This window comes from Glandiceps talaboti, chromosome 21 (genome assembly GCF_964340395.1).
Source record: "Glandiceps talaboti chromosome 21, keGlaTala1.1, whole genome shotgun sequence".
Classification (NCBI taxonomy): Eukaryota; Metazoa; Hemichordata; class Enteropneusta; family Spengelidae; genus Glandiceps; species Glandiceps talaboti.
The window spans coordinates 15,128,315-15,193,515 of record NC_135569.1 but is presented as its reverse complement, the minus strand read 5'-3'; the positions used below and the strand labels follow the sequence as shown (position 1 = coordinate 15,193,515).

The following is a 65,201-nucleotide window of genomic DNA, read 5'->3' as shown; positions in this document are numbered from 1 at the left end:
AAAACAACCAACTATGCCACACATTCTTGCCGGCTACTTGTTCACGAATTTGTTTAAAAGATTTTTTATTACAACCACTATATTTCAAACATCAGTGAGCAGATTCATGGCTCTGATTCAATCATAGATATTACTGCCCTCTTTTCATGATTGAATAGCTACATTTAAAATTAGCTACTCCCTTGGCATGCATTGATGTTAATAATAGTACACTAGATTAGTTCAGTCAATGGTTTATGTAAGCATTTTCACCCAATACGCCATGTTCCGGTTATAGGAAAGATAAAAGATTTCATGGTTTGGCCACTACGAGTGCTGTTTGCAAGCTGTTCGGTGATAGGAAGTGAGGGCCAGATTAGTAGAGTATTGCAGGGAGACACTAAGTTATCACACATTCTCTATGTTGTTCCTACAGTAATATTTTAGTAGTGACAACCATAATCAAAACATGCCTAGCTGCTATTGTAATACTCTTGAAGAACATACAGTTCTTTCACACACATTTCATTCATTGCTTCATGTAATGCCATGCAGCCGGCCAGTGGTCATGACAAAATTTTAGCCCTCACTTTACCAAATGTGGTGCGCCCTCCTGTGGTGATTATCTGAAAAATAGTCGCGTATTCAGTTATCGGAATATGGCGTATTGATAAAACTTGGAAACTCAGCTTGTACCTCTTATACTACAGTTAAATTAAAATATTGTATTTCAAGTTTTGAATTATTCCACATCCACATTGATGTGGGTGCAGGACAAGACATACTAACTGCTATACAGATTACAGATTGGGTTCACTCGATTCACAGTCCTGTGAAGAACTCGCTGGATACTCTGTCATTTGCGTGGTAAAATAGAATATCGAATTTTGGAATTGTTGCAAAGTTTGGAAATATCAAATTTTGGAAAGTCATATTTGGAAAGTCTGTCATAATAAGTTATTTGAGACGATCCCTGGCAGGATTACAAAAGTGAGTTAAGAAGTGAAAGGGAAATAATAATCATCATAACATTGGTATGAAGTACAGTAAAAGAATATGACAGTCATGTTCACTATGAAAATGAAGAGATTTTGTCCCAAGAGAGCTAGGAACCTCTCCTCAAATCGGAAAGATTTGCGACACTATAGTTAAATTTATTCCAGTCGACTTCTGGAAGAGAAGTACTAGTTTGTTGATATTAGTTTAGTTTGTAGATGTTAGTTGATATCTGAGTAATTTTCTATTCCATTGCGTAACATGCAGTCACTTTGGAGTACTTGCCACCAGTCTTTCACTTAAAAATTCTATTTTTTGTACAAAAAAACGTGTACATACATAGACAACAAAACTTCACATTTGGTGCTGAAATATTCATTTAAAAAAAAGAAGAAAAGTCCATAAAAAATGTATTTAACTCCATATCGGGATACTTTGCCAGGATGATTCCTCACAAGGGGAATAGTATTTGAAAGTGTTGTTAGCTAGAGTCCAAATTGGCTGCATTGTTTGTACTGTTCAGATGGGTGCAGATGGTTGTGTGTGTGTATTAAGCCACGGTCATGCCACGGATGGCACAGTACTGCCTTCTGAGAAGACAACAATGTTCTAAACTTTAAACTGTAAAATGTAAATCTTCGAAGTCAAAGAGCTGTTCTAATTAAGCAAAATAGTCATGTTTCTGAATCTCACCTGCATTGTGTGTAAATGCAGAAAAAAGCTCAGTCCACAAAGACAAATAGTGGATCAATAAACAGTGCCCTCTATGGCAGTCAGTGGTTATTTTTTTGTTTTTCCTTTGCAGGTAATTTGTAGCTTTCTAATCTTTGAAGATGCAGTGTTTGGCATGAAAGTCATCCAAAACATTTCAGACAGTTTGTTTGGTACTATTGAAAAACCTATGAAATCCTTGTGAAAAAATTATCACAGCTCCAGAGAGACAAAAACATTACAAAATGACAAGCATACAAGTTATGAAATAGACCACCGACTTGGCCAAACTCAAAATACAATGCCATAAACTCATGCCAATTTGCATTTTCAAAGATTTATGCAAATGTATCACATTTATAATTTGCATACTGATGTATATGTAAGTGTTCTATCACTTTCACACACAAGGATTCATGAGAGCGATTATTTTATTTTTTGAACTCTGGAAAGCCTGTATCAGCAAACAATTTCTCAATACCTACTTCTGAAAGGGGAGCAGACTTTGTAGATACAAAAAAAAGTTACAGAAAGTAAGAACTTGACTTTGTCGTCATTTCTGTGAAAATATTTTGTGACTTAAGTTTGAAAGGGATCTCTATCGTTATGCCAATTTGAATTGCAGTTCAAATATTCTGAAAAGCAAGAGCTTGAGCCAGCACCAGATTTACAACAGCGCCCCCTATGGCATTAAAAGAAAATATTGTCCCTTTTGTTTTGGAGGCACTTCATGACAGATTAAACATTCCCTGATATACTGATACTAGTGAATTTAGTTGGAAAACACAACTTATAAATGAGTTATTTTGCTACAAAGTACAACCAGAAGTGGATAAAAACAGATGTATTAAATTTATTTCAACTATTGTGCAGCAGATGTACTAAAGTTAATATGTTAATTTTCATGAATGTGTATATGCCATTTCTCATTGGGTTGAGATCTTTTATGTACATATTTATTGAGCTGCTAATATACAGCTTAACATGAAATGTGAAATGAGCCTCGAAAATCAACTTTAAACCTTTTGCTGTTACTATGTTTTAAAAACTCCAACCAATTCTCAGTTAAAATTGAGAGAGAAAAAATGGGGTGACTTTGCACTAGGTCTAATAAAAAAAGTTGTTTGGTTCCAGTTACCCACCTACCCCACCTAGTTTTTCACACCGATCGTAAACTTTTTTTTTTGGTATTCGAGAAAAAATAATAAAATCACGAAAATTGTGAAGTCTCGCAAGAAATAGTGGATGTGGAAACTGACATCAACTTAAAAAGATAATATAAAACTGTTCTTCCAATCTATAATGGTTGTACATCTGATGAGAAGAAACCAATAACACAGAGACCATACAAAACAACGGAAAACATAACTACCTGAACTAGAAACTCACATATGAAAAAAATAATAATTTCAAAAAAATAAAATGAAAAATCTACCTACCCCACCTATTCTAAAATTGAATGTAATCGGAACCACACAATTATTTTTTTACGCCTAACCACTGAATCCAAATTAAGTCATTTCAGAATCTCATCTAACCACAGAGTACTTCTATGGACAAATAAAAAAATGGTTAATTTCTTTGAATTTAAAATTCTTTTGTTATTTCAACAGAATCAGAAACAAGCTTCCATATGGCAAAATTTGGAGAGATTTCAAGAACTTAGATTTACATGGAAATTTATCCCCCGAGGCATATTTTACCTAAATGAATTTCATTCAATTGTTTGATGTCTTGTACTATCCTTTGGTTACCTAGACTTTAAAAATGTGTTTCCATGAAAATAGTGTCAAAACTTACTTCAAATTATCAGCAATAAATGAGATTAAAATGCTATGAATCTCAAACTTTACATCGTGTTCTTGTTACGAACAAAATTAAATACAGTACATGTTTTTCACTGTTATTACAATATAAAGAAAGTTCAGTTTTACCAAGGGATATTGTAACAAGATGTAAAATAATCTTTCTATAACTGCCATAAATGTGTTTGTTGCAAGCATGAAAGTAAATTTCTATCTTTTCTATGGGTTGTTTAAAACCTCAGCCATAAACAAAGGCATATACATATATATAATTCTGAACACTGAGGGCGCTAATTAGTTCGTCTTGTATTATTGGCTCAGTTTTTATGGGTCCAGTAAAGGGTGTGTGACATTAATAACATCAGCGGCATTTTACCATGATTGTATTTTTGCCTTTCTGAATGAAGTATGAAAAAGTTATTTCAGAAATGAATTCTAAATCTGAGTAGATCTTGTCAAAATCTGAATAAACTTCATCAGTAAATCTGTATTTTTTCAAAGTTGTTGGAAAGTGAATATTAATGTCACATGGCAAATTATTTTTTTTTTGCCTTATACGTATATTTTAACATTGATGCCATAGCTAATGTCAGAAGGCAATTGTTGGAACTTTCCAAATCGTTTGCTGTATTTGTGACCGATAACTATCACATGAAATAAATATTCATGTTTTCCATTGGACAAGAAACCTGCATTGTTTACATGAAATCTTGACCTCAATGTACAGAGACCATTGCAAATAATTTGTTGAAGTGTGCTTGCAGCAGTCTTCTGTTTCACATGCTCATCTCGGTGTCCCACACTACAACAACCTAGCAATTCTCAGAAAGTATCTTATCTAAGCAGGAATTTATAGACTTTCCCTTAATGAGCGTATAGCATGTATAATATACTGCTTGCACAATTATGTAAATATATGCAAATCAGTATGCTAATATTTATGCAAAGAGTACTTGATCCAGAGGTGTATCAAATAAATGATGATAACCACTCCAGGAAATATGTATTTTTCCATAAAATTTGGGTTCTGGAGAGTCATTGCATGATTTCACATCACATAATCTTTGCTTGGTTACCAACACACGTACGTTAAGCGGCTAATTGAAAATGTTTCATCTCTATTGTTCTTTCAGTGGAACACCATTGCATTATGGGTCTTCGCAGATATGAATATTTATTAGATGCACACTGAATATTCATGACTCCTAAAAGCTTATTTCCTTCAGATGAATAGTCATGAATATGCAGTGTGCATCTAATAAATATTCATATCTGCTAATTCCCATGAGCCTTTGGTTTTCCACTGAAAGAACAATGGTAGTGAAAGAAAAGTGTTTCAATTTGGTGCTGCTTAGCAACTGAATGAAAATAATGTGAAATCATGAAATAACTCCAAAACCCAAAGTTTATGAAAATATCCTGGAGTGGTATTCCCCTTTAATATTGAGTTACTATGGTATGGTATTATTAGCGACCCAAAGAAATTACAACGAAATGTAACACAGCTACTACAAGAATTTGATCTGAAATGTATTTCTGTTATCTCCCATGATGCAATAGCTCATAGCAAAGATACCCTATAAATGCACAAGATCAATATGATGTTTCTCCCTGAAATCACCAATAATTGTAGGTGATGTAAAATCGTAAAATGACTCTCCAGAACCCATAGTTTATGAAAATGTCACTATTTCGTGGAGTGGCATTCGATGAATTCTCCCTTAAAAATACTATACCAAGTACTAAATGGCTTACTTTCTTATTTGAGAATTTGTCCTGTGGTCTTTTCTAACATTACCGTCCCCTCCCCAACCAACTGGCCCGAAAGAATGTGATGCCCTCTACGGCAATCTTATTTTTTACTTTTGTCTTTCTGTTTGTAACATTCACCTCGGCCCTGTAATATTCATGTAAACGAAAAAGTATAACATATAATATTTTAGATGAATTGATATCGTGTTTCACATCAGTCAGACCATCTCAATAATAGATTCATGGTCAGACCATCTCAATAATAGATCCATGGTCAGACCATCTCAATAATAGATCCATGGTCAGACCATCTCAATAATCGATCCATGGTCAGACCTACTATCGCAATTAGGGTCAACGCTTTTTGCTGTTGTTGACTGCTTCGTGTACTGCCAACCATGTGATTTCAGCTCTCGTTTTTCTAATGTGGGGCGCCCTCTTGTGATACGTATTCGCATGACTTCAAGGTGGGTAACCGGAATATAATATAGTAAATTGACTGCAGACGTCACAAATCATTTCACTCTCATGGTCTATATCCTAAGCAAAGTAAAGTCTTAGAAGCAGACGTTTCTTGTGATTTAACCTGTTTTGTTTTTTTGTTTGTTGTTGTTGTTTTTTTGTTTTTTTGTTTGTTTGTTTGTTGTTGTTTTTTTTTTTTGGGGGGGGGGGTTACGTGAATAAAACAATTGATTAATACTCAGATTTACAGTCAATATTTATTCCTTCACGTAAAAGTGCATGACTAACAATGAATTGAACTTTATACGAATGGTACATGGCAATTAAAAAACGAAGGAGTTACATTTCGACTGAGAAACTAGTGGTGGCGCACTCTAAGTTCAAAACAGTTGTTCAAGTTCCACTAATTCGTCTATTTCTGTTATGGGATATACACGAAAGTCTTGAACGCTGTACTTTACGTCACATTTTCGATGACCACGTGACATTCTATTCAGACAATGATAACAATAGAACATATGGTATTTTTATAAAAATTGCAAGTTGCTAATTTTTCATGATCGTTGATTAATACATTACACAATAATAGTTACACTTAAAGTGGCTATATTGATGAGAAAATGGGTTTGATAATAATCAGTTTTGGATTTTTAATCAAAATAACAACTTGACTAAATTTTCCTACTTGAAACAACATAGATAAACTCATGTTAGTAACTCAATAAATTGTAAAGAACGGAACAATAATATCTCTCTGTTGTTATTAGTCTATAGTTGAAATATGTCTATCTTTGTGTCAAAAACGTAATGTCCCATGAGTGACACACCAAGCCAACATCATTTAGCTGTAATGTCCCATGAGTGAAACACCAAGCCAATATCATTTAGCTGTAATGTCCCATGAATGAAACACCAAACTAACATCATTTTAGCTGTAAAGTGGCACAAGCTGAGTTTATAAACTTTTTACTCAAATGAAAATACTTACATAAAACCTTGATTAAACTATTCTAGTATAATATTAATGTCAATACATGTCTTCTATGTTATTACAATTGTCTTCTAGTTTTGTTAGAACAGTTCATTGCCTAGTATGGATTCCTCGCCATATTTGGTACGTATAAAAATTACGTCATCTGATCGTATATCTTAATACAAGGGTTGAGTTCAGTTAATTACAAGTGGTAGTTACATTACTTCAGTAAGTAGAATACTACGAGTGACCTTTAAATATACAGCGCAAATCTCACCCAAAAACATATAAAACTCAGCTTGTGTCCCTTTAAGGAAAAAAAGACCCAGAACACGTGCATGTAGCTATTTCTAATTCATATGGCCAATTCAAATTTTCCAATAACTGACGTCATTATAGGCCAAGTTAAGTTGTACGTGTTTATGTGGTGTTTATTGTATGCGGTAGTTTTGGCGGAAGCAGTAAAATTTAAAGCTAACGATCATATTATAATGACATTTTTCTGCAGTATCAATCTATCTGTATATTAACTTTGAAAGTCAAACTACGATCCAAAAAAGGACAAATTAATGCTTCGATGTGATTCAACATATTTTAAAATAACAAATACAATAATCTTAGATGCCTAAATCTGATTGAAAATGTGTATCCCATCGTGACTGACTGAATGACTGACTGACTGACTGACTGACTGACTGACTGACTGACTGAATGACTGGCTGTCTGACTACAAAACACTACACTCTGATATTATTGTGGAAATTCAGCATCCGTAGAGCCATGTTCCGAGACCAGATTTGCCACGTTTACATTTATTGTATGGTCGGAAACTGCCTCGTGTGCCTTCTCCTCCTCGGTAAGGGTTTCTCCCTCTAGAAGGAGAACTTCTTCCGTTGTTGAAGAGGTCTTTCTTCACTAATCCAGGAACAGTCATATGTGTGAGGGGATTCCAGATGGAATAGGGTATTCGGAAATCTTCGGGTACTCGGTTCCGAACATCATATCCCAAGTGTTTTCGAATGAAGGCATCTTCGTAGTTGTCCTGTGGCTGCTCGTCTATTACGAATGGATAATCAATGACGTCATTTTGGTCGGCCCAATAGTCTCTCCATGGGTTCTCGTCGTCGTAGGGGTATAGAGAACGCTTTGTCATCATGCTGATATCTTTATTTTCCAGTGGAACACCCTAATGGTCAAAATAAATAGAGAGATCTTTATCAAACTTGTTATTATTTAAAATATACTTTACTTTATTAGAACGAGCGGGGGGGGGGGGTACTTCACCTAAACGGAGGAATGTCATTTTACTATTTGAGTCTCAGAGCTCTTTACAACAATAAAGAAAAATGGATAAAATAAGTGTGCTCATGTGAACATATGTCTTATTGTAGTGTGTGTCTGTGTGTCTGCGCGTGTGTCTGTGTGTGTGTCTGTGTGTGTGTGCGTGTGCGTGTGTGCGCGCATGCGTGAATGAAGCGTTGAGGTTGTCGACAATTTTACCACGAGTCATAATGTAAGAGTTATATATTGTACGCCTTCAACAACTTATTTAAAAAAAAGAGAACTGTTGAATATAGCTAGATGTACATGAAGCTCATGATTATACACCGTACGTTGTTACCATGGATACATATTGTATTTAAATTATAGTTTTGCTTGTGTCTTCAAATGCGAACACTTTTTTTTAAATCTTAACATTTAAGCCTTCGAAACTTGATCCCTGTCGCTATACGAAATAAAATCAACCATGTATGTCATAAAATCTATTTTAGCTTTCAAAAAACATAACCAATCAAACATTCATTATCAGAATTATCCCCTGGCATCGTTGCCCCCGGCAACGTCATAATAACACCCAATTAACCACATATTTCAAAGATCGGCAGCCTCAAATTTAATCGATGGTAATTATCATCAGAACTAGATAAAGTTTACAAATTGATAAACGTGTTCACCCGGAGACATGTTGGCGACTAGCGTTTAGATTTGCTGGAGGCAAAAACACTGAATCTGGCTTTAAAATGAATTATGTATTCACCGATGTAGTCTTCGAGTTATGAAACTCACAAATTGAAAAAAAATAGCTCCTCTTCAAATGCAACGGTTAGGTTTGATATGAGAGATGAGATTCGCATTAAAAGAAGAATATCGCTTCAAATTCGATGATAAGATTATCAGAGATATCTCTGGAAGCATAACAAGTGTTGTTCATTACTTTGGATGGATACAGACGATCATAGCTAAGGTTTCACGTATCCTTATCCCTGCAGCTTTATGAACTCGATTTGACCTGACAAGACGTCTGTAAATTGTAACAGAAATCAGAGATTTGATAATAGTGTGCATCAATTGTCGAATAAACATCCTACCATTACAGTGTATATTACAGACAGGGAAACACATAGTCTTCATCTGTGAGGAACAATGTGCCGTCGATTCTTGAATTGTAACATTGTTTCATTCGTTATCTCAAATAGAATGACTGTCACGACGGAAATAGTTTGGTTTTGTCGACTCTGTTTTTGAATTAAAGAGTATGTATGTATGTATGTATGTATGTATGTATGTATGTATGTATGTATGTATGTATGTATGTATGTATGTATGTATGTATGTATGTATGTATTTTGGTCTGTCTGTCTGTCTGTCTGTCTGTCTGTCTGTATGTCTGTCTGTCTGTCTATATGGATGGGTGGGTGGGTGGGTGGTTGGGTGGAGATATAGATGTATGGAGCAAGGGGACGAGGGAGGATATGATGAATGGGAATGTGGTTAGGTGGATGGGTGAACGTATGGATGACGTTGTACAATATATAGACGTGAAATGAAATTTGTGAAAGAATGAGGCCAATAAAAGACAGACCATGATTTCACACCGTTTACATAATTATATACCCCTATGTCGATCTTTCTCTTTCTTATCTTCATGATTAATCACGTGACAAAGCTTATACCTTTGACATTGCGGTCCAAATGTACTCTTGATTAGACATTTGATTTGAAGTTTTGATGAACACTTTGAAATGTGATAGATCAGATAATTCAAGTGTGACGGTAATGGCGCCAAAATAAACTACTTTAGTTTCAGCTCGAGGGATAAAATACACCAACTGTGACATTCATCTCGACATAATGTCTTTAAAGTTGACCCTCAACGCACAATGTCTTTCGTCTGAACAATGACAATACCACTCCAATTACCATTCTGGAGATTTATCGACTCCCAGAGGAGACGTTTTTGTGATTATAGGAGAAGTATTTCATAGCGGTAAAATTATCCAGAATCGAAATAGCACACCTGAGATCATCGATACTCTTTTACTTGCCGTGGGGAAGTCATAAGGTGACAGGCCCTATTTTAATACTCTAATTGGAATTGTTTAAGAGCAATAATAGTGAATTGATTGCCCAGAATCTTTAAACACCCCTACGGAAGTTATCATTACTTCTGATATATGTGTATAAGATATGGAAGAATAAACCATACAGACTCACACAGGAAAGTTTCTGGATAAAACACTCCATACATACGGAGAAAATAGAATAAACCGCAAACGATCAAACAATAGCAACGGTTCTGATTACCATTTTGGGTGATGGATTGGGCCTATTGAGGCAGCGCAGCAAAGCCTGAGCGAAACGTCTTGGCCAGAAACACTTTACTGTTTATTGTATATGTTCAAATGAAACTGCTTAGTGTGTGTGTATATATATTATATATATATATATCCAAACGAGGGTCGTTAAACTGAATTCAAGTTAAACCAATTGGCATATAAATTGATAATTCCTTATCCGAACGATGATACTAGCTGGTTTTATTCATACAACATGATAAGAATCTCGGCATGATTTCAAATGCTTTTTAAAAAAAAAAATATTTTTGATCAAACGTTCCTAATCGCTGGGAAATCGTGCTTGTCAATCCCGGCATGCAAAGCGATATTTGCAATTCGGGGAAACTTTCCCTACATCTAGTATACACTAACATTGATTATTTTTGTACTACTAAGGTGCTTTCTTTACGTATTACTGTACCACTAAGGTGTCTTGTAGCTGATTATGCTGGCATAGGTTAGCTGAAATTCAAAATATGTCACGGAGTTTGATGTAACTCTTTTAAACTCGTTTGACTTCTCCTGCTCCAGTCAACACGATGTGAGAGATATTACACACACACATACATACATACATACATACAAAATGTACATACATACATACATACATACATACATACATACATACATACATACATACACACACATACATACATACATACATACATACATACATACATACATACATACATACATACACATACATACATACATACATACATACATGCATACATAAATGCATACATACATGCATACATACATACATACATACATACATACATACATACATACATACATACATACATACATACATATACAAACTCTCTTGGGTTAAGCTATAAATACAGTAGAACGGAATACTACTAGTATCTTGCTAAAAACGACTCGGGGGATAAGTGATGCTAGTTCACGGTGATCAGTTATAATACAGCTGCAAATCGCGTCTGTTTCCTGTCAATTAAAATATTATATTGACTGCCATCTATCACCAAGTCTGTAGTTATTAAGATGCACATCCTCTTGGGAAATGAGAAAATCGTTCTCTAAATTAGACGAAGACTTTCACTTTTTTTAGATGCACGGATTCCGTTTATCCTGTTCATCATTTCCTTTCCCAAGCCCCATCGAATCAATTCCTTGTAAAAGAAATTACATGTGGATAGCCTGTATCTGAATTCGAAAAGTCCATTCTTTGCTTTGAAATCTATATTATACTTTTATATTTGTATATCCGATCTGAACTATTTCTCACCAACGTTGACATTTACTCGACGAATAAACGCCCCTTTCAATCCTTTCTGTCACTTAGCTATTGCTAACTTTCTGCCAGGCACTAAACATATCTGATAGGACACACTGACATTCACTCAAACTATTGAAACCACAACGCCACCTCAATATCAGGAACTTACACATTTACCAACCGAATAGTCCAAACTTGGAACAATTTGCCTCATTCAGTAAGTACTGCACATTCGATTCATTGTTTTGAACAGCGCCTTGAATGTTTTTAGAGAGGGCAAGCCATTAAATATGATTACAAAGCCATGTTACAGAACATCTTCAAAGGAACTCTCAACACTTGGATCTGGAGTTTATTAGGCCTGCACCCAATACATACCTAAATCCATCGAAATGTATGAAATTTCCCTTTCTCATTGTTTGAATAACCCTTTTAGCGATGCTCCAGGGGACTGTTGAGAGAGAGTCTAAATTATGTAATTCAAAACAGAGCAGTGTTTCTGATAGTGAGTGTTTCGTTCGTGTATATTTTTTATATAGACTTCCATTATCTTCTGCTTTGTATTTTGGTGATTTCCAATCTTTACACTACCTTGATGACATAGTGACTATATTTGCATAACAAAGGCACCGCCCTCAGCTACTATCAAACAGTTGTGTTGAAATCTGCAAGTTTTAGTCAGTGTCTTTCTCTCCATTTTATATCTATAGTTAACTGAACACTGGTTCTCCACCGCAATATCCTTTCTTTTGATCAATATTTTACGAAGTTTTATATATGATGGATGAATAAATATAATCAATCAACCCGACAGCATAATCGATACAGTTATGCAAATATTGACAGCATAGATTGTTGCTATAGATCGAGCTGCTCAATAGAAATGGACTTAGCAGTGTTTTTACAGAAAAAATTGGATGTTAATAACTCACACCAAAATATTCCTATAGAGAGTGGGGTCCAAAATTACATCAATTAAAATAACTAGTCCTTCTGAGAAATGGTGGGAACACGACACACATAGTTTTTAGATTTTGGCACAATGAGTAAGCGAGCGAGCGAGCGAGCGAGCCTGTCTGTCTGTCTGTCTGTCTGTCTGTCTGTCTGTCTGTCTGTCTGGCTGTCTGTCTGGCTGTCTGTCTGTCAGTCAGTCAGTTTATGAGAGTATTGGGTTGGACGGTGAGAGGGTGAGCGAGAGGATGAGTGAGCAAGTGAGTGAATGAGTGAGCGAATGAGCGAGTTCGTGAGTTCGTGAGTGTTATTTTTTCCACCTCATAAAAAGTTCGAAGAACTTCAAGTAAATGCTAGGCATTGATTGCTATATGATGTCACAAACTGAATTTATTTGACCACAATAGAAATCCTGTCATTTCACAATATCGTCATGGCATTTTAACCCCAATTATACCAGAGTTTCAAGGTGAGTGCACAGTATACCATTGCATGGAAAATTCCTTTCTCCGAGTAAAGCATGGGTTTAATCTTGTCATTCAAGTGTGTACAGTGCATGACGATCTTATTAGGAGTTGTAATAGCGGAACTAAGCTTTGGCATTACAGTCAACATCCATATATATAGGAACTCGACTAAATACATCTTAATAAGACATTTGATGGTTACTAATATCCAATGGTATCTATGTGAGGGCCAAGTATATAGTCATAGTACTGTAGTTTGTATATAACAGAACTGTTTTCAAATGTTTATAAGTATACTTTCTAGTGAACCTGTATATCGGAAACAACAGATCTCTACTTCGCAAAGTAATTATAATTACTCTCTATTACTGCAGCATTGTCTCTCTGCTTTTCTTACCTGTCTCCCTACCCTTTCTGCCTGTCTCCCCAATCTGTATTTTTCTTACTTGCCATCTCACTGTCTGTCTGTCTGTCTGTCTGTCTGTCTGTCTGTCTGTCTGTCTGTCTGTCTGTCTGTCTGTCTGTCTGTCTGTCTGTCTGTCTGTCTGTCTGTCTGTCTGTCTGTCTGTCTTTCTGTCTGTCTGTCTGTCTGTCTGTCTGTCTGTCTGTCTGTCTGTCTGTCTGGCTGGCTGGCTGGCTGCCTCTCTCTCTCTCTCTCTCTCTCTCTCTCTCTCTCTCTCTCTCTCTCTCTCTCTCTCTCTCTCTCTCTCTCTCTCTCTCTCTCTCTCGTTTCTAAGTGAATTCACCTTTAATCTACCGTTCATCGGAAACACCCATTGCCGTTCTCAAATTACATCAGTTAGAAACTGGGTGAATGAATGTATATAACGTCTTATCAGAACAGTTAATATGAACTTTAACATTTCTGCGTTTATCAATGAAGAACACAAACATTTAGTGGTCGATATCATTGGTTGTTTTTATCCAACAGAGCAATTACCCTTCTAAAATTAGAACCTAAAAGAATAATACCACAGGCTTTCTGAGAACAGATGCACTATTTTAAGGTTGGCCTTTTCATAACTTCCGAAATAAATTGTGTTTGTGTAAACTAATCGTTACTGTCGATGTCTTTGACGCAGTTTTCTTGTTAATTTCAAATGATAGATCACGTATGAAATCACGCGAGATATAGTGACGTACGATATATTGCAATCACATTCGCCAGGTCATATTTGTTAACAATGTAATATGCGATTTAATAAAAAACAAGGAGATCGGATTACCATAGTAGGAGATAGTTCATTATTTAGCAACGCTGTATTAATTGCCCAGGGTCTATAAAAAGTCCACTTTATATAATGCACTTAGGTGCACGGCTAATTACTATGTATTGTATGTGTTGACTTCCACATCACTCAAGTATGCTTCAATATGAATATTGCAATAATGTACCAGAGCCCAGTTGAAATATTTCCACCTGTAAGCGGATAAATTGAGAGCAAAGTGAACGAAATGTATGTTAGTGTCATTCATTTACTACATCAAAAATTATTCCATTTCTCGATTTGACGAAATATTTGTAGTTAGGGGTACACAAACTGATCCTATTAGAAGTAAAATGATTGTTTTCGGATTAGAGCTAAAATCCCCCCACCCTAGAACTAAAAGAATTGCGTTTTTTATCCTACATTAAACTATTAATTTCGTGGCTAAGTCTTCTACCAGTTGCTTGACATGATCATTCGACATAAGTTAATGGTTGGAATAGGAATGACTCTACATGACAGAAACAAAGGGGTAATTACCCAAGAACAATAAGATGACGCAATTTACGTCTTTAATTAAGGTAATAAGAGAAATGTATTACTTAAGTAATAAAATAAATTTTACATAATGTGACAAAGTCCGCGTGTGTAACTCAATAATTGTATAAATAATTATTTAAATGTGTAAAACATATGTTATTGTACGCAAGGAAGTGATCTATAATCAAATTTGACAAGCGCAAATAATTGCTACGTCACACCAAGTCTGTGCATGCGCATATCCCGTCTTATATATCGAAACATCATCACGCATAAACACTTTGATCACGTGTGCAAGAGATGTCTTGTCATTACCCAGTTTGTATGTAAATCACTTCATGTACTTAAAATAACAAACTTTATTTTTTCCATTACTGCCTTACAAAATCGGAATTGATCTATGTTATTTCATATTATTTGTTAACTATAAAAACACAGTAAAGTTATTTTATTAATTACACAATTCAAAATAAATACCCACTTCTTATTTACAATGCCCCTTTAAACAAATACATTGTAAACAACTTTAAAATTAAGTATCCATCCCAAACGTACTAGCGTTTTAAATACTTTTATGTAGATTTCTTTATCATTAACCAAATAGTTAAAAGAACTTTCATCAGTCTTAATATAGATTTATTTTGATTAAAAAATTGTTATTGTTACTGCTAGGGATCGCCACTTAGCAATTACTTCTACAGAAAGATAAAGAACTCGACAGACGATAACAGAATTGTACTCGTTGAAAACTCTAATTTGAAGTTATTGACGTCTGTAATACATGGTAAAGTGAATCGTCATAATTTGTACAAAGGCTTAGAGCTTGCAAATGACGTGATTGTTTCACCTTTCATCCCCAGCTTTGTATATTATAATGCCATGTTGACCACTGTGTTATTTTCAAAGAATGTTTTACGTGGGTTTGTTGTAATCTAGGAAATGATTTCTCAAGTCATTGGAATGTAATTAATAGCAATTTCAATACCCCAGAGAAAATCTCATTACAAAGTTATTGTATGTGAAATTCCATTTCTTTCAGCTATAAGTTGTGGACTACACCCAAAGATAGCACTTGGTTTGTATTTTGTAAATTGCACTACATGTGTAACTGTGACTGACTGACTGACTGACTGACTGAGTGAGTGACTGACTGACTGAATTAATGAATGAATTAATGAACGATTAAACAATGCATATACATACATACACACACACATACACACAATACATACATACATACATACATACATACATACATACATACATACATACATTCATACATTCATTTATACACACATACACATATGCACACACATACATACATACATACATACATACATACATACATACATACATACATATATACATACATACATACATACATACATACATGCATGCATACATACATACATACATACATACATACATACATACATGCATACATACATACATACTATGTCAGTGCTAGAATGTACTCAACATATTGGTGATTAAATAATGACATTGGAACCTTTTTGTGCTTTCCTTGTATAAATAGCCTGTATAGCAACAGAGTCAGTTTTGTCACCAAAATAATTTATATCAGTTTCCGGTCTTGAGTTCCCCTGCAAAGTACGTCTCTTTGTAGTTTATTTCATTAATTACCAAATCCTTTACACACTGGGTGATCTACGGAAATTGATAGCTCCAGTATAGTATACCTCCTTGACGCAAATTAATATTCATTTTATAAGCTCAATGTGGCTACCATTTTACACTTCTTATATAAATAGTAAATGTGAGTTGAGAGAGAGTGTACATACATACATACATACATACATACATACATACACACACACACACACACACACACACACACACATACATACATACATACATACATACATACATACATACATACATACATACATACATACATACATACATACTATGTCAGTGCTAGAATGTAACGTCATTCCAAACGTAATGTAAGTGATGGTAGAAGTATTATTGAAAACACCATGCAAGCCTAGTCAACCTGGAAAAGTAACTCCATAGGTGTGTGTGAAATCGTTTTGTTGAAGGATGCAATGAACTGCTGAGATAACCTATCAAATTAGTATAATTGTAAAATAGTTGTTTAAGTTGAGGAAAATCACGAAACGTTGAAAATCGGTGTGATAATGACCATGAATTGATTAGACGTGTTAGAAATGAACTCTATTTATGGATCTAAAATACTTAATTATCATATTTAGTATTCAAATGATAGCTATCAAATATGAATTATCGTTATTATCATATTGCTATCTATTATCATTAGATCATAGTGAATCGACGGAAGGTAAACGTGACTGCATGTTGTCTTTTCTAGTGAGCGAATCGGTGTCTTCAAAGGAATTAAAATGCTATTTTTACTCTTTTAGTGATAATAACATTAATTTAATCAGAGATTATATAGCGTGGGATATGTTTTTGTTACAATACGTTATCAGATTGTTATATACTGTCAATCTGTACCAAGAAATGTTGCATATGTAAGGAGATGCTATAGTGTGGGCAGGATCCATCTAGACTTGCAACACCTTGCTGCCTGTAAGGAGATTCTATAGTGTGGGCAGGATCCATCTTGGCTGAAAACACCATGCAGTCTGTACATGTTGGTAGAGAGAAACAACACGAAATATTTTATCTGACTTTTAAATACATCTTACTTATTTTATTTTATTTTATTATTTGTGACGATTTTTACTATCTGTACATCTCAATATATCTTGGACAGGTTCAAGAATGTTCCATTTCTATATAATCCTGATTTCAACAGCAACTTTGAGTACATCCCAAAACGACGTCATCAAATCAATCACGTGGTTTGCCTAACTACTATGCTACAGGTTCCACGGTTAGAGTGAAGATTGAAGATTGTACTTAGTATGTATAATATCATATGTAAATGTTTAAATAAACCAAATAACATAAGAATGTTTTAATCTGGACCATGTCCTTTTAAAATGAGTGGAGATTGAATGTCATACATGTATTGTTGTAAAATGAAAAGTTATTGTAAATAAATGAGTTCAAAAACTGCTATAAATGTCCGACCAACGTTGACATTGAAGTACGCTTCAGCAGGCACGGTGCGGACCCAAAAATCAATTTGATTAGATATATTGCACCATACTGTGTGTATTGCTACATAAATATGTTTACCCACAGCAGGATGTTCGATATTGTGATTAAGTCATTGTCTCTAACAAACGGTTCAAAAAATGTTTCAGTTGCAACTAGTGCAGGTGTAAAACAATAAACAGCAGTACGGCAACTAAACACTGTGACGAGAGATCGTGTTTAGTACTCATCAAGTGACACGAGTTTTCAAAGGCGTCAGTCTTCTTTTATTCAGGTAAGTGTAAATAGCAAGGAGGTGGGCGAGGAAGCATAACTGAGTACAAGTTTGAGATTTGAGAAAGGAAATCAAAAGTGTGAAAAATAAGGTGTGAAGTAAACAGGATGTGGCAGAACCAAGAGAAAGAAACAATAATATTGTTACAAATTCTGCGAAAACTCACGCCATCTTCAAAACAGGTGAAATCTAGTAAGTTTAACATTCACTTTATTTATCATGTAATGCATCACGCTGGGGTTAAACTAATCACGACAGATTTGCTCATGAAGATGAACACGCAGAACTTATTGCGTTATGAGTGACGATTTTGTGAAAAGTTAATTTTGGAAATGCGTAACAACACTAAGATTGCAGTACTGCTTTGTATCGATTCTAAAGGATTTTATGATCAATAAAATAACGATTTTTAGGGGTCACGTCACATGACAAGATAACCCACTCAATAATCAACCTTCCTCCAATCAGAACAGATGACAGCAAAAACATCGTTAAGTCAACCTCCTCAATTCATTCATTCATTCATTCATTCATTCATTCATTCATTCATTCATTCATTCATTCATTCATAAGTTCATTCATAAGTTCATTCATTAATAAGTTCATGATAAATGAAAACATTGATGATGTTCTTGCATTTACATAAATTTACACCAGTCTGATATTTCATTTTACCACGTTTCATTGTGAAGGTGACGTCATAAGGCGTCTCTGATTGCAAAAGTGCAAGGGTTGACGTAGATTTATATGCCCGTCTATGGTGGTTGTGTTCCAAATTGAGTTTTACAAAATTCTTGATATTAAGTTGTAATGACTCAACTCAGGAGGCTAACACAGTCAGTAAACAACAAATCTCTTTGTTTCTGTCCCAGTCTTTTCATTTCTTGAGCCCCTCGTTCCCGTCTCTCTTCCTCACGCTCTCCTTTTCTTTATGTCCCCTCGTTCTTCATCTCTCTGTCTGTTTATCTGTCACCTGATTCTCTTTTTTTCTGTCTGTCTGTCTGTCTGTCTGTCTGTCTGTCTGTCTGTCTGTCTGTCTGTCTGTCTGTCTGTCTGTCTGTCTGTCTGTCTGTCTGTCTGTCTGTCTGTCTGTCTGTCTGTCTGTCTGTCTGTCTGTCTGTCTGTCTGTCTGTCTCTCTCTCTCTCTCTCTCTCTCTCTCTCTCTCTCTCTCTCTCTCTCTCTCTCTCTCTCTCTCTCTCCCCCCATGGATATCGTATATTAGTAACTTTCCGTGCATGTTTCAATATCACGTCACGTGATTGCCTAAAGCTAATCTTCACCATAATGCATATTGTTAAACAACAGAATGATCAAAGAATTGAGTGTAAATGAGTTAACGGTGACAGATATATAATCCTACACACAAAAGGTTAAACTTTCCAACAATGTTTTACGTACTATAATGACGTACAAAGATGGAACAAATTACTCTCAATTTCTAATTCTCGCATTCCTTTCAATTTTTTATGGAATTTGACGTAGGAGTCTAGATACAATCCGATAACAAGATTATTTCTGAAAACGGTTACCTTCTTACCCCCGATACTTTCATGCATCAATTTTTTCCATTCCGATTTCCATTTGTTCATTTTCTTTATCTCTCGCCGACATAATTGTTACTGACATAGATGAATCAGAAGGTCTCCAGTCAAGTAATGAGTTCGATGTTATGATTGAAAAGAGAAGTCACCGAAGTCATGTATTCATATTTCATATTTTCGATTTTCGATTTGCGTATGACGTACACGTGGGAGTAATTCTATACATCACAGTCTTTTAGACAAAATAGCAATAATAGTTTGCTGATTGATGAGATGATAGCGGTGAAACAGAACATCTGTCGTAACATCTTGGACATAATTACTACTATAAATACTAATGGTACACAATTTATCAAATTAACATGTAGTTCTGAACTGTTATTCCTGTGTCAAAACATTTTAAAATTTGTTAACGTTTGTCTTTATATCTACTGTTCACAGGCGTTTTAAAATGTTAACTTGTTATATTGAAAAGAGACTCTGGACAGTAGCTGTGTAGATTTTCCATCTATGCAAATTCTTACTTTGTCTTGTCTTGTCTTGTCTTGTCTTGTCTTGTCTTGTCTTGTCTTTTCTTTGTGTCGTGTCACGTTTTGTCTTGTGTTGTGTTGCGTCGTGTCGTGTCGTGTTGTGTTATTTTGTGTTGTGTTGTGTTGTGTTGTGTTGTGTCGTGTCGTGTCGAGTTATTTTGTGTTGTTATTTTGTATTATATTGTGTTGTGTTGTGTTGTGTTATGTTATGTTGTGTTGTGTTGTGTTATTTTGTGTTGTGTTGTGTTGTGTTGTGTTGTGTTGTGTTGTGTTGTGTTGTGTCGTGTCGCATCGTGTCGTGTCGCGTCGTGTCGTGTCGTGTTGTGTTGTGTTATTTTGTGTCGTGTTGTGTTGTGTTATGTTGTGTTGTGTTGCGTTGTGTCGCGTTGTGTTGCGTTGTGTTGCGTTGTGTTGTGTTGTGTTGTGTTGTGTTGTGTTGTGTTGTGTTGTGTTGTGTCGTGTCGTGTCGTGTCGTGTCGTGTTGTGTTGTGTTGTGTTGTGTTGTGTTGTGTTGTGTTGCGTTGTGTCGCGTTGTGTTGCGTTGTGTTGTGTTGTGTTGTGTTGTGTTGTGTTGCGTTGTGTCGTGTTGTGTTGTGTTGTGTTGTGTTGTGTTGTGTTGTGTTGTGTTGTGTCGCGTTGTGTCGCGTTGTGTCGCGTTGTGTTGCGTTGTGTTGTGTTGTGTTGTGTTGTGTTGTCTTGTATTGTGTTGTCTTGTCTTGTCTTGTCTTGTCTTGCCTTTCATCTGATATATTTTTATCTACTCTATAGAAAATTTCTGATTTTCTTTTTTATCATCTCATGTTTCTATAATTCTATAATTCAGGCAACAGAATTAACTCTCGAAATTGATACATTGAAGTGTGTGTATGTGTGTATGTGTGAATGTATGTGCGTGCGTGCGTGCGTGCGCGCGCGCGCGTGTGTGTGTGTATTTGGAGATTTATCGAAATTAGCCTGGGATATTGAATCACGAGATAGGGAAATCAAAATGTTAAAAATCCCAATTCCCCTGGAATCTAGACTTTAGTTAAATTTGCACCAGTTGGATTTAGGGTTAATTACCACTGACATTATCTGACATTTTGATTGTGATTCGTTAGACTTGACATGGTATCGTTCTCAAAGCTATAATAGATTGCTCGAGCGGGATTTACCATGTTGAAATAATTGGTGTTGTTCACGTCCTCCTGGGTTGTCACGTCACGTCACCTCACGTCACGTCACCTCACGTCACGTCACCTCACGTCACTCCGTTTTCCTTATTATCAATAGCATTTAGACTACAATAGATTTTATCAGTGATAATTTTAAAAAGAAAGAAAATAAAAGTATCTGCAGTAATAATGAAAACAAGACTTTTCTATGAGTAGATCTCTCATATCGATATTGATGTAAGACTGTATCAACATTTGAAATGAACAAACCAAACGATCAATGCACCGCGGAATAAATCGAACTTGCCCATGTGTAACCTGATTATAACAACATATAGACAGCTCAATGCCATTTAAATCAGAATTCATGACGTTGAGTTGACATTGTCGATATTTGGTCACTTCAAGACGCACAAGTATGACTCGAAAACATGTTACTAGGAAATGCAAGCTGTCGACTAACTTTGATCGATACGAACTTTCGTGTAGGGTCTATCAATGATATAACACAGTTAGTGATGATTTGGTTATGTAGTGTAAAAACCGAATGAGGTTGAGTGTGCCGCCACCTGAGTAATTTTTTTAGATCAGAGTTGCCACCCTACCGTGAGTGTAATTGCATTCTTAATGTTCGATTCGTTGCTAGCTTAATTAAGTCAATATCTGTCGCTGTATCTGTAAAATACGTCGAACGACCAGATAAAAAAATGTATATGGTTGACGGAGAGAGAGAAGGCACTTAGTTGAGCTGGATGGATGCTAACTCTGGAGGCCTAGGCCCGAAGAGCTCCATCATTAACTACACTATCTCTGAGCTTGTTCATATGTTGCAGCAATACTTTTAGTTCATGCCTATGTTCACCTCACGAGAGTTGACCTGCCATCATCGTATTAAACGATTCTAGGTTTCAGTTTCACAAGGTCAAACATCTGTTCTTATCTAGCAAGTTTATAACATTTATTTTACTGTTGAGATGCAACCAATCGAATGTCAGTTCCGTCAACAATCATAGAGAAATTGTAATTTCAAATATTTTTTGGTAGTCCTGTTACCAATTTCTGTGTGACCGTAGTTGGCAAGGTACAGAAGTCAACGTTACAATGTGTACTACAAAATATTATAGGTGGCAAAATTAACCAGTGTGAGAAGTTATAACAACCGTGGCTTGAAGTTAAACATTATGTTGCAAGACAAAACGTCCATACATCGATAGATAATGAAAATGCTGTACTTACCTGACATAGTTGTGATAAATATAGCGATAGAAGAGTTACTGATAATGCATTTAACCACATATTGCTCATTTTATGAATCAGTGAAAAAAGTATTGAATGTGTATAGAACTTTGAAATACGTTGAACACTTGTGGTGATGGGACTTGCTGAACCTCTAACAGCTAGCCTCGTAGTGTGGAGAGCTTTCCTATGGAACTGTAACTCTACACGGAATGTTAATCGATTGCGGTGTATTGTTGTATGTCGACCCCTCACACTAAGAAGGACAAGTTGTCTACTTCTCACTTTCGCTGTCAGCTAAGAAGTGTTACATTGCATTCGACGCTGCCTGTAGTCCTTACATATAGAGAGAAATATCGCCCACGAACGCTTGAAGTGCTAGCGGAACGGAAAGCAGTAGGTCTCGCATATTTGCATATTTAATTAGTTGAGTTGGACATATTGATGTGGGATGACAAATCACGTGGACCAGTCTGACATTCAGGGATATGAACCTTAATCAGAATACTTCACAAAAAGGATGTTTTCAACATTATCCAGTAAAAAATAACGCGATATTATCACGACTTAATCATGTTTGATGTAACTATAGAGATCAAAAATAATTTTTCGTAAAATTATTAAGTTGCAATAGAGATAGATTATATAAAATAAATAGCAGACATTACCTCTCTACGGTGGCCGGTAAGTAACATGGAAAAGTCAGTGTTTAAGTATCCCACATCGAAATTGCAATCTATTTCAAACTGAGAGAGCTGTGTAATTTTGATGTTAATAAAGGGACAGAGAAGTGATTACCCAAGGGCTATGTTTTAAATTTAAGAAAGGGAAGCCGTATTGTCAAGCTGCTAAGTTTTCCCCACAACTGTGGTGTCACATATAGGCAACCGTACACCTAAAATGTTCTGTTGGGCAAACTCAGAAAACTGGATCCAGTCAGTCGTCATTAACTATTGACCATTAACCTAAGGAGTCACTTGTACATACTTGAAAACGTAATAAAATATGCATTATCGCCTTCTTGTTATTAGTCTATCAAATGCTACTATACATTGGTCTGCATGTAAATATATTAATAACATGAAAAAACCCACGATTTCTGCCGAGCCCTGTGAATTGCACACAGTTTTACTATGAAATCTACCAAATCTACAGCTGCCTTGTTTTCCAAAACATTGTAAGGTTAACAGCATATAGTCTATATGCTATCCGTGACATCAAATCTCAAGATTTCTCTTCAAGTCTAGCTTTATGAGGTGCTGAGATGAAATTTCAAATTCAACCTAAGCCACCCACACAGACATTAACATCATGCCTTTGTTAATCATTCACAGAATTCTAACCACTAATAAGTTAGTGTTTATTGGGGGAAGCTACATAATGTCCAAATATGGTATAATTTGTTAGATCAGGATGCTAATTATACAATGTTTACATTATTCTAACAGTTGGAGATTATGGATTGTTCGATCAATTTAGGGGAGAACCATTTGATTTCTGGGGGGGGGGTATGGAGGATTTTGAGAAAAAAAATTGTTTCCAGGTGAACCAGAAAAAAAATTGATCCTGTATTGGCTTGAGAAAAAAAATTGTCAAAACAGACAGAAGTGAAAAAAAATTGTCACAATGCACCAGAAATGAGCAAATTTGGAAACCTTATTCTCATGTATTCTTTGGCGGCGTGCCGCCATAGGCAGCGCAAATGTTTTTAATACAAGTATAAATTCCTGTTTTTTTCCAGCACTTATCATTAAAGCATGCACTATATAGCTCTGCTTTAAACCCAAGAGCACACAAAGTTTTCCTTTCCTTTTCTGACCCAAGAAAACATACATGCTGCAACATATTGGAATGGGTCACATTACACATGCAAGTTATTTTCTTCTGGTTCCTGGTACTACTATGATGGCTTAAAGGTTGTGAACCATTGTGACGTAGTATAGGTATGAACAACGCATTACAATCATAATGACTAATTCAAAAAAAATTTGCACTGCTACTCCATTTGAAAAAAAATGATGCGGGACTGACAGTAGAAAAAAAAATTGCTGTCACTCTGACAGGAAAAAAAAATTGCTCCCATACCTACTTCCTCCATACCCCCCAGAAATCAAATGGTTCTCCCCTTAAATTTCGACCACCTGTTGGCATTATACTTGACATAGAGGCATGGTATACAGAATTGATACAAAAAACTATCGAAAAATGAGACATACGAGATTATCTTCCCTCTTCAGTCTTTGCCCGTCTCTGTCTGTCTGTCTGTGTGTGTGTGTCTGTCTGTCTGTCTGTCTGTCTGTCTGTCTGTCTGTCTGTCTGTCTGTCTGTCTGTGTCTGTGTGTGTGTGTGTGTGTGTGTGTGTATGTATGTATGTATGTATGTATGTATGTATGTATGTATGTATGTATGTGATCTCTCTCTCTCTCTCTCTCTCTCTCTCTCTCTCTCTCTCTCAACTCACACTTACTATTTATATAAGTAGTATAAAATGGTAGCCACATTGAGCTTATTTATAAACTGAATATTAATTTGCGTCAAGGAGGTATACTATACCGGAGTTATAAATTTCCGTTGATCACTCAGTGTCTAAAGGATTTGGTAATTAATGAAATAAACTAAAAAAGAGACGTACTTTGCAGGGGAACTCAAGACCGGAAATAGATATAAATTATTTTGGTGACAAAACTGACTCTGTTGCTATACAGGCTATTTACACAAGGAAAGCACAAAAAGGTTCCAATGTCATTATTTAATCACCAATATGTTAAGTATATTTGTATGTGAATTAAGATCAATGATACTTTTGTTAATAAAACGTTATGCTTAGTACATTAATAATGTCAAGTAAATACTGTAAGAAGAGTCAACAAAACTGAATTAAACAGGACAGAGGCAATATAATAGTAAAACAATATCATAAATATCATAAAAAGAAAAGACTCTTTAGACCAAATAAAAAAAAAGTTGTTTGGTTCCGGTTACCCGACCCCACCTAGTTTTTCACTACCGACCCTAAACGTCAAATAATAATAAAATCGCGAAAATCGTAAAGTCTCAGTGGGTGCGGAAACCGACATCAACTTAACAAGACAATATAAAACTATTCTTCCAATCTGTAATGGCTGTACATCAGATAGGAAGAAATAAACAACACAGAGACCATATAGAAAACAATGGAAACCCTGAACTAGATGGAACTCACAATAAAATAAAAAATCTAGCCGCTCCACCTATTTTGAAATTGAATGTAATGGGAACCGCACAATTTTTTTACGCCATATGGAACCGTCGAGTCTCGTTGTTCTAGCGAGAAAATAAACTTTGACTTGCAAGAATGAGAAATGACACCGTGTGTGATTTACGAGAAACACTAGTGATATACAGTAATAAAACACACAAATCTCGACACGTCAAATGTATATCTTACTCATTTCCTCGTTTTCTCAACGACTATATAATTAGTTGCCGATTGGTTCAATTGAAATATCGTCTTGTTATCAGTAACGACTGCTGCGTGAATGAGCCGAACGTCAAGTGCGACGTCGTGTGAGACGACACACGAAATTAATCACCCCACCGTGTACTATATACAATTGTATACTCGTCAACATTTTACAATGTATCGATTACAGAGTGTCTTTAATTTGTGCTAAACTACTAAAATGACCATGGCGCCACTACTACAATGAAAATCAATCAAGTTAAAAAACCAGCCTGAGAAAATGTAATATAGATCACGTGATAATCCCATACGAACTGTATGAACATACGAATTCTTATAGAAACTAATGATTATATAGGTGACGTCACATTAGTTATGACGTCACCATGTTGTCTTTGTTTACTGACAATAAGGTTCTTTGGGATTAAAATTGAACAGTCTTCGAGGTTTTGTGGTATTGATACTGTAACTGTAACTGTGACCAGAGTCCAAATACAAATATACTCTATATATATGAACTTAGTTCGCCTAAGAGATGGGAAGACACCACGCATGGTTTTGATCATGTGATTGACTTTGGCCCCTGTACAAGGTACGAATTGTTTCGATACGCCTTCTTATCAGGCCTAAAATAGTGTGTGGTTCCGATTACACTTAATTTTAGAATAGGTGGGGTAGATAGATTTTTATTTTTAAATTTTTTTTTTCATGTATGAGTGTCTAGTTCAGGTAGTTATGTTTTCCGTTGTTTTCCATATGGTCTCTGTGTTATTGGTTTCTTCTCATCAGATGTACACCCATTACAGATTGGAAGAACAGTTTTATATTGTCTTTTTAAGTTGATGTCAGTTTCCTCATCTACTATTTCTGGCAAGACTTTACAATTTTCGCGATTTTATTATTTTTTTTGAATATGCAAAGAAAAAGTTCGGGATCGGCCATGGAAAACTAGGTGGGGTCATCCAACCGGAACCACACAGTTTAGTTTAATAGGCCTTAACAACCCACACTGACTTGTTAGCATCAGTAAATTTATGATGACATGGTTCATTTATGTGTATGTCAATTGATGGTGACATGGTTTTATGTCAGTTTGACTTAAGTAAATAATTAGCTCACCAATCATGTCATATTTCTTTGATAGGAAACAATGAAACTATAAATCAGTAGTCGGTTCACGTCTCCATATCAATTGTAAAGAACACTTGCACACAGAGAGAGAGAGAGAGAGAGAGAGAGAGAGAGAGAGAGAGAGAGAGAGAGAGAGAGAGAGAGAGAGAGAGAGAGAGAGAGAGAGAGAGAGAGAGAGAGAGAGAAAAGAGAGAGAGAGAGAGAGAGAGAGAGAGAGAGAGAGAGAGAGAGAGAGGAGAGAGAGAGAGAGAGAGAGAGAGAGAGAGAGAGAGATGGCTGGTAGGCAGGCAGGCAGGCAGAGACGGCAAGCAGGGAGATAGACATACTGACAGACAAACAAACAGACAAGCACAATGTCAAATTTTCATAAGCTAGTAAACAAGCAACAGACAATTATTCAAGTAAACATATTTATTGCAATGTTCACATGAAGTTCCTTCAAAACAAGTACATTACATATCACATACAGTTTGTATATGTACATCAAACGTAGCAAACTCAGAATCTGCGCTCTATTTACAGACTTTGTAAACTGAGTGTTAACCAACAATTTCTCTCTTTCTATTAATGTATATAGACCACCAGTAGATTCACATTTTGCAGATAAAGTCATTGTTGACACTGAAGAGAAGGAGTAGACTTTCGACAGTCATTTATGCCTTTTTTGCTACGTTTTATCTAATACAAAGTCGTCGTCTCGTTTCGTAGCACTGAATACTAGTAATGCGTATTGATAGGAACTGTGAGTGCCGAAGGCATGCTCTTGCCACCGGTGCTCGCTGTTCAATCAGTACGTGGTTATAATATTGCTCCGATTCGGAGCGAGGCGATGACTAGTATTGCTAAAATGTAGCAAACAAGGTACAAATGACTGTCAACAGTCTAGAGAAGGAGTTGATACGTAATTCTATTCTATGTCTTTCCGTTCTATTGTTGTGTTCACTTTGTTTATAAACAATAAACAATTGTTGCGTTCACGTTGTATAACAATAAACAATTGTACACAAATTTAAAAAACATAACCCGACTCTCATAATTTTTTAAGGAGTCTTCCCACATTTTTGGCATATTCATTTTTCTCCTGGTCTGTCCCTGCAAACTGATAAAAAGAACACAATCATTTTACTTCAACATTTCATATTCACAGTAATACACTCTCAGTAGTATTAATAAATTGTTGCCAATAAAAAATTCATCAGATTTTTACTGGAAACATTACAGACCTGTATGTGTGTGTGTCTGTATCTATACCTGTGTCTGTATCTGTATGTGTTTGTATATCTCTAGCTGTATCTGTATCTGTGTCTGTACCTATATGTGTCTGTATTTTTATGTCTGTATATCTGTATCCATATCCATACCTCTATCTATCTAACTATCTATCTATCTATCTATCTATCTATCTATCTATCTATCTATCTATCTATCTATCTATCTATCTATCTATCTAACTATCTATCTATCTATCTATCTATCTATCTATCTATCTATCTATCTATCTATCTACTGTCTGTCCGTCCGTCCATCCATCCATCCATCCATCCATCCATCCATCCATCCATCCATCCATCTATCTATCTATCTATCTGTATCTGTATCATAGATGTACAAGCACAATAGTGGTTGTCGCGTACATAGTCTAGGGTCAGGTTTGGAGCAATGCAAACAAAATACTAAGAGTATTGGTAAATCAGTTTTAAGTTAGGGGGTTTGATGCTATTCCTATCCCAAACTCTGTGCTAACCTTGACTCCCTAGATACAAATATCTATAAAGTGATAATAATCCTTAGTACAGTCAGTCCACTGTTCTACATTTATGACTGTTGTATCAACATGTTGTGATAATAGTTTTACTTTTGTGTCTATTTTAGTAAACCCAAACCTTGATTGCAGCTGTCATATCACAAGGGTGAACCTTGGCTAGGTGGTTCTAGTACTGGTGATGGAGTGTAGGTGTTGCTTAGCAACAACCATAGAGTATTCTAATCAACATACCTTGATGTGTTGGAAACCTTGGCTAGGTGGTTCGAGTACTGGTGATGGTGTGTAGGTGTCGCTTAGCAACAGCCATATCATGTCTGGTTCTGTTGTGATTAGACATTCAAATACATCAATGGCTGCCTGTAAAAGATAATTTAAAAAAAACATTTTTCCAACGAATAATGGGGAACACAATTCTAGGAAATAGATGTATTTTCATAAACTTTGGGTCTCAAGAGTCATTTAATGATTTCACATGACATAAATTGTATGTGATTGCCAAGAAACACTAAGTTGAAACTCTATTTCACCTCTGTTACCTTCACATAAATAACCATGAATATTCAGTGTGCATCTAACACATATGCATGTCTGATAAGTGCCATGATACAATGGAGCACCAGTGTTAGAACAATAGAAGTGAACTAGAGAATTAAATTCAGTATTTCTTGGTAATCACACAGAATGTCTGTGATTTGAAATCAGAAAATGATTCACGAACCCAAAATTTATGAAAATAAATTTATTTTTTTCAGGAATGGCATTCCCTTTTAAAGTATAGTAATTTTGTTAGTGTAGACAGTTTTCAAGTGATGATGACAATTAATAAATACTTCATGTACAAAATATGTACTTAAAAGGGGACAACTCACCTGCTGCAAACTGATTGGTTGTTTCACACTCAGATATGGTAAGCAAGCATTGGCAATAGTTGTACATTCATTACATCCAATATCAAGCTATAACAAATTAGGAAAACAATAGAAATAAATTGTGATGTGATAATAAACAGCACCGTCTATCAAAAAATGAACAAGACTGACAGTTTGAAGTCGAAAGCTCTATAAGCTTATCAAACTAAGTTGTGTGTTTTGGTTAAAAATCCTCTTTCTCCCTAGGGGGTATTTGTTTGTACACAACTAAGTACAAGTTAATCTTACTCGCTGTGAGTTGTTAAATACCAACATTTAGACATTGCAGTACAGAAACAGGTTGAAATCATCATTGTTGTTGAGGGTGCTGATTTTCGGATGCGGACCCCAAAATCAATTTTATTTTATTTCATCGTGTCTACAGCTGTTAACCCATAGGTGATGCAATACTGTTCACAGTGTACAACATACAACATTACCAGGAAGTTATTGTATCTGACAAAACATTTTCAAATAAAAAAAGTTCCAGTTCCATCTAGTGTTGCTTTAACAATATGGTCTCAGCAAAACTCAAAAGGTAAAAAAAAAGTTCTGACTAGCTTTGCGCTTTTTCACAGATTACCAGAAATTGAAAGAAAGATAAAAATTTATGATCCACACACAGTCAGGCTTTACATACAGAATTGGTGAGTAGAGTTAAAGGTGCAAATAATATTGAGAGGTATAGATTACATGTTACAGAGCTCATATATGAGTAAAAGTACTACATAATATATATATACAATGGTTGCTAGAACTAAATTATGAATGAAGAAGTTGTCAAGTCGATATTGTTGTCACATAAAGTGAATCAATTCTACAACTGCACCCGAGAGAAAATCAAATCAACAAGGCAGCGTGACTTGTACTAATATTTATGGCCCAGATATGGGTTTTGCAGACTGTGGTTGCATGTTAGAAGGGCCCGGTTTTAGGAGGCCTGTTAGCCATACACATACTACTGAGGTCTGCAGAACCCAAAGGTTTTACCATATACCCTTATAGTGGTACGGAAACATTATCTAAATCAAATAACCACAAAAAAGATGAAACATTATTTTATGCTCAAAAATGTAAAGATATTGAGAACAAAAATCAAAACTGAATCACTGATTAAATGAATATCAATGAGTGCATCACTTACCATATTTGGGAAAAGTGTGCACCACTTACCATATTTGGGTAAAGTGTGCACCACTTACCATACTTGGGTAAAGTGTGCACCAATTACCATATTTGGGAAAAGTGTGCACCACTTACCATATTTGGGAAAAGTGTGCACCAATTACCATATTTGGGAAAAGTGTGCACCAATTACCATATTTGGGAAAAGTGTGCACCAATTACCATATTTGGGAAAAGTGTGCACCAATTACCATATTTGGGAAAAGTGTGCACCACTTACCATATTTGGGAAAAGTGTGCACCAATTACCATATTTGGGCAAAGTGTGCACCAATTACCATACTTGGGTAAAGTGTGCACCACTTACCATATTTGGGCAAAGTGGGCACCAATTACTATATTTGGGCAAAATGTGCACCACTTACCATATTTGGGCAAAATGTGCACCAAATACCATATTTGGGCAAAGTGTGCACCATTACCATATTTGGGCAAAGTGTACCAGGGCATGATACAGGATATTATTGCACGGGTTTGATGCGAGCATTTTATGGTGATTACATTGGAAGAGATATTGGGTATATGATAATTTTAGTTATATGATTAATTATGGATTAAAACTAGTAAAAACAAAAAAAGCTATGAAATGTGGTGAGTGCATACCTGGATGCAGAGTTAGCTATGAAATGTGGTGGTACATACCTGGATGCAGAGTTGACCAATACCAGATAGAATTGATAACTGTTGCTTATATCCAATTGTATGTTTGTATGCTGGTCCAGACTTGATACTACAATTTACAAACAAACAAACAAACAAACAAACAAACAGAATAAAATCACAAAGGATAGATTGAAAACTGCCTGCACTACCAAAATATGCCTTACACTGAGTCCAGGGCTCGAACTTAACATTTTCTTTGGTAGTCCTAGTGGGCTAACAATTTTAGAAAGTGGTAGCCCAAGGATGGTGACCAATAGTCCCATAATCCTGAACTGAAAACAGATTTCCTCTATTGGAAATATGTGTGTTATCAAAATACTTTTATGTTCATAAATCTGCCATCCTTAAAATCAGTGCATAATCAATGGTACATTGCAGCCCGAGTGGGCAACCAGCTGCAAATTATGGTAGTCCCACGACAAGAATTGGTAGTCTCTGGACACAAGACTACTGTTAATTTCAAGCCCTGGACTCATGGGATGTTTATCAAGACCTTACCAGGAAGATGTGTATCAAATTTAAATTCAATTGATGAAGTAGCTTTTGAGATATTATGGTCCAAGACAGACAGACAGCCAGACAGACAGACAGACAGACAGACAACCAGACAGACAGACAGACAGACAGAGTAGGACACAGAGACAGAGAGACAGGCAGACAAAGACAGAGAGACAGCCAAACAGACAGACAGCCAGCCAGACAGACAGAGCTATAACCAAGCCAACCAACACGGTTTCAGGTGACGTGATTATAATTGTGTATTATACCATGCAAAAACCAAATTGGAAAAAAATGGAATTTCTACTCTGGTTGTTCTACTTCACGACAACACACATCTATATCATGACAACGCGTGTCTATGTCACTGGTTTTGATGTGTTCGAAATATGAGTCAAAACGTTCAAAATTGTCAATACTTTTCCCCAATTTTTTCTGTGATGTTACTGGTGCTGGTATGTTATTCTCCAACAGTTTTCTTCATTCAGCTGAAAAATACTCGTGAGGGTTGTTCCTACTCGTCTAGCAACTCGTAGTGACAAAGCCCCCCTTTTAGGTCACTACTCAGAGTCATATTTTCCTTGGCTGAACGAAGAAAAATATTGGGAATAACATTTAATGTACATTGATTCTGATCTCATAATAACTCTTTCTAATGTTCCACAAATATTGCCATAATTAATCGGTGATCATCTTGTGACGTTATGAAACTTTAGAAATGAATCCGTCCTAGCTACAACATGATAAATTACATTGACAATATAAAGATATCAGTTACAGCACTGAAATCAATACTTTGGCTTATTAGTTATTGATTGCCATGACGATGACATCTTACTGATATTCCAATTTACTTTTTTCAATATTTTACATCATTAGACAATTCTCGTCTGCTGACAGTTTCATTTCCTGTTCAAATTATTGCAATATATGTCATTATAAATAGGATATCTATTACTATATACTAATCAATCTCAATTGATCCCTTCAAAAAATCCTTTTAAATTGTCATCATTATAAAAAAACATACTTTAAAACCATTGCTCAAAATACCAACCATTTCAGAAGTAACGAAACTAATCAACAGTTTTCTCATCAGAAGATCAATATGTTACATATTCCATGAGAAATGTCATCTATATATTAATTACATTTTAAGAGATGTTGAAAGTAAAATGTGGGCCTGGCTATCCAAGAAATGAGAACAAGACTTAATGGTTACAAATCATCAAATCGATCAAAGCAAAAGCCATGGGTATTCAGTAGCATGATCAGAATTGATATTTTTCCTGCTAATTCTACAGATCAAGAATAAAAGAAAGAAAGCTACTGGATTTTTTAACTTTTAACTCAATGGTTTGAACCTGAGGGATGAACTTGTTGGACCGATACCATTCTTGTTATTAGCAGTAGATTTAGTTTTCCATTAGTTTATTCATTTGTCCCCTTTATTTGCTTGATTTAAGCACCCCCCCCCCAAAAAAAAAAAAAAAAAAAAAAAATTGTGTGGTTCCAATAAGGCGTAATAAAAACATTATGTAGTTCCGATTATGCTCAATTTCAGAATAGGTGGGGAAGGTAGATTTTTTAATTTTTTTAAATTTTTTTTTTCAAATGTGAGTGTCTAGATTATTAAAAAAAATCATATTTATCTTATATCATTCTGATCAATTTCTCAAACATGCTTCATTTCTTGTACAGTTCCTTTCACCGACTGAGTTTTATTTGCATACTATTGTCATAAAATGAATGTCTACTTTCACAAAAGGAATTGGTATTATTCACATGTCAAATCAATGAACGTTACCTTTTTTTATTTGTGCTTTCGCACTCATATCATTTTACAATTATTATCCATGACATGGACCTATAGTGGCACAATCACCCTTTACACTTCCTCAACTCCCAGGGGAGCATACAATCCATTGCAGCCTGTGTACTGAAGTACATAGGATTAAAGCATTCACATAGCAACCACTATCCTACCAGGTCCTCAATTAAAAATACCTACCTGATTGTCGCTTGCTTTTCAAGAAAGTTGACTAATTTTGGTAAGACATCTTTCACAACTCTTCTCTTGATGAAGTCACCGCTGACTTTACCCATTGTAAGTAAAGTTTGAAATGCCTGTAAACAATAACAAATAATAAAGTTAGTTTTTATATTGCACTTTCTCAAACTATGCAAATGAAGCACTTTACGACTACTGTATTACCCCTAGCTTGGATCTATAGCAGCGCAACAGCCCTTTATACTTCCTCAACTCCCTGGGGAGCATACAATCCATTGCCACCTCTGTAAGAATATACATGTAGGATTAAAGCATTCACATTGCAACCGCTATTCTATCATGTTCCTGGTTATATGGCTGGTTTGACTGGGACACAACTGTAGTTCAAACTTTTCCAAAGCACTAGTCATTTAGAAACTGGGACAATGCTGAGTATGTCAGGCATGGGAACATAAGATTGTGACTGGTATTGGACTCTGACAATTTCTAATTGGATGAAAATGGTCCCTAATATTCATTTTTATTCAATAAAGTACTCTCAGTGAGAATTATGGTTGATGTACCTTGATAGCAGTAACCACCAGTAGGGATTATGGGTAACCAAGATTGTAGTAACCACCATTAGGAATTATGGGTAACTGAGACTAACTATTATGGTTGATGTACCTTGATTACAGTAACTACCAGCAGGGATTATGGGTAAATGAGACTAACTATTATTGTTGACATACCTTGATAGTAGTAACCACCAGTAGGGATTATGGGTAACCAAGACTAACTATTATGGTTGATGTACCTTGATTGTAGTAACCACCAGTAGGGATTATGGGTAACCAAGATTGTAGTAACCACCATTAGGAATTATGGGTAAATGAGACTAACTATTATGGTTGATTACAATAACCACCAGCAGGGATTATGGGTAAATGAGACTAACTATTATTGTTGACATACCTTGATAGTAGTAACCACCAGTAGGAATTATGGGTAACCAAAACGAACTATTATGGTTGCCATACCTTGATTGTAGTAACCACCAGTAGGGATTATGGGTAACCAAGACTAACTATTATGGTTGCCATACCTTGATTGTAGTAACCACCAATACGGATTATGGGTAACCAAGACTAACTATTATTATTGACCTACCTTGATTGTGACGAACTGTTCTTCATCTACAAATCTCTGAATCATTGGTGGCCATATTTTATGTACCAATGGTAATAATTCATCTATGGAAACAAAATAAATGGATATTAGACCTTACAAGACATCGGTTTTTTTTAATCATGACTATAAAATGTACATTACATGTTAAAAATGTCTTCTTTAGCAGAAAAAATAGGAATGGAAAACCTACAACTTATGCAAATAATATGCAAATTGGATAATTAATATACATGTGTATATGGATTTCATTTCAAAAGTAATCATACTATACTTGCAATATTGATGACACAAACAGATTGATAGTTGCAAGGTATCACATTAGCTCCCTCTATGGTGGCAAAAATGCGAACATCCCACAACAACAAAAACAGTACTAGAAACTTGTCATTCGTTCTCAAAAAAAATGTTGTAAGATAATTTGCATAAATACAATGATCTATGACTAGCTCCACACATTTAGCCACAATGTATACAATTTTGATACTGTGTTTCAAAAAAGATCCAATAATTCAAAACATTTACGTTACCTTCCATTTGTTGTAGGACTAACACTGAGTGCTTAACAACATCTAACACAAGGAGTCGAAGTCTGGGATTTTTTGAAGAAAGGAAATGAAGACACCTTTCCAATATCTGTATAAAAAATTACCAAAATGTAATGAAATATTTAAATATTTGTGATGCTAACATAAAATCTATCTGAGTCCCTAGTCATTTTACCTGGGTTTTCTACCAGTGTTTTTGTTACAGGTGGTAAGTAGGTGAAATCTACCTGAGTTCCCCTGTCATTTTACCAGGGTTCCCTACCAGTGTTTTGTTAAGGGTGGTAAACTCTACCTGAGTTCTCCAGTTATGTTACCAGGGTTCTCTACCAGTGTTTCTGTTAAGGGTGGTATTAAAGTAGGTAATATCTACCTGAGTTCTGCAGTCACTTCACCAGGTTCCCTACCAACACTTACATACATGCAATGAATGAATGAACAATGCCACTTTACCATATTACCCCTTTCCTGTTACCAGGGTTCCAAAATCTTAACACAAACACTGAACAGTCATTCAAAAAATGAATATATTTCATATTACTATTCCATTGCTAACCTGTTTGATGACATTAATATGTAGTGGAAGTTCTGCTTTCATATCAGCTTCATTCAGATCGGAATCAGATTCAGCATCTTCATTGACATCCTTCTTGGCACCTTCCTTTGGCTCTTCCATTTCCTCCTCCCCCTCCCCATCTGTTATCTCACCATCAGCAATTGTCTTCTGTCTGATATATTCCAGTATGAATTCCTCCAGTGACTGGGATGTGCGTTTCTTATCTTCTGGGGCATACCTCAAATTCTCCCCATCTTCAATGTTTGATTCTGTAGGTTCAGTTTGATCCTATCGGCAGGTAATTTCAGAATTCAATCAATCAATCAACTGACATTTGATTAAGTAGTTGACTTTCCAGTTCTAATGTACGGCAGATGGGATTGTTTTTGGCTTAACTATTTTGTTAATTATTTTACTTGAAATAACATTTTCATGATCAAAAGATTTAAATTTAACCTGTATAATCACCTAACAAACAAACAAACAAACAAACAAACAAACAAACACACAGTCAGTGTAAATCTAGAGTACAGACAGACGACAATGTTACACCTCCCTCCACTGTAAGTAGTGCATGCAGAGCTCCCCCATCATACACACAATACATCAGTGGTGTATGGAGATCAAAGTGTTTCACATGCAAAACCAATTACGTTGGTGTTAAAGTCACTGAGAAAAAGGAAATAAACATATTTAGCCTGTACTAAGGTGCAGAGTCTAAGACTTCATGCTGAAAGTCAATGCCAACATTAACTTAAAGTTCAATGTATGTCAGACTCAGAAGGCAGTTGCCTCTTTCTTAGGAGTCATTATTTTTTGCTATGTGCCATTTTTCACAAGTGACTGATTGGGAATAAAGACACAAATATTGAATAGTTTGTTGTTAAAGGTTAACGAGTACTCAACTTGTAATTCAAACTGGGCAGACACAAAGGACTGATGGGGGAATACTGAAATCTGGGAGGGGTGGGGGTGGGGGTGGGTTGGGGTAAAGTTCTAAGAAACTACAACTAGATTATTTGTATTTACAAATTTTAACAATGTAACATATTATTTACAAAAATTGTGATATGAATAGAATGATACTAATAGTATGTTTTCCATCATTCACCAATATAGATGGCAGTTTCCCATAATGCACCATTCAAGATGAGATTCCAACAATGCACCATTCAAGATGGTAGTTTCCCATAATGCACCGATTCAAGATGACAGATTCCCATGATGCGGATGAGAGTTTGGGGAAACCCCGTTTCTACTACCCTTAGCCAGAAGTCACATAGTTCATTCCATTAAAAATGGACTTACGGCCTGTTTGTTGTCACTTGCTTGAGAAGTGATAACCTGTCGTGAAAGTACCTATATCGTTTAGCCTGCAATGTTGGATGTGAAGTATTATGTAGCATGCACTACTCTAGAAGCTACTTCCTGCGAGGGTGACTTGAACTCTAATTTCCACAGACTCTCACTTGGGGAGGTCTCGTAGGCAGAGCCCCCAGCAGCAAAAGTCTGGGTAGCTGAGACTAAGGTTGCTACAGTTTGCGGCCATTTTGTTGGATGAACATGTCATCGGTTATACAGTAGTGTCCTGAGAGAGAACATTGAGATAAACTATACCCTTTACAATACCTTAGTATACGGAAACCACCTGGCAATAGCACAAACCAATGTATGCAGTACTTTCATGAACAAAACAGCCCTCTGATCATAGTGTTGGTCAAGAGAATCTAGAATCTGAAATTAGAATGTGCATAAGGTCAGAGGTCAAAGGTCGTAACCCATGCCTTGTCAGATACAATTACTTACTCGTAACATTATACACTCTGAACAGTACTGAATTAATTGTGGGTGATGATATATTTTGTAGCTGAAGACATGATAAATCAAATGAATTTATTTTTGGGTCTGCATGCAAAAATCAGTGCCCTCAACGCCAATTACGATTTATACCTGTTATTGCAATATTTATGGATCAGATAAACCATTAATTAACATGTACAATGTCTAATTATTTGTATTTTAACAATTCTCAGTGAATATATTGTTGGTTGTCCGATTGAAAAAAAATGATACTCCAGTTACTACTAGTACAGTTTTAACATGTTGACAGATTTAAAAGATTTAAGCTTGTCACTACACTTATACTTACAGATAATATTGACCACTAATTAACAGATACAGTGTCTTTTTTTTATAAGTAATTGACCAAATTTTTAGTGAACATATCTTTGATTACTTGATGAAAAAAATATCCCAGTTGTTGCTGATACATGTAGTTACTATGGTTACATAAGATAGTTACTATGGTTACATAATTATCACATACAGCATGATTAACTGTTAATAAGCTTTTATTTTACAACCAATTAAAACTTACACCAACATTTAAGTCCAAGCTATATCTAAAGAGAGTACAACCTGTGAGACTATGGAATGATCCAATGTGTTTAAATGGACATGGTCCTTTGCTCGTCTGAAATGTACATCTGTTCAATAGTCATTACTGGTGACTGTGTCTCTATCACCCAATCTACGCGAATTGGACCCTTATAGGTCACTTTTAACAAAAACATTATGCTGGGAATTGCTTCCAGTGGTTTTCTTTTATGCAGGCATACATGTATATACACAAACACACATAATTCTACAGATTCACTTACCTCATCAATGATATCCTGGGTTAGTGGCAAGATATCGGCATTACTGTAGAATATATGAAAAATACATTCTTGTCAAATACATATATGCATGCTATTATATGCAAATCAAAATACTTCTTATGGAATGGAACCTTGTACTCTCCATGTATGTTGTATATGATCAAACTAAGCAGTGGCTGTCATAGACATGAGTTTAACATGTGAAGTGCATGTGATCGACATGTGCTCAACATATGTAGTGCGCATGATCAAACTGTGATGCATGTGAACAACATGTGATCAAACTGTGCCATGCATGGGATCAGCATATGCTAAACATGTGTACAGCATATGAAAAAAAGTGCGTACAATGTAGTGCATGTGATTGACATGTGCTCAACATGTGCACTGCATGTGATATTCATTTATCTCACCCATATTGCAGCATAACCTTCAAGACATCTGGTGACTTTGGATTCCAATCTAAATGCCGTAAATTGTGTGATATGGCATCAACAAGATAATCAGAATTTTCACGTATAAGATGAGCTATGGATCTGAAAGACAGAAAAAATTATAAATTAAAAACTCCTTAACTTATGTTGAAAAGCATGAACAGAAATTGTTGCAATTGAGCATCATCAAGGGCAGTGTAATAAAGATGGTTATGTACACAGGAATTGATAATTCTTTGTCCCCTAATGTTTCAATGTAGGAATATTATGACAAATATGGCTCCCATTCGGTTACACTATGCTGAAGGTTACAAAATAAAGTGATGTACTGGTACATATTGCACTTCAGTATCTGACATTATGCCAGGTTTGGTTGAAACTGGTCCGTGCATATCAGAGAGGTACACATAAAATTTTACAACATTTTGGGTCATTTGACCGTGAATACAGAGAGACATTTGTGCCAGATTTGGTTGTAGTCGGCCACCATACATGTTCAAGATCCAGATGATACTAGATGCATGGACGAACACATAGACATGACGAATCTAGTACTCCCCCTTTTAAGCTTTGCCCACTGAGGACTAAAAAGCCTTTCAACTGTTGCGCTTTTCAAATTTTCATTCTGTTACATCATCACGTAATATTTTACATCATATCTTAACACTTTAGCATAAATCTATCAATTTCTAGACACAATTCAACATGCTATGGAATATTAGAATACAGTAACGATGGAAAAATTAATCATCAAAAACCATAAAGTTACTAACTATGTTCCTTTATCATTCAATGTTTCTGGTCTTTAATTCCAATTTCCTTTTTGAACTTTAGCACTCTACTTCTCAAAGAGTTTTCTAAGTACAATAAAAAACTCTTTATGAGATAGTTTTTTGATTTGGTAAAAAACAAATAGAGAGTTTTTATACCAAAAAAATTATAAAGTCAAATTAAACTTGAATGAAACAACAATGTGATGTACTTATACTTACTGATAATTACAACTTGTACAGATATCAATTAAGGTACCATATGCTGTCTGACTGTTGAATTCAAAAAATACAAAAAATGTAATTTTGTCTACATAATAAATAAAAGTGATATCACTTAAAGTGGTAAAAGTTGAGTATTTTCCTCGGGTGGTTTAAAATAAAATGCTTTCACCTAAAACAACGAGTATGCTGATTTAGTATAATGTTTATGTCATTGCATCCTCATGGTCTGATCTTTAGGTAATGTATGAAGCTGTCTAATGATTGGCTCATAACAAGTCACATGTGGTACTCTAGATTACCATACTGTCTAATGATTGGCTCATAACAAGTCACATGTGGTACACTAGATTACCATACTGTCTAATGATTGGCTCATAACAAGTCACATGTGGTACACTAGATTACCATACTGTCTAATGATTGGCTCATAACAAGTCACATGTGGTACACTAGATTACCATACTGTCTAATGATTGGCTCATAACAAGTCACATGTGGTACACTAGATTACCATACTGTCTAATGATTGGCTCATAGCAAGTCACATGTGGTACACTAGATTACCATACTGTCTAATGATTGGCTCATAACAAGTCACATGGGGTAAACTAAATTACCATGCTGCTAGTGATTGGCTCTGCAGGTGTTATGCATTGCTGGCCCTGGGTGACTCTGAGATACACTGCGAACTGACTGGGAAAGCCTTGACAGTTCCTCAGTGACACGATATGGAGTGTGCAACATAGCCATGTCATGTAGTCCCACACATGAATTGAGTTCAGTAGAAATGTGTGTATATGTGTATATGTATCTAACAACTGTGTACATTCACCTTATTACTGTCATGTAGTCCCACACGTGAATTGAGTTCAGTAGAAATGTGTGTATATGTGTATATGCATCTAACAAATGTGTATATTCACCTTATTACTGCTGTTTCATCACCAATCTTCTCAAAGACTGGATACAATGACTGAATAAGGAGGAGATTAAAATCAGATCCTAGAACCTACAAAATACAAACACATGAATTTATGATTAATGTAACTATGAGTTAATACAATATACAAAATACAAACTATTCAAATTACTTAGCCTAGGGAGTCATACAACCATACAAATTACTCAGTCTAGGGAGTTATACAGCCATACAAATTACTCAGTCTAGGGAGTCATGCAGCCATACAAATTACTCAGCCTAGTGAGTCATACAGCCATACAAATTACTCAGTCTAGGGAGTCATACAGCCATACAAATTACTCAGTCTAGGGAGTCATACAGCCATACAAATTACTTAGCCTAGGGAGTCATAGCCATACAGATCATTGCTCTGACTAAGGGATATTTCTATTTTCATTGAACGACAATGGTCCTAAGGCCTTAAAAAATATTGTGTGGTTTTTTTTTTTTTATGTATGTCATGTGTTTTCCGTTATTTTCCATATGATCTGTGTTACTGTTTTTTTTTCTCATCATTTGTACAGCCATTACAGATTAGAAGAACAGTTTTATACTGTCTTTTTAAGTAGATGTCAGTTTCCTCATCTGCTAATTCTTGCGATACTTACAATTGTTTTTTTTAAGGCCTACTGATAATGATGGCACTTTAAATTTGTCATGAATCTTAAAATGAATAATTGTACTAAAATGTTTTTCCTTACCTTGGCAAATGTGCTAATTCCTTCTAATAATAAACAAATCTGTAATATGTTGTTGTGTAAAGTACCCAATGACAGGCCTGCTCTCTCTTGAGACATAACGAGTAGCCTATCAGAAATGCTCTTTTTAGATGGTAGGATCTCTGATTGGTTGCTGGTCTGAAGGTTCCAGTTTGGTGGTGAAATGTACTCTTCTAGTAAGGCTCTGAAGAGAATCCAAAAATAGTTTTATTCAATTCAGCAATCTTATACCTCTCATAGTTCTTTACAATGAAATTCAACTGACCAGCGTGAAAGGAATAGACACAACTGTGATTTTCAAGATAAACTCAATTGATAAGACCCCTGTATATAAACAATTACACTCTTTGAAAAGTTCAATTCAAACAATCATCACCAAGTGTAGTATCTGATAACAGGAGGTCATAAAATAGATATCTTGTGTTCAATCTCAGTCTAAGGTTCAATCCATTGTATTGCAACATTGTCTAAAAAAATAGTGTGCTTAGTAAGGTCAACTTCTAGATTATAGCGTAGTTGTATTTTTTTTATTTATTAACACCAATAAAACAGTTACAAATAAACATATCAAGATATGAATTTGTAAGAGAATGAGACGAATTTGATATTGTGGTGGGTGGGGGTTGGTTGGGCCACAGTTGATAGAAGGACTGTGGTTGGGCCACAGACAAGAAAGAACTTAAGAGAAGATATTTTTTTTACAGTCCCCCCCCCCACCCCCCTCTCAAAAATGTAAGATTGCAAGAAGTGTTGTAAATTTACAAGATAAACTACTAAACCTGAGGTTTAATTTGAATCAAGTCACAAGCAAAATGTTTTACACCCCCTTTCAGAATTTTCAAACTCCTACCGTCACACCCTGAATTTTTTTCAACAAAACACCATCCTCCACATTGATTCCCACATTTAATTCTCCCCCCACCTAAAAATATTTTCCATGTTTATTCCCACATTAATTCTTGACCTACCTAACAATACTTTCCATGTTGATGTCTTTATTTTGAGTTCTCTTTGTTTCCGTTTCTGTTATTTTCCATGTTTTTGGTACCTGTTCTCCAGTTGCTCCCATCAGGATTTCATTTATAATAAGAATAGCTTGTTTCCTTTGGCTGCCAGATTCCCGGAATTTATCCACAAAATGATCCATAAGTAGTTGGATATCACCTGGAAAAGAACCATGGCACAATTTGGTTACATGATTCTTGTTGGATACAATTTCTCACTATGTGAGAGAAATAATGACCAAGTCCTGTAGCGTTCGGCACATTACATGGGCTATCTGGAGGGGACATATGGCAGAATATATCACAGCTTGTTAGCCAATCAAAGTGTGTCTATCTGGAGGGGACATATGGCAGAATATATCATAGCTTATTAGCCAATCAAAGTATGTATATCATGAGGAGATATATGCCAGAATATATCATAGCTTGTTAGCCAATCAAAGTAATCAAAGTATGTCTATCATAAGGTAATATATATATGGCAGAGCTTGTTAGCCAATCAGAGTGTGTCTATCATAAGGGGACATATGGCAGAATATATCATAGTTTGTTAGCCAATCAAAGTGTGTCTATCATAAGGGGATATATAGCAGGATAGACCAACAGACAGACACATACAATTCACAGATGCACATACTGTTTAAAGAGACACAAACAACACATTCACAGACACAGACATGCCCCCCCCCCCCACACACACACATGCATACACTGTGCATACACATATACATGGCACATACTGACATAGACTTAATATATAATACCAACACAGACTATATAAACTATGCCAGACTATATAAACTATACTATGCTTTTGCCAAATAAAATAAAATCAAACTAACAGACTGAAGGACAGACAGACAGAGACAGACAGACAGACATACATACGTATGTATGTACACATGCACACACACACGCATGCACATGTGTGCACACACACACACACACACACACACACACACCTATACATACATAGAACACACACAGGCTCAGAAAGACATGCAGGCAGACACATACATACACAAATTTTGATGTAAATATCTTTCAAATCAATGAATCCACCATTCCAGTACTATAAAACCAACCCTATGTTATCTAAACTTACCATAGAATCCTAACAATCTACAAATCTGTATCAAAATATCATAAATTTTATCATCTCTAAAATGCTTGAAATATTTCTTTCTCCTGTACAAGTAATGTTGTTGAGTGGGTGAGGTGGTCTCGCTGGATGATGTCATGAACACTGTTGCCACAGGCGACACCTCTAAGTAAATATTAACAAAAATCAAAATATAGTTAGAAAACAAATTCATTTATGAATGGTTTGTTTATAATATTACTAGTCCCTAGAAAGAGGAATTAAAATGGGGCCAGATTTTGACCTCTCTAATACCAGGGTTATAAAACCTTAGCAAAAACAATGTATGTATAGCAAACTGTAAATTTTACCAGATTTCCCTCTCTGTGTTACCAGTGTTCTAAAAACATTGAATGTATAGGAAAACTGTAAATTTTACTAGTTTTTGCCCTCTCTGTTACCAGGGTTCTAAAACATTAGCAAAAATACTACATGTACAGGCAACTGTAAATTTTACCACATTCCCTCTCCTTGTTACAGGGATCTAAACTTTAGTAAAAAACACTGAAAGTATAGGAAACTATAAACTTTACTACATTTCCCTCTGTCTGTTACAAGGGTTCTAAAACCTTAGCAAAAACAGCAATTCTGGTCTTAACATGTACATATGCTGACCTTAAGAAAAGAAAGATGAAAAAGAGATGGGAAAAGGTAAGGATCTCTTCTGATTTCATTTTTAGTTCATGATGGAATATCACGTGTATGATATAAATACCAAGTGAAATGCAATAACAATACCCCAATCAACACCTTGTACATGTACTTCATTCACAGCACAGCTTCTTTCTACTTCATTCCCACATCGACGGACAATTTTCCCTTATGTCAACACAGTTGTCATGGTTATATCTCACTATTTAAACAAATCCATTTTTATCTCTGTTTCACCTAAGTTGGTTTGGTTCATTGTTTTAATTAATACAGGAAGTTGACTAAATCTCATCTGTGTTTAGTTTGAATATTTGAACAGGGGAATAAATACCAACACAGACTACATGTATATACAGACTTGCTTCAATACGTAAGAAGCCTACAAGCTAACCACTCGGCCACCAACAACCCGGAAGCATAGCTTGTAATGTCACAATTTGCTGATCGTACCTGATAATGGTGTCTTCTCCTCAACAATCTTGACATCACAAGTGTCCAATTCTAACACTTGTATCAAAGCAGTTGAAAGTCTTTTCAAATGTGACACTGAATATAATAAAATATTCACTTTGTTGCCTAAATATGAAAAATAACGTTCAGATTTTTAGGAGAAAACTTAAGATTTGAAAATGTAAGACAAATACAAACACATAAATATAGATGAAATCTCTATAATTAATATGAACAACAGAATTGTATTATGCCTTCAAAGTTTCTCATCTAATTATCTCTAGAGGGCGCTGTTCAATTCTGAAAGAAAAAAAATACCAATCTACAAACAATGTAGATATCAGAATTGGAAAGTTTCAGATAACAAAGTCAAAATTTTTCAATTTGAGATATCTATACCTTCCAAATAGAATCAAAACAATTTTGAGAAGTCATAATATTTTTGTTGTTGGTCAAAATGATGAAAGGGAAGGTCTTCTTGGAATTTAGGAATAGCAAAGTTTGGTGGTTCACAAAAAATTACTGTGCATCAGTTATATGTTTGAACTATAAATATGGGATTTATACTCTGTCACAACAAGAGGACACAGTTTGAAATTATTCAAAGACAGATCCAGATTGGATCATACATAAATATCTTTTCAGTGAACATGTTGTAGATATTTGGAACAATTTACGAGAAAGGGCTATTGCTAGTACTATATCAATTAATCATTTTAAAGTATGTATTGATAACCAGCTCAGAACAATAAGGGGTCTATAAAAGACTCAATGGCTTCCCACCTCCGAAAATTCACGGTAAATTGATTCTAAATGACATGTTTCTAGGTCATTGGTTCTGTGATACTCAAAGTACGAGTCAAAACATTCAAAATTGTCACCATTTCCCCTAATTTTCCATAAATTGTTTCTGTACATGTATGAAGTATATTATAAAAATGTGATATGGAGCGTGCAATATAGCCCTGTCACGTAGTCCCAAACCCGAATGGTTTGTTGTAGCATTTGTGTGTGTTTGTCTGCATAACAGAAAATCACTGGGAGGAATTCCCAGCACAAAAATTATTTTAAAAAAAACAAAAAACAAAAAACCCCCCAATATACAGGAAATCCCTACTATACTTGAATCCACTGTTCTAAATGTTCTAACAATGTCAAAATAAATCATAATAACATAGAAGACGTCCATCAACATTAACATTATACTAGAATAGTTTCATCAAAGTTTTGTAGAAGTATTTTAAACTTTGAGTAAAAAGTTTATAAACTCAGGTTGTGCCCCTTTAATAAGTTTTGAAAATGACAAAATGTTTGTGTTTACGTACCTAATAATTTGAGATAACCAAGAACAAGATTTAGAGTTGATAACTTGTGTGAATCATCTGAAAAAAAAGTACGAAAGAAATGAAAATAAATTAATAGCATTTTTACTCCTTTTATGTTCTCATTCATAACAATGCACAGAAAAACATTCCTTTCTGCATTATTAGATTTCCTGTTGAATACTAAATAGATCATGAACTCTGTACACAGAAGACATTCACCAGAGTACAAAATGACGGTAAGTTGTGGTTTGGTACTCCCTTTGAGAGGTGAGAAGTTGTAAGCCATCCAAATACTAGTAGTATATTTAGGCACACACCTATATTTAGCAGAAAGACAATTTACAGCTAAAATGATGTTGGCCTTGTGTTTCACTAATGGGGCATTACGTTTTTGACACAGAGATAGACATATTTCAACGCTAGACTAACTATAACAGAGACACAGTAAGCAGGATCCTTTGTCCAACTGGTCTGGTCCTCACTTCAGATATCAAAACAGCTTGAAAAGAGCACTCCTAGTGGTGAAACCATGAAATCTTTTATCCTGGTGATACTGGTAATCAGAATATGGTGTATTGGGGACATTGAGTGCTAAGGAAGAAGATTGTTCCTTGGAATAAAGGCCTTGATATGTCAATGTATAGCGCCCTCAACAGCCCATATATCCTTATTCACAGGTCGGCAGTATTTGTGTGCATCTTAATCAGTTCACAATATAAATTAGGGAGATGTATTAGAACTTCGGCTGTACTACTTTACATGTGTATGTAAAACTTGTCCAAATATCCTCAAATTCTCCCTCCCCAGCTTTCTCTCCCCCATCCTGTGAACCATCTGCATTATTGCTAAAATAAGAGAAAATTAGAAAAATATCTGCACTATCAAATATAATTTATTTCATTCTATGACTCACCTGATGTTCTCATCAACCTTGGCAGTGATGTCATCAAATTATGTAAATTTTCTTCAAGAATCTCAACCAGTGTTTTGGATTCTTCATGTAAATGTGATGCAGAAAACTTCTCTAATGCAGTCTGGGTTGCCATGGCAACTTGAGGATATTCATCTCCAACCAATCCCACCAATACTTCTAACAGAGATGACACACTGTCTGACAGTGATCTGAAAGAACAGGACGGGGATGACTTTGTGTTTTGGTGATTTACTAAATTCCACTAATAGTGAAGCAAATAACGGGGGGGGGGGGGGGGGGGGGGGTATCATTCAAATTGTGATACAAGCATGAAACTTCGCACAGATGTTTTAGTGGAATATGTTTTGAAACTGTGACAATCAAAGATGGCTGGCATTTTCCAAGATGGCCGCCAGATATACTACCATTAAAAGTATATTGATTAGCATAGTTTGTATACTTGAGGGTGTTATTTGTCATTCCACTAGGGATTGTTATCGTTGAATTTTTTCTACTTTAGCCAAAACTATTTGACATTTGAAGATAATTCGTACAAATTTAGAGATATAAAACTCAGATTATCCTATACACTGGAGTGAGCAAATCCAGAAATAAAGTGATCTTACATGTGAAGACCTGATTTTTTTTATAATAATTTTTTCACATTAATTTTTTCCATCAGATCACTAAAAAAAGATATCAGGTGACATTTGAACACTGTGCTGGACACATTTTGATTACCATGCAGTCCTAAACAGAACAAATGATAATTAATGACAACAAAACATGGGTATATATATATAATGTATTCTACTACAAAATGTATGATGTAAATGTTCACAAATTATCATTTCAGGAAGACTACTATTTTTGAGTCACAAGTTTGGCGACCACCAGTTTCAAAAATTAATTTGCTCACCCCTGTCTGTTCTGTACTATCCTTACCTTGTACAGTGTAGTAACAAACTCTCAGCAAACTCCATCATTGCAAGTCGAATTTTCCAACTAGAATTACTTCTTAAAATAACCATTTTACTGATGAGAATATTCAGTTTTTGACCGGTGTTTTTAACCCAGTCTGTTGTTCTTCTCACTCTCAGCTCTCTTCCAGACTCAGTTGATTTGCTGTCTGACTTTGTTTGAGAGTTGTCATTTCTCTTCTCCACTGTTCTGTCTGTTTTACTCAAAGCTGGTGTCTTGTTTGTGTTGCTTGACAACCATTCTAAGCTGACATCACTCATCACCATGGTCACAACTTTGGACCATACATTAATTGCATTCTAGAAATCAAATACCAAACCAACAAACAAACAAGTCAACATGCAAATATGACCTTATCAGGACATTATATAAACTAAAATTTTACATTTTAATACAATCCAGGTTGGAATTATATTTATTAATTTGCAACATTATGATGATAAATCATGATTACTTGACTGTATTTCATGAATTACAATGAAATTCAAATGATTAGCGTGAAAGGATTAGACAAAATTGTGATTTTCAAGATAAACTCAATTGATAAGACCCCTGTATATAAACAATTACACTCTTTGGAAAGTCCAATTCAAGCAATCAATGCCAAGTGTAGTATCTGATAACAGGAGGTCGTAAAATAGATATCTTGTGTTCAATCTCAGTCTAAGGTTCAATCCATTGTATTGTAACATTGTCTATAAAAATAGTGTACTTAGTAAGATCAACTTCACTCAGTCTCGATATTGGCGTCATTATATTTGAAGTTGACTTTACTAGAAAAATTACAAAGTTTACTCACAGAAATGACACTGATGCCTTGCTTGGAATCCCCAGTAGCTATTCTACACATAGAAATTGCTATACCAGGTAGAAAAGACGCAAACACATCAGACACTTGATGAGATTGATCAGAAGATAGAAGCTCTCCAGACGATCCTGTAACCATGGAAACATATATTTCTCATCAATTGTGAGTGGAGTTTAATATGGTATGTACGTTCTCTACCAAGTGGCCTTTAGTTTTGTTTGTATTTGAAACTGGTTGGAACAGTTGCACAGTATACAACTCTGTGAATTGAGGTCTTAGTTTACTGAGATATTTACATCAAAACTCAAACTAATGTTGTCAAAAAAGTTAGTGAATGGACATACTCTCAGTAGGGTGTAATATTTTTACTCACGTCCATGATATTGCAGTGTACATAGGGGGGGGGGGGGACGACTTCCAAACTTCCAATGTTAAACACTATCTTGATGACAGGGTGATTAGATTTGATACACACAGATGCATCATTATCACTCACTTGTGTTACAGAACAACAATAGTGTTACATTTGTAGTTGGTGCATATATATCAATTACCAGAGTAATATGTGTATTGATCCCAGTGTATCTTTATATTTGCTAACACTACAAGTGTACTACACTAGGGTTGTTGTTAGCAAAGTGGTTAAACCACTTGCCTCTTACCACTATGGTCAGGGTTCAATTAAATATACCACGATGTTAGTAAAAAGAATGTCATTCAGTTTGACTCTAATGAACAACGCAGGTTTTCCCGTGTATTCCACTTTCCTGATATTGGGCAATGCTTGTTGGATGATATATAAATAAATAAATAAATAAATATATAAATAAATAAATAAACAAACTATAGACTCCATATGTATGATGATATACACCCTCTATAGTTGGTGTTGAAATTACCTTCATATTGAGCCAGACATAGCACACACTGCATCGCTTGAATTCTAAGATCTCGTAGTTTTTCACGCTCTGCAAGTGATAGTAGAATGGATATACAATGTCCCAAAGCCGGTAGAAAGTTGTCTTTATATATATGACAACTAACACTGAAATGTAAATAAAGTATATCATTATTAAAATATATAATGCAACCAAAATATAATTTGTATTTTTCCAATAATAAGGTTTTCAAAAGTGTTTTTTATGATATGAATAGAAAACACCTATAAAGTGGTCAGGCATACGGATGACAATTGGGTATTTATTTTGGATTTTTAATTTATAATACAATTTTATCATGGCTTCCTACTTGAAATTTAATGTGAAACAACATTGCTTAAGTCTGTGTTTGTAACTCAATACATTGCAAACAGCTAAAATTGTATAAAATATTTATTATTGCACGTACAATAACAAACATTTTACACATTTATTAATCTTTTGCTACAAACATACACTCGGTCTATGTTCTTTCACATTGATTTTTCAAGTAGGAAGCCATGATAAAATTATTTCGTAAATTACGAATCCAAAATAAATACCCAATTCTCATCCATATCACTACTTTTAACACATACCTAACCCTTATTCTCTTTCTTCTTTGTTTCCAACAGACTAATCAACCGACAAGAGTTACTAATTAAATATATACAACATTATAACATACCTCCATGGAGACTGTTTGATAAGAGTTTTGATACAAGATACTATGGCTGTTTTCAGTTCTTCTGACGTCGTATTGACTGAAATAAACAATTGGACAATCAAATATTAATAGCAGTGACAATTCTTCTTAACAACAAATGTACAACAGACACAAACTAACATCATTATGGTATGTGATAGTTAGGTTACATATATGTATGTTGAAGGTGCCTTTGTGTTGTGAACATAATCATACTGTCCTTGGATTGTGGAAACACTTGACATGAAGGTTAGCCTAGAGTTAAGTGGTTTGGGGCTTTTGGCTATAGCACCCCCCACCCCACCCACCCACTAGAATAATGCTTTCAATATTTCTCTATAATGAAGTGTCAGTCAGGTATAGGATACTGATAAAAATTCTGATCGTCTTGTAAATTACCTGTAGGGCCGGATTACATTATTAGTGGCTCCATGTAGTAGTAGTAGTAGTAGTAGTAGTAGTAGTAGTAGTAGTGGTAGTGGTAGTGGTAGTGGTAGTGGTAGTAGTAGTGGTAGTGGTAGTGGTAGTAGTAGTAGTAGCAGCAGTAGTAGTAGTAGTAGTAGTAGTAGTAAAATTTATTTAAGAACAGGGTAGCCAGGAAACAACAGAAGCTGATTTCCACCTGGGCCCTGTTACCACACACACAAAAAAACATTACATACCACACAAAAAGAGATTACAAACAATGCGAAAGTCTTTTAACAAAGACAAGATGAAAAAGCAACAATAACAAAGGATAAATTTACACCGCCATCCAGTTACACCATACTGGAAGTCATCCTCTCTGACATAATATGTTTTATGTATGTATTTCTAAAAGTATGAATTGTTTTGCACTGCTTAATATGTGTTGGTAGACTGTTACATAAAACAGCTCCAGAGTATTTAAAAGGGTTCTCTTGCTGGAATTACTGCTAATTTTTGGCACATGCGTATTGAGATTGGATCTTTGTCTGGTGGAATAGTTACGTACTTCATCTCTTTACATATTTAGTAAGACACAGAGGTGACAATTTATGAAGAACTTTAAAATAAAATACACACCTTCTGAAATGCAAACCGCTCACTACATGACAACCAATTTGAACTTTCTAACATAGTAAAAAAGTGGGTCCTAGGCCCACACTGAAGGATTATCCTGGCTGCTCTATTTTGGAGCCTCTGAAGTCTGGTCAGCAAAGTCGTACCACTGTTTGACCACACTACTGCAGTGTAGTCAAACAGTGGCAGTACCATCGCATTATAAAGCATCTTTGTGGTATCAAATGTAAGGTATGGTCTTACCCTCCTAAGCACACCCAGGCTTTGTGATATTTTGCTACACATCTTAGTTATGTGTGTTTGGCCCAAATTAAGCACAGGGGGCTTGAAATTGGCCATACATAAAGAACATAAACAATAAACAAAAACAACTATTTGTAAACAAATATGGCCAATTTCAAGCTCCTGTGATTTAAGTGGGAGTGAGTCAATCCAGACACCAAGGTATTTAAAAGCCTGGACATGCTTCACCATTTAGTCCGCTATTTGCATTTGAAGGACTTTAGATGTAATTTAGATGAAATTTACGACCTCGGGGTCAAGTAGTTCTCACAAAAATCACCGAAAAAATCAGTATTCCTATCAATAATTCCAAAATTGATTCTGGTAGCACAGAGGAAGAAATATCAATCAAGATTTTCGCTTTTATAGTATCTAAAATGATGAATTGTTGTAAAAGATATGGCAAATTGAAAATACACATAATCTCGGAGGCAACGAGTTTGCAAACCCTACTGGGTATGCAGTCAATCCTTCCAGCTTTCTTAGCAGAAAGTTTGTTGAGTTCTCTTTCAATGCCAGCTGGACATATTTTTTCAAAGGCAAATGGACTACACTGTTTGACATCATGATTTGGTTGACAGGTGTTAATAAGATTTACAGAGGAAAATTTGCAAGTTAGTTTTGCACCAATGGTACTAAAGAATTCATTGAATACAGATACAATGGATTTAGGTTCATTTACGATCTTATTATCAATGTTCAGTTCATGAATATCTTTACGCTGACTCTGTGGAATAATCTGTTTAAGTGTATGCCATAGCTTGTTGGGTTTATAGAGGTTTGCTAGAATTAACCCATCATAGTACTCTTTTGATTAGAACCAGTGAATATAATCACTAAGGAGAGGGGTCACTGGAAATGTGCAAAGTAATTATAATTACCATATTCAATGATAATCACAAAGTCAATCACAAAGGGATAAATTTCATGATGGACTTAGACATACATGTACCTAAAGAGAGGTTGAACCATTGTTGTGTGAAATTGTAAGTCTAATTTTACGTTTGAATACAGCAATGAAATGTTGGGCTGTGGGGAGGGGGTGATAGCAAAAATCTCCCTATGAATTGACTCTAGGCTAGTGGAGAGGGTGATAGCCAAAATCTACACGACTTGACTCTAGGCTAGGGGAGAGGGTGATAGCCAAAATCTACACAACTTGACTCTAGGCTAGGGGAGAGGCGGGGTGATAGCCAAAATCTACAGGACTTGACTCTAGGCTAGGGGAGGGGCGGGGTGATAGCCAAAATCTACATGACTTGACTCTAGGCTAGGGGAGAGGCGGGGTGATAGCCAAAATCTACACGACTTGACTCTAGACTAGGGGAGGGGCGGGGTGATAGCCAAAATCTACATGACTTGACTCTAGACTAGGGGAGGGGCGGGGTGATAGCCAAAATCTACATGACTTGACTCTAGACTAGGGGAGGGGCGGGGTGATAGCCAAAATCTACATGACTTGACTCTAGGCTAGGGGAGGGGCGGGGTGATAGCCAAAATCTACATGACTTGACTCTAGACTAGGGGAGGGGCAGGGTGATAGCCAAAATCTACATGACTTGACTCTAGGCTAGGGGAGGGGCGGGGTGATAGCCAAAATCTACATGACTTGACTCTAGACTAGGGGAGGGGCTGGGTGATAGCCAAAATCTACACGACTTGACTCTAGACTAGGGGAGGGGCGGGGTGATAGCCAAAATCTACATGACTTGACTCTCGACTAGGGGAGGGGCGGGGTGATAGCCAAAATCTACATGACTTGACTCTAGGCTACAAACATACATGTACAAGAGAAGTCATAAAATCCATTACAGTAAAAAGGGAGAACTCTGGTACACTCGTCCAAGCTAAGTTTAAGCAAATGTGAGTGAACTCACTGACAGATGTTTTAAAAATTAAAGGGGCACAAGCCAAATTTATATGAGGTTGCGTGGACATAATTTTCGCTGTATACTTCAAAGGTAATTGCAATTCTTCAACTTATTGCCGCATTCTAACCATCGCTTGCAACTGGCGGAACTAAAGGCTGGTATCAAATTAAGATATTCATCCTTATCAACGATTGATGATGTAATTTGTTGCACACATAAAAAAACTGCTGAGGAAACCCTCCACTGTTCTAACTGTGCCAGAAAATTGTTATCATGAATGTCATAGAAGGCATACATTGACATTAACATTGTACTCAGAGTAGTTTAATCAAAGTTTTATGTATTTTAACTGAAATAATAATCTTATATACCCGGTACTCAGCTTGTGCCAATTTAAGCCTTCTTATGACAATGTTATGTAGAACAAGTATTTGAACTAGCTAGTTTATGAATACGTGTATTTACCTTGTCTACATGTATATAGTTTGAACAACGGCAGTCTAAGAATAGATGTACCTACCATGTCTGTATGGGTTGAACTAATCTAAGAATACGTGTACTTACCTTGTCTATATAGTTTGAACTAGTCTAAGAATACATGTACCTACCTCGTCTATATAGTTTGAACTAATCTAAGAATACATGTACCTACCTTGTCTATATAGTTTGAACTAATCTAAGAATACATGTACCTACCTTGTCTATATAGTTTGAACTAATCTAAGAATACATGTACTTACCTCGTCTAAAACTAATCTAAGAATACATGTACCTTGTCTATATAGTTTGAACTAATCTAACATTACATGTATGATGTACACCTACCTTGACCATAGTTTGAACTAATCTAACATTACATGTATGATGTACACCTACCTTGACCATAGTTTGAACTAATCTAACATTACATGTATGATGTACACCTACCTTGACCATAGTTTGTTGGACAACTAATGAGGACTGTGAGATGAGTTAATAAATCTTGTAACAACTCCCATTTACTAACACTACAGAACTCTATAACTTGTGTTATACACTTGACAGTTGCTTCACATGTTTCTTGCGACCTAAAAGAGATTAATGCATAGAACTGTCTGTAGACATTACTTTTAACAGATGGCGATTCATTTTGCACCAATTTCAACTCTTCTGAATCCCTTTCAAAATCTTACAGTAAAGTAATTTGTAGATCTTTGCAATATGATTTATATGTGCATCATTGCATGTATGAAAATCGAGGAATACAGGTCAGTACAAATGTAGATTCTAAGAAGCCTTCATGAGGTAAAGGCCTATTCCCCTATCAATGGGCAACAAAGATGAGACATATTTGATCTTGAAATAGTTGCATACAGACCCAGTCCTTTTCATCAATTCTACATTGCATAATGTCTCTAAAATAAAGTTGGCAAATGTGACTTAGGAGAGGTCTTCTGTACACTGAGGTATTCTTAAAAGAAACAAACAAACTATGCCAGGACTCTGAGAGTTACATTGCAGAAGACTTGCAGTGACACTCGACTATCAAAAGACATACACATAAATATGACAGAAATTTAAATAAATTGGTCAACACAATAACAGGACAGAGACTTTATACGTTCACTTACAAGTTACATTATAGTTATCATTTCCAGAAAACAAGTTTTTGGAAAATAAATCTATAAACAAAATAACTACAACAGATCCAATTTTACAAAGGTGACCAGTAGTGCAGTGCCAGTACGGTTTTTTTTGCAATCGTTACCATACCTGCAATAATTATAGCGTCTTGCTGCGGTTTTGAGGTTTTTTTTCGTCTGTTTTGGTGACTTTTTAAGTTTTAGTGTTTAACCCGCACCTAACGGTTAACACTAAAACTTTAGAAGTCACCAAAACAGACGAAATTGAAAACCCTCAAAACCGCAGCGAGACGCTACAATTATTGCAGCTACCGTTACCATGGTTATGTACTGGTGAAAGCTTAAAAGTGCCTATCAATGACATCACACTGATCCATGCTGACACTGCATGCACTGACAACTTGAGACGCCTCAATATAAACAATGGAAGTATAACCCACTTTCCTCGATATATCATATACAAATAAACAAATAAGTACTATTGATAAATAGATGAATAGATGAATCATTCTACTTACGGTTTTTGATTTGGGGGAAGTTTCAAAATATACCGTAACGGGAATAATATATACTCATGTAACCGTTCGATATCCCCCTTATCACTGTTCTCGAGTTCGTCACTCAATCTCCGGATGTCCTCGATCGAATGTCTTTTTGTGATCGCTACACAAATCGGTCGAAGTTTGTCAAAGGTCCCTTGCGGCGTCATGTTTTTCTTCACTCGGGTACGTGTACAGGTTTTATCAGTCGGCTTATTTCGACTTAATTTCAGACGCAAGGCTCGCGACTTAGTATTTCTTCTTCCACCACTTGCATTTCGGCAGTTTAGTAAGACAAACTCCACAGGGAAGGTCTACAGCCCAGGAAAACCCACACGGCATGTTTCTCCTTGGGCGCAGCCATGTTTTTTTTTTTGCTTCTAACTTCCGTTCGGGTTCTGTCGTCAGAGGGCTCCCTCCATTTTGATACAGAAATCTGACACTGTACACAGGGGGCAGCGAGCATGTTATTGATCGAACAATCGATAGACTGACTGACAGACTGACAGATTTATAGATAGATAGATAGATAGATTGATTGATTAATTAATTTTTGTGGTGAACTAAAACTTCTTCTGAGTGTGATATTGATCAATTGACTGATTTTTTGTGTCCCCTTCTTCTCCCCCCTCCTTTTTCTTTTCTAGCTGCATATAATTCACACTGTATTGACTAAATAAAAGACATACTGTCCACCCTTCTCCTCTTATCTAAATTACCATGTGAGCGGTTACATCATCAATTTGCTTTATCTCTTATGTTCTGGGAGATATCTTTCTGTGCTGAATCAACACTGTACAATATTTACAACCCTTAACACTAAAGTAAGGCGATTTTTGGTTTGTACCACATTCATTTAAAGCATCCAAATCAAGTGTAAAAGTATACTGTTTCATTTGCCAATTGACCACATTAAGAAAGGCCACATGCTAGGCTTGTAAATAAATCAATTGAAACAGTATACTTTTACACTTGATACGAATGCTATACATGAGTGTAGCACATAGAGAAAGTATTTTACTTCAGTGTTACTCATTGTATCAATTTACTTTTAAATGTCGTTATGTGCAGCTAATTGGAGAGAAACTTTGAAATTTGTATCAGTTTGTTCATCTTAAATGTACTTAGATGGGAGAGTATAGTTTGTGTATGGTACATTATCGGTGACATAATTATGGATAATTTATTTGACTAATTGTGACCACTAGACATGACAAATGAGGATACCAAATGGAATGAATTTAGTATAACCAAGTTATCAAACCATTTATTAAACCAGATTTGAAATGAATGTCTTCCGTAATCTGAGCAACGTCTTTAGGTTTTCATTCCTACACACAATAATTGTTGGAGTGCAACAGAACATATACGATTATGAAAGTTTGAAGTATGTACCAAACTATATTGAATTTGGCATGGCACGGCTTCAAGTTTGAATCCCTGAGGGTGGGGGTGGGGGTTATATTAATACAGCTTCATGATTGAAATTTGCTGGTTATTTGGGACAAGCCTTTTTCACAATTTGCCAACATTTAGAGGGGTTACCACAGGTTTGCAAAAAGTAACGCCGTCTTTTGTTAATGTTATATAAAGTAAATTATGAATATAAATATTAATATATCTTAACAAATACAAAATGTCATGACATATAGATTACAGTATCTGTATATTAGTGTAGGTAATATTTTATGATATTGTGGTGAGGTAAAAGTATCACAAATGTACAGTCAGTTTAAGAATCTAATATATGATATCTTTGAATGATGTAATTTAATAATATAATGTAATTTGTTCAAGTAAGGAGAGACAACCTAGAGTATTGAGTGCAGAATTAAAACCTGACAAGACTTGTGTTACTAAGTATACTGTTTATCATCAAACTGTTTAAATGTTTATTATCATAATTAATTATATGATACATAACATTATCAAGTTGGATAACAGTATGGTAACAGGCTAGCAAAGTCATTAGTAGTGTGTTATTGATTAGTTGTAGATTTGTATTTTAAAGTGTGAAATTAACATTTAAATGAATAACTTCAAAGAATACCATGTTTGTCATATTAATGTATTACATAGAAGTGTTTCCCAACATATTTTGCATCTGTTTGACAATTGTATAAACTACAGTATTGGATGGAAAGTGTTAATAGCTGACAGGTCTGGTGCAAAATTAGTACAAATTTCTGTTTATATTTTCCCCCCACTATTTCCCTTAGGCATGATTTAAACGAAATTAGTCTTTACCGTTTTACTCCTGTGAGACCACTTCTTTCCTCACAACTGACAATTACTTCACTGTATACCACATGGTTGTCAGCAACGATTTGATGATATGGTGTGAGATTATGATATATAACCCTAAACATCAGCCATAATTTAATAGAACATAGAGCTGTTCATTACCATGGTTACAAGGATACTATAGTAAAAGTTTTGAGCACCTCATAGCCATAGCTACTAATATAAAGTAATACAAATACAGTATCTTTTTAGACTATAACAGTACAGTCTGCATAAAGTGTTCACATACTTAACATATAATTGTTTTCATTTACTTCTTTTACACCTCATCAAACTCTCACGGAAGTATTGTGACCGACGAGTATCTTATCTTGGGTTGCAGTCCTTTCAAAAAAATACGGTAAAACAAAATTAAACAATTCCGCCCTTAGCTACTTACTCTATTTTCTGAAGTCATGTTTATCGGAAAGAAACATTTTTGTTCTGTATTTTGCCAAATCAATTCCATATCATTGAATGATTTAAAATGTTCTGCTACTCTACTAGGTCAAACCCTTATCTTTTCGATCTTGTTCTTAATTCGTGGATAGTCTGGCCAATACATTGCATTCCGCATACCACAAGATCAATGACATTTCTCATGGAAATGGTTGTTGTTCTTCTGATGGAACAGTATTGGCGGGGGTGTCGTACCCCACCCCACCTCCCCACACACACCACCCACCACCCAAAGTTGAAACTATTTGAATTTTTTGGACCAACGGTATGTACTCTGGTGCTATATTGACGGGTTGGCTGATTAGAAATACACACTTCTGATTACAATAGCAATATTACTTAATAAAAAATATAAGAAAGATGTGAATGTGCATAGTACATGTACAGTGTATAATTTTGTATACTATACCACCCAGTATCCAAACAGTGAATAGTATACGCATATATTCGGAACAGTATAGAGAACCTACTGGTTGGATTTGAAACAGTGAGATGAAGCTCAGTTTTAAACGATTTCTCATTGCAATCATTTCGAGTTGTCCAACATTACATTGAAATACATGTACAGGAAGTGAAATTTAAATAGAAAATTACAGTCTACCATCCAAATGTTGGGACTCTTACGGAATTAAATACATTACTACAAAGATAGCCGAAACGTGTTGTGATGTTTAAAAGGGGAGTGGATTGGTCTGATGTGTTCGTCTTCTGCAAAACATAACTGTTAAGGAATCATATATTAAGTAGGTCACGATTATCGTCAGAAATTAAAATCTTTTGTAATGGAATATGGAAATATCTGTTAAAATATCCTGATTGCCTAATAACAAAAAACCAAAAGAAGTTAGGTTACGATCATCATTTATGACAATTGTGTATGCTGAGAAATGACCTCATTGTAACTAACTTACATGTATTAAGCCATATATTCACACAGTAGCTCTTTTGAACAGTTCACTATGTTTACACATATTAATTAGGTACTAACAGATAGGCAAACAAGTCGAAGTAAATTGCTTATAAATATTTTATCGTATGTATCATATATCCATATATTAATTTAATAATGATACCAACGGTAATAATCTTTATTGTGACATATAAATCATATTGACAGTTATCAGCACATTTTTCTCTAAGTGTAAATATTCATTATTGAAATTGCGATACCTTGAATGGGATTAGTATCATATATACGTAGGCGTACAATATGTTACTGTTACAAAGTGAAGAGAGTGCGACCATACCACCAACAATGGACCTGACAACATTAAAGTTTCATAGCAGTGCCTGTTTTACTCTTGCCATTTGCTTTGGTGTGTTCTTTGTTAGATGTAACGCCACAACATCTCATGATCCTGGTAAGTTTAAATCATTCAAAAGTAAACCTTCATGTAATGTTCAGTTTCGCGAAAATGTTTCTGTTTGAATGAGTACAATGACGACTATAAATCTTGGACTACTTTCACACCAAAACGGTGTCTTTCAAGAATTTTGAATTGAACTAAATGAAACCGTGAAAAATCTATAATGCAAAAGAACTCAAAGCAAACATACTAGATTTGCAAGTAGATTATATCTACTACTAATTAGAATAATAACATAAACAAAATAAGCTACGTGAAAAAATTGCAACACATGGCTAGTTCATCTCTGTCAAAAATTCAGACCATGGGAGAGATAGTTATAAGCTGGAAAATCCAGAAGATTTCCTTCATAATTTGAGTCTAATTTAATACTGAAAATCAGCAACTAAATCATTTAAAAGCTATATTATTAGCTTATGTTGAGTTAAGATATTGCCTAATTACTAAAAATCATTGACTATGCAAATACCTCATTAATACTAAGTATTATTACACCAATAAGCTTTTCGAGACATGTGCACCCTGGTATATCATGAATGTATCATTAATTATGCAAAATAAATTAAAGCTAAAAGCTACATCAACAAGCTTTTCAGCACATCATATATATCATATATATACATATATTTATTGTTATATTTGTTTGTTTTTTTGTGTTTAGGGGCCGGTGGCCTAATGTACTGAATAAACATTACGTACGTACGTATCGCTTATGTTATATCTGATCTTTGTTTTGTTTGAAAACATATCAAATTTGAATCGTGTATTCTTAAGATATAGTCTAAATAGCGAAAACCATTAATTCCGCAAATAATTATTTAATATTCATCGAATGTTTAATAGAAGCTAGCCAGTACTAGCCATAACCCTAAAGAATGCGTGCAGCACATTTCGTTTGAATTGAGCCAGCCATTTTTGAGAAAATGGTGAGACAGACAGACTTCTCATCCCTAATATATAACCTGCCTTAGGGAAGGTAAACAAGCGCCTTCGAACAGCGCCTTCGTACGTTTATGCAAATTTATGAAGTATTAAAAGATAAGGAATAGGCAATCCAGAAGCAGAAATTGCTCATAAATATTTTAATATATGATTCATATCTCCAATTATTTGTTAATCACATTAATAGCGGTGACAATCTTATCATGACATTTACAGTATTAATACACAATTAACAGTTAATCGACGCATGCTTGTTTGAGTGATTGGGCCATTGAACCATCAACAATGGACTTGACAACAATGAAGTTTCATACCAGCGTCAGTTTTAATCTTGCAATGCACTTTGCTGTGTTCACTGTTACATCTACAGAAACCGCCACTCCTGGTAAGTTTAAATTATTTAAGTCACTAGTGATGTATTACATTTTGTTCTTTTTTAGTGGTAATTTCTCAATGTATATTCACATGCCACTATAATAAACAACTCTTACTTTCGAAAATAAGTAATGATCACTTCCGCGAAAATAAATGTATCTGTTTAACTAATACCAGCAGTGATTAAGCACAAAAATGGTTTTTATCTTTTGTCTCAAACGTTATATTATATGAGGAGGTAATCAGTCCTTTTTCAAGGACAAATAATACATTAAATGTTTAGTTACCATAGCCTACCATAGATACAATTTGTATGTATGTATGTATGTATGTATGTATGTATGTATGTATGTATGTATGTATGTCCTGTTGAAAATAAAACGAAATCAACCTCATACAAACGTTTTTATTTTGATGTTGTATTCCGATATATTACGTGTAAGTTCATTATTTTAAATTCAAACTGTGCGGCCACCAGGAATTTGTTGCGACATTCTAGTAGACTCTATTAAATTATAATCATAAGTAGTCCATTATTTATTATTTTTTAGGGTTTATTAGTGTATGGCGGCTAGAAGTTTAATTTTCCCTGAAGTGAAGTTATCTCTAAAATATACCAAAGGAATGTTTATATCAGTATTAACTACTTGAATTAATATCGTTTATTTATTCTTTTGTCTAGCGATCGGCTGTTTTGAAAATGTGCAATTTCATATATTTCAACAGCATTACATAATCTCTATCGGAGAGCGAAAATTTTAATATGTATAATTGTTGTCATGTGATAACCATAACAATCCTTTATGTTTTGTTGATCCTATGGAGTAGCTAGTCTTAGTAGTAATTGTGTGTAGTCATGGTGACCATCCAAATGTTTTCAAATAAAAGTTGTAGGAAAGCAGTCAATGACCATAATAACAAATTAATTTCATATTATATTACTAAGATAATATCAAACCTAATTTTGATAAGTCTGTATATATTTACTAGTGTCTGTTCACGAGTAATTATTTTTACAAGTTGTCCACTTATTTTATCCACTTGGAATTCTGTCATCAACTTAAATATTACATTTCAGTGTATTTTATTTAGTCATCAACTCCTTTGTTCTTCATTTCATCTGGTCAATCACTTCCAAGTTGAGGTATTCTGAATAGAGTTCCATTTTCAGCTTCTGACAAATCTCTTCATTGCTTCATCCACTCTTCTTAATCCTTAATGTCTGTAACTTGTTTGATGAGAAAGGTTAACTCATAAAGAATGTTCAAACAAGAAATAATATTTTAGAATAATTTAAATACCAAAATGCGTATTATGGTGGCTTATTTTAGCTCCTGTTGGGATCATATTGTATGGTGCACATCACTATATATCATCACTATCTCTAGAAACAATACAGTTGTTCACATAATTTTGTACATAATTAGATCACTGAAGTATTAGAACAGGAGCAAGGTGTGTAACCATGAATTGATTAGCAATTTAACTTTCTATATTAAGGGCGGGGCCACAGGGGAGTTGTTTTCACTTTAGCTTTACTTAGTTGAATTACAATTTTAACTTTCTATATCAAGTGCAGGAGAGTAGTTCATTTCACTGTAGTTTTGGCTAATTATGTTAAATATACTAAATGTAGACTAATCCTTAATTATTTAAACAATAATGTACGCCCTCCCAGCCCATAATGGACGAAAGCAAACTTTGAACGACATAATGGGCGAGGCGATAGCCGAGCCCATTATGGAGTGCAAAGTTTGCTTGAGTACATTATGGACTGGGAGGGCGTACATTATTGTTATTATTTTATAGTTTTGCCAATTTCAGTGAATCTGTAGACCGAGAAACGCAAAACAACGTATAATATACACAGCGCTGAACATCGTCTGCCATGTTCGGCCTGGAAGCTGAATACTAATCATAGCGACACACGTACGTACACGTACACACTCATATACACTTCAATGAACTGCTGTGAACACAAATTTGTTTCATGAATGCGTTGCATTTTTAAACAGTGGAAATGACAATCATAAGTAACAAGGTACATTTCGAAAAAAATACCAGTCGTATGAAGAAACAGAACAAATATGCTTGTATTGTTATGCTCGTTCCGGTGCCGCGATGCCCAATAACGGAGTACATTATCAGTAATAATGTACAACGATGACGTCACAAAATTCACTGGAATTGGTAATGCTATAATATAATTATTCATATATGCTAATAATTATGTCACGGGTATTATTTTGTTCTCGAAAAAGGGTTGGCATTGAAAAATGATAAACTGCATATGAGACGATGTATGGAGTATGATTGGGATGTAGACTTCATTAAAGCCCAAAACTAGGAGAGATGGGTGTTCCCAGCTCCGTTGTCAACATTCAAGCCACCAAGCATGCGTCGCTATGGTCGTTACAAACCGACTGTTCATCCACTTTGTCGGAATATAAACTCTATGATCGATGCATTTAATTTATTATGTCATGGGTAACCAAGACCCAACTAAGGTTTCCACACATCTGTAAAATTTCAGAACGTATTTTGGCCACACTTGTTGGAGATTGTAGACTTGCTGTATTTACATGTAATAGTTAGTTTGCGATATGAGCTGGTGATCAATTAGTCATTCATTTAGCAGCAATGTAAGTACACGGGAAACATGGAATAGCAGCAGTATATAGAGAATCATAAGTGTTTGCATATCCTTGCAGGACTTCCAGATCCCGTAGCTTACTGGCCTTTGAACAGTCAGGATAACCTGCAGGATACATCTGGTAACGGTAACCATGGAACGGCTACCGGTTCTTCCCTTGTAGCAGATGCTGAAGGTACTTTGAAAGGTGCTTACTCGTTTGCTGGGAATGCCAACTCGTACATCGAATTCCCCAACAATGGCGCCTATGATACGCGTTATTCCATAACTCTCTTGGCATACGTGTATCCAACAGGCTTATATGGTCCTATTTTTAATTTCAAGCGAGATGATTGGGGAGCCCATATGTGGCAGACCATGACACAACAACACTATGCTAATTTCATGCGTCGAGACATGGTATCCACCACACATTTAGCAGCCAATGTTCTGAACCAAAATGAATGGAACTTCGTGGGTGCAACTTACAACTATGAGACTGGAATAGCCAAGTTATGGAAAGAGACCAAAGAGGTCTACACTGTTAACATCGGCCAAGTGGAGATTGCAACACAATATGAAGCACGTATGGGCGCACGCATTGGCGACGACAGATGCTTTAAAGGCATGATAACTTGTATGTCTGTTTACGACAGGGAGCTGACTGCAGATGAGATTTTGGAAGCAATGACAAAATGTCCAAT

The 65,201-nt window shown here is 35.3% G+C and overlaps 2 protein-coding genes across 3 annotated transcripts; both read right to left on the bottom strand.

Annotated features, from left to right (window-relative positions):
- Window positions 1-6,021: 6,021 nt before the first annotated feature.
- LOC144451569 (uncharacterized) lies at window positions 6,022-22,838 on the bottom strand. Its single transcript, XM_078142450.1, has 2 exons — window positions 22,549-22,838; window positions 6,022-7,864 (listed from the first exon to the last, which is right to left on the bottom strand). Exons 1-2 carry the CDS (start codon window positions 22,615-22,617, stop codon window positions 7,442-7,444), a joined length of 492 nt encoding a protein of 163 aa, XP_077998576.1. The 5' UTR covers window positions 22,618-22,838; the 3' UTR covers window positions 6,022-7,441.
- Window positions 22,839-27,564: 4,726 nt separating this feature from the next.
- LOC144451466 (TELO2-interacting protein 1 homolog) lies at window positions 27,565-56,783 on the bottom strand. Of its 2 annotated transcripts, none has more exons than XM_078142309.1 (25): window positions 56,419-56,783; window positions 55,206-55,345; window positions 51,067-51,142; window positions 50,361-50,506; window positions 49,453-49,589; window positions 48,618-48,952; window positions 47,673-47,881; window positions 46,760-46,816; window positions 45,435-45,560; window positions 44,298-44,459; window positions 43,157-43,352; window positions 42,171-42,372; window positions 41,432-41,517; window positions 40,506-40,556; window positions 39,493-39,615; window positions 39,080-39,122; window positions 38,049-38,153; window positions 36,420-36,707; window positions 35,849-35,954; window positions 35,301-35,383; window positions 34,152-34,267; window positions 31,622-31,709; window positions 29,756-29,842; window positions 29,118-29,243; window positions 27,565-28,220 (listed from the first exon to the last, which is right to left on the bottom strand). In XM_078142309.1, exons 1-25 carry the CDS (start codon window positions 56,607-56,609, stop codon window positions 28,152-28,154), a joined length of 3,348 nt encoding a protein of 1,115 aa, XP_077998435.1. In that variant the 5' UTR covers window positions 56,610-56,783; the 3' UTR covers window positions 27,565-28,151. The 2 variants fall into 2 exon arrangements, with proteins under 2 accessions (XP_077998435.1, XP_077998436.1); XM_078142310.1 differs by having other exon boundaries at window positions 49,453-49,577.
- Between the last annotated feature and the right edge of the window lie 8,418 nt (window positions 56,784-65,201).

Excerpts from the sequence above, each read along its gene's own strand:
- LOC144451569 (XM_078142450.1), bottom strand. The coding sequence starts at position 22,617 with ATGAGCAATATGTGGTTAAATGCATTATCAGTAACTCTTCTATCGCTA. Across the intron at positions 7,865-22,548 it reads ATTTATCACAACTATGTCAG|GGTGTTCCACTGGAAAATAA; the intron begins GTAAGTACAGCA and ends TTTGACCATTAG.
- LOC144451466 (XM_078142309.1), bottom strand. The coding sequence starts at position 56,609 with ATGACGCCGCAAGGGACCTTTGACAAACTTCGACCGATTTGTGTAGCG. Across the intron at positions 49,590-50,360 it reads ATGTCTGGCTCAATATGAAG|GATCGTCTGGAGAGCTTCTA; the intron begins GTAATTTCAACA and ends CCATGGTTACAG. Across the intron at positions 47,882-48,617 it reads TTGTTACTACACTGTACAAG|ATCACTGTCAGACAGTGTGT; the intron begins GTAAGGATAGTA and ends CTGTTCTTTCAG.